Here is a 59,998-nt window from a genome sequence, read left to right as displayed (position 1 = left end):
AATGATGGATTGCATAATAAATTTTATTACTAAAACAACAGTATCACGTGGAATAAAGATAAGTATTGTATATACTCGATCACACTGTAAAATAGAAGTCAAAATGGGTAATGGCTAAAACAAAGCAAGACCAAACACTACTGTAGGATAAATAGCACTATACTTCGAACCGTAAGAAAACGTACATTCTAATTCCATTATATCAGTGGTCCTATTAACTGATCTGAACCTTGGGTTCAGCGATGTATGTGAAAGGAACTATTATAGAGAAGTAATTCTCACTTGAACAAAGTTTTTATACCAAAAGGATCATTTTTTTTCCTCAAAAAAAGTTTATTTTAGAGTAAGAACATGTTACTACCATTTTTAAATCCCGGTGCATTCAAGGCAAGTGGTCTTGGTACAGGATACAGTCAAATCCTGACACACTTCAGTGATTTTTATACTGAGTCACGTACTTAATATAAAGGCACATTTTACTGAATAAAAAAAATAAGTGTTAGGTTCTTGAGCTTTTAAATTAGGATTTCATAAAGTGCTTTTCATAAAGTCTGACATATTAGTGAAGTGGATATAATTTCCTTAACCAAGGCACCTTATAAAGTATTGGCACGTGGCATTTTGTGTTGTCTTTTTTTCCCCTTTTTGGTAATTTCAAAGTCTCTTCAGATATCTCCTCTTCCATTGTGTTCAAATTTTCCTTAACAGTCCATCACCTGAATAGCCAGCCCTGTTATAGAAACTCGAAATTCTGAAAGTCAAGTTTTAGGCAGTTTTAGGAGTTGAGCGATTTTTCTAGTGTGTAAACTGATTCTTAATGATTTAAAGAAACATTCAAGTGGCAAATTTAGAGCCAAGAGAATAATTCCGAGTCCATGATTGAGATGGTACTTCAAATACATGTTTTATATTCAAGGTTTTCTGCTGTTTTCTCAAAACCATCTGCATATATGTTGACAGCTGCCACAGGTATAACATTAACTTTATCCAGCTGAAGAATTCCTCTGAAATATAAAAATTAAAAGTTAAACATTCCTCTGTCTATAGTTTGGTAGTTAGGGCTACTTTAAGGTTATAATTGAATATATACCTGGGGTTAGATGCTCTGCTTCACTTTATCTAGTTTATAACTCTGAGTCCAAAGTTCACTTTAAGCAAACTAACTGAGGAATATAAAGGTCTAAGAGGAGATTCCTCACTTCATACCATAGGAAAGGAAGGGAGAGGGGAAGAACAGATCTCCAAGGCACAGAGTTACTTAGAGCCCTAGATTGGCACAAGTTGGGCAAAGAGACCAGGTGCAAACAGCTTCCTAAACAGTACCCACCACTTGGATGCAACCTCAGATCTTTCCCTGACCAGAGAGGAGATCTTTGCATTAGCTCCAAGACTCAGTATTCCAAATTCAATGTCATTCCAATCAAACCATCAACAGAAGTTGTTTATAAACTGAACAAGCTGACTATAAGGTCCCAGGGGGAGGCAGCAAGAATTGCTGTAAAAATTTTTTAGACTGAACAGTGGGGAGAAGAGAGAGCTGCCCTAACCAGCTATCAAAGATTTTATTACAACATTACAATAATTAAAACCATGCCACAGGCATAGGACTAGATAAACAGATCTGTTGGAAGAAGAGGGTCCAGAACAAGATGAATGTTTATGGGAATTTAGTTCATAATAAGGTAACATTCCAAGTCAACAGGCAAGTTACCAATAGAACAATGGCCTCTCTTTTTGTAAAACAAAATGAGAACTCTAGCTTACCAGCACAAAAGTGATGGTAAAAAAAAGTTTTAAGAAAACACAATTTGAAGATGGGAAAGGTCTACTTAGGAAAATTAAAAACCCTAGAAGTCATAAAGAAAAAACATGAATTGCTTGACCCCAAATTAAAACTTCTGTGTGATACGGGATACCATAACACAAGAGCAAAAGACAAATCATCTTGGATTTTTTTTGAAAAGGGATATATTTCTGCAAAACGTGTTATGGATGTATTAACAGACAAAGAAGCCCCCTCCAAATTAATGATTACAAAAGGAAATATAATCGAAAATTCATTTTTAAACTTACAAAGTAATTTCATATGATTAAGAAAATAAAGTTGTATACAAAGAGGAAAAGAGAAAAAGTTAGCCTGTCTACCCCTGCTCTCATCACTGCTCACTGGAGATCATTTATTTTCTTTGACATTTGAGAAATTTTCTATTCATTTACATACATACACACAAAATACTTGTGTTGCACCCAAAAGGGATCATGTTGTTATGCAACTTCCCCCGCACCTAAGAGATTCTGACATCTTTCTGTCTCAGCGCACACAGGTCGTTCACAAGCTGTACGGACTCCCAAGCATGAGTGCGCCATTATTCAGTTGAGCCCCACTGATACTCAGTTATGAGGTTTCCTCTTTTGCTTTTGTTTTGTTACAAGCAATGCTACAGTAAATATCTTGCTATTCTAAAATTAACTCCATTTTAAATTATTTCTTTTTAAAAAGGTTTTATTTATTTATTTTTAGAGAGAAGGGAAGGAAGAGAGAAAGAGAGGGAAACATCAATGTGTGATACACTGATCCCTTGTCTCTTGCGCACCCCTACTGGGGACCTGGCCCACAACCCAGGCATGTGCCCTGACCAAGAACTGAATGGGCAACCCTTAGGTTCACAGGCCCGCACAGGTGTTGGCACTAAGCCACACCAGCCAGTGCTCATTTTAAATTATTACTTGGAGTTAAAAATGCATAGTGAAGCCCTCTTGTTTAGTTTCTCTCTCATTACAGATTTTTGTTTCCTTTCTCTCTCTCTATACTGATTTGTAAGTTCTTAGAGAGTAGTTTGTCTTACTCACATTTGAATCCCCAAGATGAGTATCTTCATCATAACAGACAATAAATGTCTTTTAATTCTTCTAAAGTTGGAAGATGGCCTAGAAAAATGCCCTCCAGCTTGTCTTGCCCTTCCTCATTTTTATATTTCCTACTCTATAATACAGACCCAGAGCCCAAAAATAAACCCATGCCTATATGGTCAATTAATATTTGACAAAGGAGACAAGAATATACAATAGGGTAAAGACAATCTCTTAAATAAATGGTATTGGGAAAATTGGACAGAGACATGCAAAAAAAATGAAACTAATCCACTTTCTTATACCATATACAAGAATAAACTCAAAATGGATTCGAGACTTCAATATAATACCATAAAACTCCAAGAAGAAAATTTAGGCAGTAAACTCTTTGACATCACTCTTAGTAGTATTTTTTTTTGACATGTCTCCTTGAGCAAGGGAAGGAAAAGGAAAAAAATAAACAAATGGGACTATATCAAACTAAAAAGTTCTTGCACAGCAAGGCAAGCCATCAACAAAATGAAAAGATAATCTACTGAACTGGAGGACATTCACCAATGATACATCTGATAAGGGGTTAATATCCAAAATACATAAAGTACTAATAGAACTTAACACACATGAAAACCCCCAAACACTCTGATTAAAAAGTGGGGAAAGGACCGAATAGACATTTCTACGAAGAGGACATACTGATGGCCCATAGACATGAAAAGATGCTCAGTGTCACTAATCATCAGAGAAATGCAAAGTAAGACACCACCTCACACCTGTCAGGGTGGCTGTCTTCAGTAAGTAGGTCAACAAACAAGTGCTGGCAAAGTTGTGGAGAAAAGGGAACCCTTGTGCACTGCTGGTGGGATCTCATATTTGTCCAGCCACTGTGGAAAACAGTCTGGAGGTTCTTTAAAAAATTAAAAGTAGAACTACCTTAGGACCCAGCAGTCCTACTTCTGGATTTATCCAAAGAAATCCAAAACACTAATTCAAAAAGATATATGCATCCCTGTGTTCACTGCAGCATTATTTACAACAGCCAAGGTATGGAAGCAGCCCAAGTGTCCAATGACAGACGAGTGGATAAAGATGTGGTTCATATATGTATACGATGGAACATTACTCAGCCATAAAAAATGAAATCTTACCCTTTGTGACAGCATGGATGGACCTTGGAGGGTACTGTGCTCAGTGAAGTAAGTCAAACAGAACTAATACTGTATGATTCTACTTATATGTGGAATCAAAAAATAAACTCATAGACACAGAGAACAGACAGATAGGTGCCAGCTGGGAGGGGGGTTGGGGGGATGGGTAAAAAAGGTGAAGGGATTAAAAAGTACAGACTGGCAGTTACAGAACAGGCACGAGTGTAAAGCACAGCGTAGGAATACAGTCCATTATATCGTAGTAACTATGAGGGGGGATCACCTTGTAAGTTATGTAAACACCTAACCACTACGTTGTACACCTGAGGTCAATGTAATATCAGATGTCAAATGTCAGTTGTAATTGAAAAATACAACTGTTTTTAAGCACTTAAAACACTGCTTCAAAAGTTAAAAATAGCCCTGTCTTGTGTGGCTCAGTGAATTGAGCGCAGGCCTGCGAACCAAAGGATCGTGGTTCAATTCCCAGTCAGGGCACGTGCCTGGGTTGTAGGCCAGGTCCCCAGTAGGGTGTGTGTAAGAGACAACCACACATGGATGTTTCTCCCCTTTTTCTCCCTTCTTTCCCCTTTCTAAAAATAAATAAAATCTTTAAAGTTAAAAATACTTACTTGTTTTCGCAAACTGGGAAAAGCACCTTTAAGATGGTTATTACCACAGATGCTCCTGTAACTCCAACCACCATGACGTTGAAAAACATGAAGAACACTGGGAAAACACGGTTCCAGAACCTACACAGATCTTTCCTGAACATTTCCATCCACTGACACACCACCTAAAACAGGAGTTTCGATTAGACATGCAACTTTTATTTGAGCTCCAAGAAACTTTAAAAATTATATTCTAGCTTTGGGGTAATAATATTCTACATCTTTAAAAACAAAACAAAATTCACCCAACAGTTTTACTGATTTTTTTTTAAGAGAAAAAGGAGAAGAGGGAGGGGGAAAAGGGAAGCAGGGAGAGAGAGAGACACACACATCAATCTGAGAGAGAAACATTGAGAAGCTGCCTCCCGTCTGTGCCCCAACCTGGGGTGGAACCTACAACCTAGGCGTGTGCCCTGACGGGGAATCAGACCTGCAGCCTCATACAGGATGACGCTCCAACCCAGCACCCAGGGCAACAGTCTGCATCTCGACTGAGGTAGTGCTCACATGGATGTCTACACTTGTCAAAACTTACCTAACTGTTCGCTTTAATGGGTGCATTTTATTTTAAACTGTACCTTAATAAAGGTATTTACAAATTTAATAATTATGTTCTAACGACACAGGCAAAGAAATATTACTATTCTTTATAATTACTTATAATGTTGTCTAACTATAAACCAAGGGAAAATAATTGACAACTGACAAGCAGGGCTTCTCTACTTTACCTAAAATGGAGCAGAGTTAACTGTGTTCCCAATAGATAACAAGAATAGGAAAGAAGATCATAGCTCTTGGAGCACACGGGGAATTTGTTGTGTGCAAAACATGTTTTTTTTTAAACCTATTGTATTTTTTTCCATTACCATTTAGTCCCCTTATACCCCCCTCCCCCCAGCAATCACCACCATATTGTCCATGTCCACAAGTCCTTTTTCCTTTTTGCTCCATCCCACCCTCCTCCCACCCCTCCCCTCCAAACCCTGCCCACTAGCTGTCATCCTGCTCTTCTTCCATAGACGGAGATTAACTTGTCCCTGTTTTCCTTGTTAGTTCAGTTGGTTCATTCCACAAATGAGTGAAATCACGGTATTTGTCTTTCTCTGACTGGCTCATCTCAGCACAGTGTTCTTAAGGAATGACAGCAGAAGCTAAGGAGCACTGAAGGCCTGGGCTTGGAGGGCGGCCTGTCCTTGGCTGTGGTGCTGTAAGCGGAGTGAGGGTGCTAGAGTTCAGGCAGCAAAAGGCGGCCTGGGTTTCTCCAGCAGCCCAGATAAGCAACGCCAAGCTTCAGTGAGAACCGCTTCCAGGACTTGTCTCTGGAATCCTGGGGCTAACCACAGACCCTGCTCATTTAAGTGGACATTGTTTTGGGGAAAGAGCCTAGCTAACACAGGCAGAGGTATGAGGATACTCTCTGAACCCTGATATTTCCCAGTCAGCAGTATAGTGCCATTCATACCATGTGAAGGTGGGCGCCAATGCATATTCACATTTGTACCCACTTATTAGTCCTTACAACAACTGCGTCAAATAGGCACCACTATGCAGACTAAGGGGGCGTCCCATCTTATAGGTAAAAAAAAAAAAGAGAGACCAGGAACTTGTCCAACGTGACACAACTAGTCAGTGGCAGGCGGAACCAGAATGCAAACGTAGGCAGTCTGACCGCAGCAAGTGCGCTCCGACACTCAAGTCAGCGTGCAAGACCCCGAGGGCGCCGTGCCCGTGTGTGTGCACGCACGGCAGAGCCATGACATAAACAGGCAAACAGGGATGCGAGAAAGACTTCGCAACTGAAAAATCCCAAACAAGATGAAATCCAGTGCTTTGACAACCACTATCTGACTATATTATTATTAAAAGAAACGTAGGAAAACCCAAATACCTCAAAATACCACATTAAAGCAGTCACGAGCTCATTATTAACAACTCCCATGGTCTCCATCTCACTTTAAATGTTAGTTACCTCTTTTCCTAATGACCATGTTTACGATATAAAGGTAATCCAAAATACCCAACTTGCCTTATATGAAGATGGGGTCTCTGCTCTGAGAGGGGTTTCAGGTAACTTGCCAGGTAAAGCGTCTTCATCTACGGTGGTCTCCACATTCCTGATGAGATACTGGCTGGTGGTCTGCAGTGAACTAACACTTTCTGCTGAGGAGAAAGAGCCAAGTTACCAAAGTGCTGGGTGCCTGCTGGGGTCTCTCCTCCCAGTCCTACCATTGCTATACCAGTAACATTTAGGATAGCAAGAACTTAAATCTTTCCATGGGAGAAACACATACTGGATTATTCATATTTAAATGCCAGAAAGGAGCCGTAAACTAAGACCATTAAAAGAAAATTCTAGTGTGTATGATTCTGTCACAGAGTAAGTCAAATCATTGTTGAAAAAAATAGTTCTTCTTTTAAATGAACCTAAATGAACAATATATTCTTATTACATATTTTATGATGGTTACCCAGAGCAAAAATAGATAATTACAGCAAAATGTCCCTATGCAGCCCTGGCTGGTGTGGCTCTGTGGAGCACATGCCTGGGTTGCGGGCCAGGTCCCCAGTGGGAGACACATGGGAGGCAACCACACATTGATGTTTCTCTCCCGGTCTTTCTCCTTCCCTTCCCCTCTCTCTAAAAATAAATAAATAAAATATTTTTAAAAGTCCCTATGCAATCAGCACTAATAATATTCTATTAAGACTTAAAATAGATTCCCAAAGTCCTCAAAGGGATATATAAATACATGCTATAATGCATTTTGAAAGACGCTTACTCCAAACGTATTAACTATGATTAAAAAGCTACTAACTAAAGAAATAATTTCCTTAATACTTTAAAAATGGTCTTTTCAAATACCTTTTTTGGAGAGGTTGGGAACAGTAAATAAGATGTCATTATCTCGAGAAATGGAGTACAGCATGCTTTTTTCCAAAGGCAGCGTGTAGTGTGAATGTCTTAGTATTCCCTGCTTCTTAACTAAAATATCAATTTCAGTGACATCCTTTTGTTGAGCCTATAAAAAATTACTATTTTAAATAATGGTACAACCCCGTAGGAGCTTAAAAAACTGACATTTTCCCTGATTTCTGTAACTAAAAAACTTGTCATATTCACGCAATTCCTTTTTCTTTACCCCCCACTCTGAAGCCTTTAATTTGCAACGTGAGCCATACTCCCGTGTGCTGTAGCACTCCCTATCATAAGCTTGCTCTCAGTTCCATTTCATTTACTTACTAGACTTAGCCAGAGGAATTGGTAGCAGAGCTATGCACCAAATTCAGTCTCTTCACTTACCTGCTCTGTTTAATGATGTTTGTAACGGTTTTAAAGTGACATAAACATATGTGAATATGATCATATTTAAAATAAATTAATACTTAAAATGCTAAATAAGTAAATGCTAAAACAAATTTTTATTTGTTATTCTAAATGACTGGATACAGGCAGCATTTGGGTACCTTTCTTCCTATGAAGTCAGAAATAAAATAACTGAACACATGCATAACGACTAGCACAAATCTTTATAATTTAATTCCAATTAATAAGCATATTATCTTACTTGTTTTCCATCAAGCTCTACTACCTCTTCCTGAATGACAATTAGTTGCAAACTGGAACCAGATGTCATAGGCCACTCACGAACTAATATTCTCACACTGACAATTCCAAAATATTCTTTTTCTTTCAAATTTTCTGGATTTTCATTCTTCACTATACGTAAAAAAAAAAAAAAAAGTCACAGCTTTGAACAAAAAAATGCCACCAAATCTGAATTTGATTATTTTGATGACATTTACATGGAACAAGACAGTTGTAAACTAGTTTCTTAGGCTTTTCATCTCTAGCCTCATTGATAGTTCAGAGTTATGAAAATAAAGACAATTTAAATCATTACAATGCTTAGAGTCACTTGAAAAGGGAAACTGCTTGATGGTCTTTAGATTTTGTGTGAAACACACCAGCAAATTTTTCCTAACTAATACGGTATAACTACTCACAAGGCAGGTCAGAAGACGGTCAATGCCATGCATTAGCAAAGCAGGCACATTCATTCATCCAGTGAGACAGGGCCCAAACAATACAATGAGTTTTTTCTCCATCCTTTCCCAAGTAAGTGATTTGTTACTGTTGGAGAGGGCGGGAATGGAGGAAGAAAGTGGGAAAGCCCTGTATTACTCCCTACTGAGTGACGGGATCAGCTACTGGCCATGTTCCCCTCTAGCTAAGAGAGCCCCATCCCACCCCAGGGCAGATGAGGTGTGGCAGAGTAAACTGGCTACCTTATTAACGCAGAAACTGCTACAAAAAAGGAAAATCAACTGGTACCAATAAAGCTGCCACAAAGGAACATTTTCATTTCTATCCCTCAAATGTTATCATCTAAGGATTATTTGCCAAAACACACCCCTGATGGATTTCTGAATGCAGACCCAGAGGCTTAAACTGATTCTGTGCCTTTTCAGGGCTAGTCCCTTTATCTGGAATGCCCTGTACCACTTACTCTCCCCCAAACACATTTTAAAAATAAACTCCAACTTAGGTAATTCTAGCTGCCATACACCTACAATGCCTCTTCTGATTTTTAAAGCACTATTGGTAGCTCTTCTATAAACTTGCCTCCTCCACTAGGCTGAGTTCCTTGGGATCATGCATCAAGCTTACCGTTCTATAGCTTTTGTTAAACAGTGACTCCATCCACAACTATAAATATGTAACTTAAAGTAAATATCAATGTTCAAACACCTGGTCTAGTTCTAAATTCTCACTAAGCATCAGAAACACCTGGAAACAGTACAGATGCCACAGCCTCACCTCAATCTTAATAAATCAAAACCTCTAGGGGTAGATACCAACTTTTGTACGTTTTTTAAATAGGTACAGACATTTCTACTGAGAACCAAGTAACCTGGCCTTTACGTTTAATCTAAGTCTTCATAAAACTGTTCCTCCATGACTTTGCTGTTTCATTGGTTGAAAAGATAATGGCCCAAAACTTCCCCAAACTGATAAATGACCAGTCACAGAGTAAAGAACCCCACACCTGGGCACATCATAGATAGTAAGTAAAATTAACTGAAAATCTAAGATAAAGAAAAAAATCTTAAAAGCAACCAGAAAAAAGACAGCGAAGTAATATTATCCTCAGCGGAGCAGCGACACTGACACCGATTCTCAACAGAAACCACAGAAGTGAGAAGACCACTAGTGTTTGTTGTGAACTACACTTCCATACCCAGTAAAAGTATCCTCCTAAACGCAAGGCAAAGCAAAGGTGTTTTCAGACAAACAAAGGCTTAGATATTTCATTGCTAACCTATCTGTGCTAAAAAAACATAGTAAGAAAAATTCTTTAGGCAAAGGCAAGAAGACCCCAGAGGAGAACACGGATTCAGGAAGGAATGCGGAGCAATGGAGCAATGGAAGGGTAACCGTGAGGGTGAGCGTGAACGAGCACTGCGCTACCGAGAACAACAAGAGTGTGATGTTGCACAGTGCTGAAGAACACACACAGGTTCTAACACCGCATGACAATTTTAACACCGCAAAAACAGAAAGGGAACAACTGGAGTTTCAGTGTTCTCTGGCTCTCGCACTGTTTTGGAAATGATAAAAGGCCTAGTTTTTTATCGCAAGGGTAACCATTAAGAGGACAATAAAATATTATACAAAAACCAGTAAGAGGAAAATGATGAAAAAAAAAACCCAAAGTATTTGGAAATTAAACAATTTACTTATAAATGACTCATAGAACAAGAAAATATCACAACAGATCATTAGAAAATACTACAAACTGAATAATAATAAAAATTTATAATAAGTCAAGTATAGGCTGTAAGTGCTTAAAGAAAAATTTAGTGTGTTAAATGAATACATTAAAACAGATGCTTTCGATTCCCAGTCAGGGCACATGCCTGGGTTGCAGGCAGGTTCCCTGCAGGCCAGTTCCCAGCAGGGGATGCACTAGAGGCAACCATACATTGATGTTTCTCTCCCTCTCTCCTTCCCCTCGAAAGATAAATAAATAAAAAATAAAAAATAAAAAAAACTTGTGAAAATTAAAAAAAAAAAACTACTAAAAAAACAGATGCTAAACTTCCATCCAAGATGGAGGCGTAGGTAGAAATACTGTGCCTCCTCGCACAACCAAGTTTAAAGACAACAAAGATTTAGTAACAAAAACGCAACTAAAACAAATTTGAACTGTACAGAAGTCTGACAACAAACCATTCATCCAGATCGGTAAGAGGGGCAGATTCAGCAGCTGGCAGAGCGGGGTCAGGCAGGAAAAAGCTACCAGACCAACCCAGGCATGCAGGCAGCGGTTGGCAGATCCCAGGTGTGGGGTAGCAACAGTCAGACCCAGTGAGGGTGCAAGGCTGACTGCAGTCACACATTTGCACGCAGGTAAACCAGGCAAAGGAGTGAGCAGTGAGACAGATCACGCAAATCAGGGTCCCAGCGCCAGGGAATAAAGCCTAAAAGTACCAACTGGAAAAACTTTTGGGGGTCGAGGTGCCAGGAAAGGCTCCCAGGCTCACAGAGTTCACTGAAGAGACCCACAGGGTCATGGAGGGTGCACAAGCCCATACACCCAGGAGGGCCCAATTTGCTTGAGGGAAGCAGCAGAGGGGACCAAGGTCCAAGAGAGAGCAGAGCAAAATGCCATTGCCCCTCTCTGACTCTGCCCCCACATAGTGTCACAACCCAGCCACCTGGGTTGCCCCGCCCTGGTGAACACCTAGGGCTCTGAACCTCATAACAGGCATGAACAGACCGAAACATCATGGCTCAAGAAGAAGAACAGCTCAAAGCCCCAGAGCCAATACTTATAAGTGACCAAGAGATAGCCAACCTATCAGATGCACAGTTCAAAACACTGGTGATCAGGATGCTCACAGAATTGGTTGATTTTAGCCACAAATTAGAGGAACACATGAAGGCTAAACTAATTGAAATGAATGGAAATGCACAGGAAACCAATAGTGATGGAAAGGAAACTGGGACTCAAATCAAGGGAGTGGACCAGAAGGAAGAAAAAAATGACCAAACAGAAAAGAATGAAGAAACAAGAATTCAAAAAAATGAGGAGAGGCTTAGGAACCTCCAGGACATCTTTAAATGCTCCAACATCTGAATTATAGGGGTACCAGAAGGGGAAGAGGAACAGCCATGAGTGGAAAACTTATTTGAACAAATAATAAAGGAGAACTTCCCCAATCTGGCAAAGGAAATAGACTTCCAGGAAGTCCAGGAAGCCCAGAGAGTCCCAAAGAAGCTGGACCCAAGGAGGAACACACCAAGGCACATCACAATTATATTAGCCTAGATTAAAATGAAGGAGAGAATCCTAGAAGCAGCAAGAGCTAAGGGGACAGTCACCTACAAAGGACTTCCCATCAGACTGTCAGCTCATTTCTCAAGAGACCTTTTTGGCAAGAAGGGGCTGGAAAGAAGTATTCCAAGTCATGAAATCCAAAGATCTACATCTAATATTGCTACATCCAGCAAAGCTTTCAATTAGAATGGAAGGGCAGATAAAGTGCTTCTCAGCAAGGTCAAATTCAAGGAGTTCATCATCACCGAGCCCTTATTATATGAAATGTTAAAGGGACTTATCTAAGAAAAAGATAAAAAAGATGAACAGTGAAAGGACAGCAAACTCACAGTCATTAACAATCACACCTAAAACAAAAGCAAACTAAGGAGACAGCTAGATCAGGAGCAGAACCATAGAAATGGAGATCACATGGAGGGTTAGCAACAGGGGAGTGGGAGAAGGAGAAGGGGGGAGAAGGTACAGAAAATAAGTAGCATAGATGGTAGGTAGAAAATAGACAGGAGGGAGGGCAAGAATAGTGTGGGAAATATAGAATCTAAAGAACCTGTGACACATGGACATAAACTAAATGGGGGGAATGGTGGGGGAGGGGGTGTGCAGGGTGGAAGTGAATGAAGGGGGGAAATGGGACAACTGTAATGGCATAATCAATAAAATATATTAAAAAATAAAAATAAAACAGATGCTATACATATTTCTCATATTCTTTATTATATTCATATAATATGGTACATTCCAGTGTAACAAATTCGCTTGTCTTTAAACAACTCAAGATTTTTAAAGGTTAAAAAGAGAAACATTAAACAGGCATGGGGTAGAAGCAAGTGAAAACTAGAGAATCAGAAAAACAATTCCCTTTTTCTTTCTCACAACTGTGAAAAGCACTTCCCCAGGACTCTGCCTCCTGCTTGTAAGTCTCCCTTCACTACCTCTGCACACTCTCACCTGCTCTCATCTTGTAGTCACTGCAAGTGCAGTTCCATCAATGCCGATCGCATGGAACAGAGAACATGAATGTGCCAGAAATAACCACAGTAAATTAGAAACAGTGTTAAACGCATCAGTAATGATGTAGATGAATTTAAAATGAAAATATATAACATCAAAGAACTATATTTTACTAATGCAGTATTATTAAAAACAGCAAAATTATGGAAGTAGTAGTACTCACCTATCAAAGTCTGGCAGCTTATTCGGGTTACGCCACTATTCACAGGAAAATCATTCACATATACCTGTCCACTCTCATAGGTTATGTTAAAAACAACCTTAAAATAAAGCAGCACATACATTATGGTTTATAAATGACAACTCCACATATCAAAAGTATGTACATTATCTAACCAAATTAGATGTGCAGGCAAAAATAAAATAGGCTGCATAATACTTAGCCAAGTGATATATTAAAAACAACCAAAGAAGACAAACCTGCTCTTTAGCTACCTCTCTACCATCTTTCAGGGTAGTTACATTAATTCTGATGCTTTCCTGCAAAACAAATATTATACAAGTTAAATAGGTATGTACTTCACAAGCCGAAAATAACTGTTCTTTTTTTCCCCTCAATTATATTTATGGTATAATCACTTAGGATAACATTAAAAGAACGCTTTAAAAAACCCACTGTTCTCATTTCACAGCCTTTTTTTTATAACCTTACTTACAATTCCCAATTCTTCATAATCTATACATTTTCCTTTACTTTGTTTTCAATTTTATACCTGGCATTTTTATTTTTTCACAAAATAACATTTTAAATTTTAATTGATTTTATTGGGGTGACGTTGGTTAATAAAATTATATAGGTTTCAGGTATACAATTCCACAACACATCATCTGTATATTGTATTGTGTGCTCACCACCCCAGGTGAAGTCTCCTTCCATCACCATTTATCCCTTTACTCTTCTACCTTCCCCCACTCCCCTTTCTCTCTGGTAATCACCATGTTGTTGTCTGTGTACCTGACCGTGTTTTTTGTTTGTTTTGCTTAATCTCTTCACCTATTTCACCCAGCTTCCCTCTGACAGTTGTCAGACTGCCCTGTGTCTCCGAGTCTGCTTATTTTGTTTAGGGCTTGCACTGTGTGGCTTCTTGGAATGCTCCTGCAGAACTGAAACTGAAGTATGCTTCTTGTTTTTATACCCAGGGAAGTAATGCCATAGCTTTTAAAAAATGTGTTGAAAGTAAAAGGTGACGTTTATAGTGTCAGTCATATTCAAGTCTTGACTAGTAAGAAAAGGTGCACCTACATTGTTGCTTTCCATTCTGGGAAAACTTTTCCCTATCATCCATTCAAACTGATGAAAGGCATTATTGGTTTAGGTCAGCACGACTCTAGGGCAAAAGACCTGGTAGAAACCAAACACCCTTACAAGAATACAGTGGTCCTCACCCTTTAGCTGACCTCAGAATCACCCACTTAAACAGATTCCTGGGCCCCACCCCAAAAGCGTCTGGGGATGCTGGTGCGGCTGGTCCCACGAAGCTCCAAGAGCCACTACTCTCACATCACCTGCCAAAAGGACATGTCAGACTATGTGTTGGGTCTTCACTCTACGTTCGCGGCCCCATCGACCCGGTGTGCACCCAGGAGCCCTGCACGCCGCAGGAGGACAACCCTTTCCGCCACTGGCGAGGCTAACCAGTTGCCCGGAATCGCTCTGGCGCTCTCTTATTGAGCAATTTCCAAATTTCCCGAGCACTGGAACGCTGCCTTGCCCCCGAGCCCGGCTCTACCCAGGGAGGAACCCTGGCCAAGGCTGAGATCACTTGTGATCGCATATTTTCGACGGCGAAACTCCATAAGGATGGCAACAGTGTGGACTGCGTAAAAATCTTAAGTTTCGCGTCGCGAGGCTTAACCACACATTCAAGAGCTACGTCCGCCCTCTCGCTGCCCCCCTCCCATACCCCTCATTTCCTTGGGTGTCTTTTCCCATTCCACCTTTGGGGGTCCGGATTGCAGCCTAGGGCCCGCCGGGCGGAGTGGAGTAAGTCGATGCCCACGGCCCTGGCCTCCGGAGAAGGTCCGAACGGAGGAGCGGCTGAGCCGCACTCGCCCTGCCCTACCTGCGGGGCTCCGGGAGGTGGCGGCTCAGGAATACCCATCTTCAGCCACCCTGTGGCCGGTAGCACAGCAAGCAAGAACAGACGGAGGGCGAACGGCGTCAGCCGAGCGCCCTCCATTTTGGACTGGCCGGCGGCGGCTGGAGGCGGAGCGAGGAGGGCTGGGCCGGCTAAGGGGCGGGTCCGGGGCGGGTCCAGGGCGGGGGCGGAGCCGTTAGGGGGTGGGGTCTAAAAGAGTAGGACGAGGGAGAGGCTGGCCTGGGTAGCCGTGGGATTAGGCGAATTCTGGAGCTGGGGAAAGTGGAGCGCGCCCTGGCGTCGCCCCGTAGTGCCGAGGGGCGCAGTCAAGTAACAGGAGGTGCAATTTTGTCATTAGACCGGGGCTCTGTACTAGAGGCTTTCCCCACCTGAACGGTTGTATGCATGTTCGTTGCCATTTCTTTAAAATTAGTATTATAACTGTGTATGCACATAGCTGTATCTCTGTGTGTATATACATGTGCCCCTGCAGGGGTTTGCAGCCTACCTCAGGAAGGCCGCGGTGGCCCAGGATGCATATGAATGCTGTCCAACACAGAATTGTAAGTTTACTTATAACCTTTTTTTTTACTCATCAGTTTTTGTTAGTGTTTATGTATTTAATGTGTGGCCCAAGACAACTCTTCTTCCGGTGTGTCCCAGAGATGCCAAAATGTTGGACACCCCCGCAAAGTGAAAATATTGACAATAAATATATCCGAACAGTAGCCTTGACTGGTGTGGCTAGATTGGGCACTACTGGGCAAAGCGAAAGGTCACTGGTTCCGTTCCTGGTCAGGGCACAGGCCTGGGTTGTGGTTAATTTAAATCAGGGTGTGTGCAAGAGGTAACGGGTTGATGTTTCACTCTTACATGGATGTTTCCCACCCTCTCTGTCTCCCTTCCCCTCTCTGTGAAAATAAAATCTTTTTAAAAAACACTATTATACACATTAGTCTGTGCTGTTGTTCCGTCACTGGTAGTTTTTAAAGTTCCCTAAGTGATTTATTGTGCCAAGGTTGAGGGTCAATCATGAATTAAATGTTGAACATTGGGCAAATCACTGGAGGTGGCTTGGGAACAACACTCAGTTGGAAGCCTGGCCACCTGTGCTCTGGGGGCCTTTCTGGTCAGTTTCTTAATCTACAAAGTGAAGATTATAGACTCGTTTCCCTGACTCAGATTTTAAAAAAAAATGAAACCCTCTAAAGCAGAGAATGCCAAGAAATTCGGGCATTTCAGATTAATCAATATTGCTTATCGATTGAGAAGAACTTGGACACATTACCATTTAGGTAGAATAAGAAACATTTAGTCCTTTTTTTCATTTAGTCTTTTTTAAAAAATAAAATTTTTGATACGGAAAAGAGCACAAATCTCTGTTTCTGTCTTAGCCCTCTCCCACATATCAACCCCTTTACCCATGTTTACAAATGTAAACTACAAAATCGTTTAACTAACTCCTTGCCTACTATAACATATCTAATAATATTTTTAACTTGCAAGCTCCATGCACTCTTACATAAATAGTATGCATACATATGCAACCACTGGCCTTTGCATTCTGTTTCATATGGCAGCAATTTGAAAGGAACCTAGGCTCTGGCCTGGTAGCCCAACTGGTTAGAGCGCCCTCCTAATACACCAAGGCTGCAGGTTCCACCCCCTGTCAGGGCACATACAACATCCAAGCAATGAATGCATAAGTAAGTAAAACATCAAATTGATGTTTTTCTCTCTCTACCTTCTCTCTCACTTAAAAAACAAACAACAACAATCACCTAGAGGTCAGAACACATAACACGTATGGATGTGTATAACTTGAATTAGTGATACATGTATAAGATTTCAAAGTACATTGATATGAAAAAGCAGTTGGGGAAGGTGAGGGAGTCTGTACTTCCTGAAGAGTCCTCCCCATAGTCTGACCATCTGTTATCCTTTCACTTCTCTATCTCCTTAGCCTGCTCTGAGCTCCAGGAGGGCAGTGGCCAAAGGTTAAAATATGAAGCCTGTTTGAGCAGGGATTTGTTGGATAAATAAAGTCTAAGTTGTTGATACTATTTGATAATGAACGATTTTACTATTTTGTATGACATGGTTCTCTCTAGGCCACCAATTTGCTATCTGCAGGCATAATAACCATGGAATTTCTACTTAAAATGTCCCATCATTTGCAACAAACACTATTATCTACCACAACTCTGATGAGTTAAAACTTTAAACAACCTTGTTGCGGGGTTCCACTCACTTGTCATCTTTTGGAAGACTCAGCTTGGTATACTGAACCATTACATTAATCTGTAAACCTAAAGAGCAGAATTAAATTGGCAAATAAATCCATATTTGGTTCCTACCATCAGTTATTATGGTAGGCAATTTGTCCTTGTTAACTTTTTCATTTTTTTTATATCTATTGATTTTAGAGAGGGAGGGAGGGCAGGAGGGGGAGGGAGAGGCAGAGAAACATCAATCAGTTGCCCCCCACCAACATGCCCCTACCAAACCCCAGCAACTTTTTGGTGTGCAAATAATGCTCCAACCGACTGAGCTGCACTGGCCGGGACATGAACTTTGCTCTTTTGCATGGATTCACGTCCACTTGATTTCTGTAATTATTAAACCCGTCCAGAACAGTTCAGTCTGCCTGTAGAAATACAATCTACTTCTACACACATTAGATGCTTTATGTTCCTTGAAGATAATCTTTCATATAGAAGATATTCTAAAAATTTTTAATACCATAGAAAATAAAGTATATAATATATATAAAAACATATCTTTATTTTTACATGAAATGGCACTTTTTGACTTTAAACTTTGATAGATTTCCTTTTTCAGCAACAGATTTCATTATTTAATTACATAGTTCTCACAGTCCAAACTTAAATTTCTCTTTTTCTACCATTCAAAAGCAGGCTTGACACCAAGAGAAATCTGAAATATAATCTGGATCTGTTTCCAATTTCTGGGAAAAAGTGAGTCACAGCCTATTCCATTATTTTCCAAAATTTTTCAACGACATATGTTTGATCTTCCTGAAGACCTCTCAGAAAAGACAAAAGGGAGAGCAAGAAAGAAAGGTATCCTTTTTATGTTTCCAAAGCCATTTGCAAATTTTACCTCACTTTTCTTCTAAGATAATTTAAAACTGCTTTTACTGTAACCTTTATGTTTGTGTATTTAGATAGAAACTTCGTTACACCTGTGATGGTGAGTGATGCTTCTGGTCGGGGGAACAACTAATTCATGGAAATATCATCACTGTAGCAGCCAATATTCACTGTGTTAAACGTGTTGAGTGCTTTATGTATACTATTTAAACCTCACAGCAGCCTAATGATATGATTATAATTTACAATTCCACCTTTTATATAAAAATAGAGATTTAGAGAATTTAAGCTTTTTGCCCTGAGTTACAGGACAGGAAGTGATGCAACCACGGTTTTTAAGCCTGGCATTCTGAATGAACACATTCTATTGGGTCATAATAAAGGTAAAAGAAAAAAGTAAAAGTCGTATTCAGTTTGTTTTAATAAAAAGTATTATCAGCCCTGGCTGGTGGGGTTCAGTGGATTGAGTGCGGGCCTGTGAACCAAAGGATCATGGTTCGACTCCCAGTCAGGGCACATGCCTGGGTTGCAGGCCAGTTCCCAGTAGGGGACACACGAGAGGCAACCATACATTGATATTTCTCCCCCTCTCTTCTTCCCTTCCCCTCTAAAGATAAATAAATAAAATTTTAAAAAAGTATTATGAAATGTCCCATTTGTTGACTTTCTAAAAACACAAGCTGGGTTGAGAGAAATGGAGAAACGGAAAAGTGTAGATCTTTGCTTCCTACTTCACCACACCTGCAGCCAGAGACACCTGTTCCCTGCCTCCCCAGCTAACTAGTTCCAGAAACCTGAAAGCTGAAAGCGCGGAGATAGCTGTACCCAAGGATGTTAAAAAGCATACTGCTCATTAGTGTCTGAGAAAAATGCAATCAATAAAATGTTAATAAATATTATGTAAATAAGTCGGCAGCAACTTAGGAAATAATTGTCAGGACCTAAAAGTTCTGAGGTTTTGCCCTACTTTTAAATTAACAGGTTAGCTTGCCAGTTTCATGCATGCTGGTGGAAGATATGAGACCCCTTCCTTGGTTAGAGACAAGCAATAATTTATTAGTCACAGTACAAGCTGCAGGAGCACCGGTAAATCTGCATCATTTCTACAGTCAGATATGGAGTTATTGGAGGTTATAAGTATGTGGAAAATGACATAAAGGAGAATGATCAGCTTGTCCACGACAGTTTTGGTAATAAGCTTTGCACAGAAAGCCTCAACAGAGGCCCAAAATAGTTTAGAAGTCTTCTAAGTTAAAGAGTATTGATGAGAACCAGCGGAGATTCTGGGGCTGGAACCTATGTTTTTCACCACTAACGACCCAGCATCTACTGCTGTACCAGGTAGTCTCTGCCATAGACATGATTAGACAGTAAAAAACTCCCTATTAACCATCTTTATGGGCAGAAAACTGTACATTTAAGGCCCAAAGTTTTAGACTCCAGGGGACAACTTAACACTTATTAGGAAATCTCTAGTCCCAAGAACGCTGGAGTACGGGACATCGCCGTCGCTCTCCGGCTAGACAGAGGCGGTCTGAGAAGCGTGGAGAAAAGGGATCGCTCCGAGGCCCGCTCCGACACAAACAGGGATCAAAATCCTTTTCAGAGGCAATTAAAAAAAAAAAGACTCTATTGATTTATATTTAGAGAGAGGTGAAAGGAGCGAGAGAAACACAGGTGGCTGCGTCTCACGCGCCCCCCACTGGGGGCCTGGGGTACCACCCAGGAATTTGCCCCAAATGGGACTCCAAACCCCCCCCCCCGCGCGACCCCTCGGCTCGCAGGCGGACACCCAGTCTACTGAACCACATCAGCCGGGGACGTAGGGGTGCTTTTAAAGGACTGTATTCCGCACCACCTGCCTAGAGTGCCTCGGGATTTTCAAAAAGAGCCGCGCCGGGGACGGGGCCCAAGGGAACTGTGGACGGCGACCAATCAGGCCTTACCATGCGGCCGGGGGAAAGGGGCGGTGTCGCGGAGGGGGTGGCGTAGTAAGGCGTCGCGCCGACGGTGACGCGCGGCGTGGACGACGGGCTGCGCCTGTCAACCCCGGCGCTCACGCCTTGCGGAGGCGGAGCGGGCGCCATGGCGGTTCTGCTGGAGACCACTCTGGGCGACGTCGTCATCGACTTGTACACCGAGGAGCGGCCGCGCGGTGAGGCCCGCCCCGACAACCTCTTGCCCGGGTGGCGATCTTTTTTCTTCACTCTCCCTTCGCCGCCCCGTCCCCGACGTCGACTGGTTCCAGCGTCTGGGCTGCTGGTGCCGGCGACCCGGCGCTCACGAGCGGGCCTTGGTTAGAAAAGTTTTTGTGCGGACAGCCCTTTCCCCGTGTCTGGTGCGGGCCAGTCCGGTGGCGGGCCTTGTGGTCTTTAAATGTGCCTGTGCTGTGCCTGGCAGCGTATGCAGTTCCCACAAAGCTTTAGTGGCTTTACTGCGTTTTACTGGCGACAGGAGCACAACCAGTATTCCTTGGTGTGTAATCAGTGAGTCTGGGAGAAAGCAGGGAGGGTGTGCTTGGGTCAGTGAGTGTGGGCGTCCCACCTGGATGGAGGGCTCTGCGGGGGTGTGCACGGAACCTGGGCACACACTCAGCGATCGACGACTGTACAAGACTTTGCCAAGTCGTGGGATAGACACCTAGTCCTTGAGGATCTAATTTTCCATTGAGGGAAATCTGCGCTGGAACCCATTTAACTTTTTAAGTGTTGTAGAGGAAGAATGTCTAAGTTGCTATGGAAACTAGAAGAGGGAGTAATTCTTCCTGGCTGGGGGCGGGCAGTTGAAGCGCGCCAAGAATGCAGAACCCTTGTACGTGCTCTATCAAAGATGAGTGGAATTGAGGGTTTTCTTTGAGTTCGCTTGGAATTTTCTGGAAACAGCACGTAGTTTGGCGTGACTTGAAGGAATGGTATCTGACATGGATGGCAGCTGCTAGTCTGGTTGTGTATGTTAGATCGTGAATAGTCTTGTGTGCTCTACCGGTGACCAGAGGTTTTGAAGGTTTTAAGAAACAGCACTGAGGCGTAGCATACTTGTTTTAGGAAGATAATAGGCAGCACTACGGATAATGCATCAGAATAGGAACAATCTGGAGGCCAAGAGAGATCAGTTACAATTGGGGTCCTGCCCCCATGAAATGCAGAGTCTACCAAAGAGGATGAAACAAGCCGCGATGTTGTAGGAGTGCCCCCTGCTACCCCCACCCCCACCACTAACTACTCAACCACACACCTGTGCCTTTCACATACTGTTGCCTCTTCCCCACGTTTCTCCCCACTGGTGTCCTTTTGGCAGACTTCTTGCTTATTATTCATATCTCAGGGCAAGCATGGTATCCACTGTGTCTCTCCATTGTCTCTAAGCAGAGTTTGATCTGTTTCTTCCGCTGTCTCAGATCTTTTATAAATCACACAACACGTTTTGTTGAAACATTGGTCTGTGGTCCTGGAATTATTTGCAAGTCTTGTCCCCTCTCAAGAATATAAATTCCGGCCAAGATGGAGACGTAGGTGGAGGAACCACCTTGCCTCTGTGCACAACCAAATCTGAGAACAACTATTTTTAACAACAATCACAACCAAGCCACACGGAAAATAGACAATACGGAGCCCAAAGATATCTAAATGCTCAGCTAAACCGGTAAGAGAAGCGAAACCAGCAGCAGAGCAGGTTAGCAAGAAAAAATTCCCGGGTGGTGCGTGCAAGCAGCCGAAGGCGCTGATCGCGAGCTAGCTACGGGAGCGCACAGGGAAGAGGTGCGGCGGGCTGTCTGCGGTCCGTGGCGCGCATCTGCGCATCTGCATGCAGAGAAACCAGTGAGAAGGGAAGCTGCGCAGGCTCTCACAATTCCGGATAAACAAGATCAGGGCGAGTGTTGTGACTGGATGGGCTAGCGGAGAGGACCGCCATTGCTCCCTCTCTGACCACGCCTCCACACACAGCCTCACAAACCAGCGACCTGGGTCGCCCTGTCCTGGTAAACAACTAAGGCTTCGCTCCGCTTACTTAACAGCACGAATAGACCAAAAATGGCTCTAGGACAACTCAGAGCCCCAGAACCAATAGATCTAAGTGATGAAGAAATAGCCAGTCTTTCAGATGCACAGTTCAAAACACTGGTTATCAGGATCCTTACAGAACTGGTTGATTTTAGTCACAAATTAGAGAAACGTATGGAAGCTAAACTAATTGAAATGAATGGTAATACAAAGGAAACCAATAGTAATGGAAAGAAAATTGGGACTCAAATCAAGGGAATGGACCAGAAGGAAGAAAAAAATGATCAAACAGAAAAGAATGAAGAAATAAGAATTCAGAAAAATGAGGAGAAGCTTAGGAACCTCCAGGACATCTTTAAACGTTCCAACATCCGAATTATAGGGGTACCAGAAGGGGGAAAGGCACAGCCACCAGTGGAAAACTTATTTGAACAAATAATAAGGGAAAATTTCCCTAATCTGGCAAAGGAAATAGACTTCCAGGAAATCCAGGAAGCTCAGAGAGTCCCAAAGAAGTTGGACCCAAGAAGGAACACACCAAGGCACATCATCATTACATTAGCCAAGATTAAAATGAAGGAGAGAATCCTAGTAGCAGCAAGAGCTAAGGGGACAGTCACCTACCAAGGACTTCCCATCATACTGTCAGTTGATTTCTCAAAAGAGACCTTACAGGCAAGAAGGGGCTGGAAAGAGGTATTCCAAGTCATGAAAACCAAAGACCTACAACCAAGATTGCTCTACCCAGCAAAGTTTTCATTTAGAATGGAAGGACAGATAAAGTGCTTCTCAGATAGACCAAATTCAAGGAGTTCATCATCACCAAGCCCTTATGAAATGTTAAAGGGACTTACCTAAGAAAAAGAAGATAAAAAAGATGAACAGTGAAAGAACAGCAAACTCACAGTTATTAACAACCACACCTAAAACAAAAGCAAACTAAGAGGACAGCTAGATCAGGAGCAGAACCATAGAAATGAAGATCTCATGGAGGGTTAGCAACAGGGGAGTGGGAGGAGGAGAAGGGGGGAGAAGGTACAGAAAGTAAGTAGCATAGACAGTAGATAGAAAATAGATAGGGGGGAAGGTAAGAATAGTAGGGGAAATACAGAATCTAAAGAAGTTGAGACACGTGTTCATGAACTAAAGGGGGAAATGGGGGGGAGGGGTATGCAGGGTGGGAATAGAGCAAATGTAATGGCATAATCAATTAAAAAAAAAAAGAATATAGATTCCAAGAGAGCCTGTGCTTTAATAGTCTATCGCTGTATCCTGAGTGCCTTGTACAACGCCTGGCACTTCGAGGGCACACACTGGAAGTTCATGTTATTGATTGATCCATATAAATCATTGCATTAAGACATTTTGTGCAAGTGGTAGAAACTCAACTCAAACTGGCCGAAAGAAAGTAATTGATTGTCTCATGTTACGGGGAAAGTGTGGCTGTAGGGATGGCGGGATCCAGAGGTTCAAAGGATGTTACAGGGATGTATATTTATCATCCTTTGGTTTTGCTGTCCTCTAGTTTGTTTGCCCCTCATTATGTGGAGCAGCACCTGACAAATAGAAGGTCTCTTTCCCCAGGCTGTGAGGAACTAACTAAAGGGGGGATAGGGTTACCCACCTATTTACAGATACAGATGGACAAGTATGGCTTTTGCAGTTCCCTTAGAACACTAAAAACATAAGCCCACCCTGTTTGTATGTATTTGTGATTGGCTATCTACTTATATCTATAACTACTTGCTAATCCATAGTAAACATATCCAGATTTATTTTCCTTCCTCCTTCCCTTCCTCTCTTTCTTCCTTTCTTATTTCTCATTATAGAAAACGTAAGACATATCAGAAAGTAGAGTCATGCCAGTGAACCCTTGTGTTGATGACCAGTTTCATTTAGTAGCTGTCAACATACAACTAATATTGTTTCATTTATATTCCCATGTGCACTGGATTTTTTGGTAGTAAATTCTTAACATGGGATTTATTTAATCTCTAAGTACATCAATTTGTGTCTTAAAAGATACTTTAAAGAAGACTACATAACCACAAAATAATATCACATCTGAAAAAATTAGCAAATTTTCTTAGTATAATTTGTATTTTCTTAATGTCTTATAATCATTTAAAAAGTATTTGGTCATTTAAATTAGGTTCCAAGCAAGTGCCATATAGCTTATATTGGCTGATATATCTCTTAAATCTCTTAATCTATAGGTTCTCTCCCTCCCTTTTAAAAAATTAAGACTTTACGTTTAAAGTTTTTTAAAAATTTATTTATTTATCTTTAGAGGGGAAGGGAAGGAGAGAGGGAGAGAAATATCAGTGTATGGTTGCCTCTTGTACATTCCTTGCTGGGAACTGGCCTGCAACCCAGACATGTGCCCTGACTGGGAACCAAACTGCCATACTCTGGTTCACGGGCCCGCACTCAATCCACTGAGCTACAGCAGCCAGGAAGACTTTACTTTTTTGAGCAGTTTAAGGTTCATAGCTAAACCAAGGAGAAGATAGAGATTTCCCATTTACCCGCTACCCCCATACATGTGCTGCATCTCGTAATTGTCAGTATTTTCCTCCAGAGTTGTATATCTTCTGTACATTTATCTGTGGTATTTGTACCATGTGACATTATATTGATACATGTTGTCTGTTTTGCCAATCCAGTTCTTTTAAAAGCCTTCAGCGCGTCTTCTAATTTCTCCAGTTAGAGACAATCTCTTTTTTGAACTCTTGGGGTGTTTTTTAACCCACGTTTTACCATTTTACTATTTGAGGGGCAGAAATGGTATTTTCAGACATGGCCAGTATTGTCAGTAATTTTTCTTTTTTTTTCTTATAAAATCAATCAATCAGCTCTGGCTGGTGTGGCTCAGTGGATTGAGCCACACCTGCAAAACCTAAAGGTCACCAGTTAGATTCCCAATCTCGGGCACATGCCTGGGCTGCAGGCCAGGTCTCCAGTTGCGGGCATGTGAAAGACAACCACACCTTGATGTTTCTCTCCCTCACTTTCTCCCTTCTTTTCTTTCTCTCTAAAAGTAAATAAAATCTCTAAAGACTCAATCAATAAATAATTGCTTATCTCCGATAAGTGTCAGTTTCCTCCATTAGCTCAGATGCCAGAGAAATCTAAAGAAAAAAAAGATAATTAAAAATTTATTGCCCTTTTTTAGACTCACTGCCTTTTTTTATGGCTTTAGACCTATGTCCACTTTGGGGAGCTTTTGCGTGGTAATTTAGAAATTAAATTATACTAACTGTGCTTTAACTTAAAAATGTATTTGTGAACTACTGTGATAAATTCGTTATTTATTTTCTTTCAGCTTGCTTGAATTTTCTGAAGTTATGCAAGATAAAATATTACAATTATTGCCTTATTCACAATGTACAGGTGAGTTGGTGGATGTTAGTCAATGTCCTTTGTTATTGGAACCACCTAGCAAATTCTGTGAATTGATAAAGTCTGCTATGTATTACAGAGGGATTTTATCATACAAACTGGGGATCCTACAGGGACTGGCCGTGGAGGAGAGTCTGTTTTTGGGTAAGTTCTTTTATTTTTAAATGAGTAAAAATAGAATTACCTCTTTACAGTGTTAGCTAGCATATTTCAACCTACATTAAAAAAAAAATACCCACCTTGGCTGGTGTGGCTCAGTGGTTGAGTGCTGGCCTGTGAACTAAAAGGTCACCAGTTCGATTCCCAGACAGGGCACATGCCTGGGCTGTGGGCCAGGTCCCCAGTAGGGGCCATGCAAGAGGCAGGCACACTTTGATGTTTCTCTCCCTCTCTTTTTCTCTAACCTTCCCCTCTCTAAAAAATAAATAAACAAAAATTTTAAGAAAAATCCTCACCCAAGGATATGTTTTTTATTGATTTTTGAGAGAGGAAAGGGGAGTATAGAGAAAGACAAACATCGATCACTTGCCTCCCCTATTAAACGTGCAACCTAGGTATGTGCCCTGACTGGGAATCAAACCCACAACCTTTTCTGATATACAGAACAACATTCCAACCAACTAGGCCACCCAGCCAGGGCTCAATCTACATTTTACAATATGCTTCAGATTAGATTTTTTCCAAGTTCCCTAAATGCCTACAGCATAATAGAGGAATATTTTGAATCATACTGGTATTTCTATAAAGAAACGGTAGCCCTACATGTTACTAGTACTTCTGTATTTCGTGTTGAGAATACTCACATTGTGTTACCTTATTGTATATATTTTCAGTCAGCTGTATGGCGATCAAGCAAGGTTTTTCGATGTAGAAAAAGTGCCAAGAATTAAGCACAAGAAGAAAGGCACCGTGTCCATGGTGAACAATGGCAGTGATCAGCATGGATCTCAGGTTAGGAAGTGGGTGAGAAGATACACTTTGCTTTGAAAGGAAGGGCTGGGGTGGTCCCACAAAGTTATCTTCGGAAATTATCCAGTAAGGGGAAATTTTCAATTGAAGACGTTTTTGGAAGAAAAAAATTACACTCGTTTCAATATAAGAAAAATTATGTGACATCACAAAAAAAATTTTTAAGTGCAAAATTTGTGAGGAATTTAGAAAACACTGAAAAGTGCAACGAAGAAAGTAACCTTACCCCCAATCCCACCTTTCACAGATCATCACTGTTCACACCGTGCCCCTTGACCTTTTTGTATTTGTTACTTAGTTCAACGCAGGTCACGTGGAGCACTTGTCATTCATTGTCTTGTTTAGTGTTCACCGGAACCCCACTTGGGGTGGATGGGTCTCCTTTCTCACAGTTTCCTTGTGCGGAAACTGAGCCTTGCTTTGTCCAAGTATTTTTAACAATCGGAGCATCTGTGTGTGTTGACATTTTGTGTTAAGCTTTGTACTTTTACTTACTATTGCACTAGTAACAAGTGGGTAAGAGTCTATGCAGTGAGAGTCTTAATGTTGTGTATTTTTTGTCAGTCTGTAGCTAATTTCAGTTTGAATTATATACATGAGTGTATTTGTGTTCTTGGTTTTTCTTTATAGTTTCTTATTACCACAGGAGATAACCTAGATTACCTTGATGGTGTTCATACAGTGTTTGGTGAGGTGACAGAAGGCATGGACATAATTAAGAAAATCAACGAGACCTTCGTTGACAAGGATTTTGTACCATATCAAGATATCAGGTGTGCTTCCAATTTACTGTCTGAGTGTATCAGGATATTGTGGTGTTTGACAGGGTAGTGGTGGTGGCATGTGTAAAACTTCCTGTGGGTCATTCCAAAATGTGAATTAGTACAAGACTATAAGAATCTTTGTAATGAAAAAGAACTTTTATGTTTTTAAACTTGTACTGATTATTTATAATTGCCTATGTTGGAAGGAATTATTGAGCCTTTAATTTAGTTTTTTTTTAAATGCAGATTATTGAGAGATGTGGCAAAACTACTGAGATTTAGACTTTATGTTATTTTAGAGTAATGCAGAGTAATAAATACCAAACAATCAAAAACAGTGACACTAATTGTGACAGTCTAATAACATCCTTGTGCAATAAAATTTAGGAGCTTATGGCTTTTGTCTTTAGAGATACATAATAATATTTATAAAAAGTAAAATATAGATTCTGAAATAATGTATATGTAACATTTGACATGGATTTATTTTGTAAGGATTAATCATACAGTGATTTTAGATGATCCATTTGATGACCCTCCGGATTTATTAATTCCTGATCGGTCACCAGAACCGACTAGGGAACAACTGGATGTAAGTTGAGTCCTTTTGTGTTTGAATGTATACGCTTATTAATGCTTTGCAAAGCTTTTGCTTTTTAGCCTATTAAAACTTATTTCTTTGGAATGAATATTTTGCTTGATTAATTATTCTAGCATAAGTTTAGAGTTCTTTTTCTTTTCTATGGAGATGCTAATTTTTCTAGCTGTTTTTTTATTTCCCAGTATAGCGTCCTTCCTTCATTTTTGGTTCTACCAGAGGAGCCTTACTCTGGAAGCTGATAGGGATACTTCGGGAGAATGTTTTTCTTATCTCCTAACTCTAAGTAGGAATGTTTAACTTGTTTTTTAGGCTAAATTAAACTATCATCTTTTAAGGGAATTTTTCACTTGGACAATATTCTGAAGCCAAGCTGGACCCCAGAAATTTCTGTGGAATAATGCAGACTTTTCCCTTATATTTTGAAGAATATTTCTGCTTATGAGACTTTTTAAAGTTAAATTTATCTTTATAATTGGATTTGGTGCTTAATTTCTAAAATTGTTTATCTTCTGCATTCAGCACTTAGTTGGGTACCAGAAAGTTCCTGTATAACTGTGTATTTTGATTTAACAATAAATAAGAAGACTGGTCTGGCTGATGTAAAATTAATTTAATTTTCAGAGGTTTGTGAATGTCACATCTGTGAAACAAATGAAGTCATTCCAACACATTTGATAGAACTAAGAATAAAGCAAAATATCCCATTTTTAAAAGATTTTTCTGTTCTTTAAATATATACTTGAATACCTTATGCCTTACAGAGTGGTCGAATAGGAGCAGATGAAGAAATTGATGATTTCAAAGGAAGATCAGCTGAAGAAATAGAAGAGATAAAGGCAGAGAAAGAGGCCAAAACTCAAGCTATTCTATTAGAAATGGTGAGATAATTATCTTTGTTATTCAACAATATATTTAGTTATTCAGCAATATATTTATACATACTTACTGTTAGTTTGTCTATTCCTGGCTTTTTGATAATCTTAAAACATAAAAATTTAGCCAAAAATTTTTTTTAATTTTTTAATTTTTTTATTAAATATTATATAACATAATAACACATGTGAAAGTAAATAAACCTGATTCCATTATTAATATAATGACTTGGAATCAAGTCCCTTGAGAATCAAGTCCCTTGATTCCAAGTCCCTTTTGTCAGAATGGAAAGTAGATATTCAACTTACAAATATTAAGTGGATCTATTGCTGTACTCATCATTTTTATTTTTAATTAAAAAATCTTAAAGTTATTTTTAAAGGTTTTATTTATTTATTTTTAGAGAGAAGGTAGGGAGGAAGAGAGGGGGAGACACATCAATGTGTGATTGCCTCTTGAGCGCCCCCTACTGGGGATGTGGTCCCAAACCCAGGCATGTGCTCTGACTGCAATTGAACGGGCAACTCTTTGGTTCTCAGGCCGGCACTCAATCCACTTAGCCACATCAGCCAGGGTTACTCATCATTTTAAAAGAGTGTTTCTTGGAAGAAATTTTATGTATATCAATGAGTAATTTTTGTACAACTTAAGTATTGAAATTGAATAATAGAATAGTAGTTACAGGACTAAATAAACCTGAGTAGAATTGAGCACTCTAAAACACTCCTTCCCACCCTGGCCGGTGTAGCTCAGTGGATTGAGCAAGGGCTGCAAACCAAGGGGTCACCAGTTCGATTCCCAGTCAGGGCACATGCCTGGGTTGCAGGCCAGGTCCCCAGTGGGGGCACCTGAGAGGCAGCCACACATTGAAATTTCCCCCTTCCTGCTTTCCCCTCTCTAAAAAAAATAAAATCTTTAAAAAATAAAAATAAGTAAAACACTCCACTATATTACTAGTAATATGAAGTCATTTGGGGAACATTTGATAGCATATTTAGAATGGAAATTAAATAAAGGAATTGATTGATATTTTTGTGTATTTATAATTTAGGTGGGAGACCTACCTGATGCAGATATTAAACCTCCAGAAAATGTGCTGTTTGTGTGTAAATTGAATCCAGTGACCACAGATGAGGATCTGGAGATAATATTCTCAAGATTTGGGCCAATAAGAAGGTAATCTCTAGAATTAGTGAAAAGTTTTAGGAAAACTAGATATTAATTTGTGGTTTTCTGACGTGTCTGGTGAATCTATGAACTCGAGGTGAATTTTGTACTGGTGACTGTAGGGAAGAAAAATATGCATATGTGCGTAAGTATGTATAAAAATATGTACATGTACATATGCGTATATAGTTGAATGATTCTCCCACTTCCAACACATCTTCACAGGAGGTGAATGGAATAGTTTAAGTCTAGTTCTCAATGTCGTATTCTCAATAACCTTTGTTAATATTGAAAATATTTATCTCATTTATGTTCTTCTTAGATTTGCCAGCATCTATATCAAAAGTAATTTGAATTTACATTTTCCCGAATTTTTCTTTTGACTAATTTCCTCTACATTATTACTGCAAAAGTCTACAAAGCTAATATTTCTGTGAGAAAGGGGAATACTTAATTAAAAATATTATTTAATGTTTAGAATTCTATTTCATATTTTTTCTCCTTGATTCTTCTTGTTGAAAGAAAAATCTTTCTATAAACAATTACCCAACTTTACTCCTTCACCCATTTGCAAAATATCATATTTGTTTAGAAGTTTTCCATCCTGACTATCTGATAGGGAAGGTGAGGATTTTACCTTTATCACTAACCTTCCAGGTTCATTCTTCCCTCCTCCTGCTCTGGTTGTGGTAACTTTGGTGAGGTCATTGTTCAATATTTACGTCTTAATGGGCATGTAAATACCATGACAGCTGAACATAGGCTGTAATGTGGTTACTTTCCTGTCTCATTGAATGTAAAGTGAGACTAGGATACAGAAGGGAAGGGACAAGCGGCTGGTGTCAGCCCCACCTCCTTGTTCCTGTCACGTGCTTGTTAGGACGGATGTGTTCTGCAGAATAGTGTACTTGTGGCGTTAAATGTGAGCTTGGCTTATACTAAAATTCAAAACCTCCAAGGCTTATAAACTTACTTAATGTGTATAGATGTATAAATGTGCATACATTATTCTAACAGTAGCATTATACGCTATAATTTATCTGCATTTGGGAACTAGAAGTGAATTATGATTTAAAAATTTTTGTAGCAATAGTTTGCATTTGCCACAGGAAAATTAAATATTTTTATCTTACTCTTCCTTCAATTCTTTGGGAATTTTATTTATTTATTTATTTGTTTATTTATTTATGTATTTATAGAAAGAGGGGAAGGGAGGGAGAAAGATGGGTAGAGAAACATTCGTGTGTGGTTGCCTCTTGGGCACCCCTCACCAGGGACCTGGCCTGCAACCCAGGAATGTGCCCTGACTGGGATTCAAACCAGTGACCCTTTGGTTCATAGCCTGTGCTAATCTACTGAGCTACACCAGCCAGGGCTGGGAATTTAGAATTGTAGGTCTACATAGGACTTAGAGTGGAATTAGATCTGTAATTAGGGGGCTGGTGAACTTTATTTTTTAATTGTTATGGAAGAAATTTGAAAAAATAGTTCTCAGAATTTAACTGTGCCTTTTAATAACTGTCTTATTTTTTGTTCACTTTTGAAGAGTAAGAGTGAATCCTTTTTCATAAAGTCACTTTTTGCAAACTTTCAGTTGTGAAGTTATTCGAGACTGGAAGACAGGAGAATCCCTCTGTTATGCTTTTATTGAATTTGAAAAGGTAGGTCATGATATAGATCTATTAAGTTTGATATTCTTCTTCTTCTTATATGGTTTTAAAATATGACAAGTCACAGAACTTTTTCTAGTGTCTCAGATTAGAAAATTACTGTGCCCTTTCTTTAGGTACCAAAGAAAAATAACTTTATTATGTTCAAGCAGGGGATAAATTTAGCATCTTTTGATGTTAATATATGTACCTTTACATTAGGTTCAGGTACAGTCTGCATTCATTTATCTTTAAAGCTTTATAAAGTTTTAGGCAAAGTCCTTCCCATTTTGTAAATGTTTTTTAGTGCTATGTGGATAAATATATATGATTGAGTAAAGAAAGAGAACTGGACTGGGTATTAAGTTCTAGCTGTTAATCCAAGCTTTGTCACTGAACAGCTTGTATGTGGCATTTGGCAGTTTAGAGCTCTTCGTTCCAGGTGTTAACTTCCTTATAAACGAAACTTGAGTGTTGGATTAGATGGTCCCTTCTGGGTCTAAAGTAATAATGATAGGTTATGCTACTCAAGTAACTGTCTAGGCATTATGCTACTTGGCATGCATTTCCTCTTTACTCTATGAGGTAGGTACCATCCTCCTTCTCCAAGTAAGTTAACTGAGATGCATAGTGGTGGTTTATTTAAAATCATGCACTTTGTGAATGCCGTAGCTGGGATCTGAACTTCATATATATCTGACTCTACTCACATTGCTTTTTACCACTGTGCTAGTTTATGCAGCTTTGGACAGATGTGTGTCCAATTGCAGCTCAGTCTAAGTTATAGTGATTCTAAAGCATTCATTGAATGCCTCTTACATTTCAGTGTGATAAGTCCTAGGACTACAAGAGGAATAAAGGAGGGTTGGGAAGACAGACACCTACCAGATTTGACCTTGATACTGTCAGGGGTCCAGAAACGGTGTCTGCAGGGTGCCCCTGTGCTAGCAGGAAGGAGATCTCCGCCTTTGGTTTGCTAGGGTACCGCTTGTAGGCCTGCCAGTGTCATCTGTTGTTGACACTGTGGGATACGTTATTTATTTGCTCACAAATACAATTTCATGCCTTTTATAGCACATAGACTGCCTATATTTCTCAGTCTTCTGCATGAATATTCGTTTCCCATGAATATGCAGCTCAGTTCAACTTTAAAGAATCTACGAGTTCTTTTTCATGATTTACTGTTTCAGTTTTTGAGGTGGATCTTTTGTGATCTTTATTATTTCTTGAAAATCAGGCTAAGCTACATCATTCTGCTTTGTAAATCTCACGGCCAGTAGCCTCTTTGTAAGTGCTCATCATTTAGTCTGTATTTTTTCCATGTGTGACAAGTTCTGTATGTTTTGGATAATCTGAACCAAAAGTTTTTAAACTGAAGAGTCAACTACATACAGAAAATGTGTAGCTTGTGAGTAAATGGCTCGGCGAGTCACCAGAGTCAGTAGTACGTCCATGTGAACCATCACCTGGGCCCACGGGTAAAACGTTAGTAGAAAACCGGGATCGTGACCCCAGAAGCCCTTCTGCATGTCCTGCAGATAACTTCCCCGTCACTGCTGCTTCCGTCCTCATAGACTGGTTTTGTCTAGTTTTAAACTTGATACAAGTGGAAACGTGTACATTTTTGTTTCTAGCTTCACTTGCTCAGTGTTTTATGTGTAAGAGTTATACATGTTATTGCATGAAGCTCTTGTTAACTTTTCCTTTGTTAATTTTTATCAGCATGTCATATTTCACTGTGATAATGCTATGTGTGTGTGTGTGCACACATGAATTACATAGAACTTCTCTGGGCCCGCATCCCGTAATCAATTACAAAAATACTCCTTCCCTGAAACAAAGGAATAGTCATACACAGTGGGATAACTAAAGGCCATGGCCTCCCATTAGGTTAGGTTTTGCTGCCAGATGTATTTAATATCAGATTCATAAAAACATCTCTCAGTGTGAGTATGGGTGTTGACTAAAAGGGATTGTGACTTGTATAAGACAGTTGATAAGCATACATATGTATGTCCACAGCAGTCTGACAGCCTCAGTTCAAATCTTGGCCTCACCCTTGCCAACTGTGTGACCTTTGGCATTTCCGTACCTTTCTGAACTTCTCTTTTCTCTTTGAGAAAATGCAAGACAATAATAGATACCTCATATAGTTGTTTTCAGAGTTAACTGAAGTAATAGATAAAAAGTATTTAACAGCATTTGGTGCGTAATAAGCATTCAAATCTTTGTTGTAGTAACAGTAGACTGTTTGTATTCTCGGTATTGGTCCTAGCTACAGAAATCTTTTTCATAAAGATTTATGCTTAAGTTTTTGTAACTATTGCCAGGAAGAAGATTGTGAGAAAGCATTCTTCAAAATGGACAATGTACTTATAGATGACAGAAGAATACATGTGGATTTTAGCCAGTCTGTTGCAAAGGTTAAATGGAAAGGAAAAGGTATGTTGGTTTATTTTTTTTGTTTCAGTTTTATGTTTCCATGTTTGTGTGTGTGTGTATCTCCTTTGATTTAGTGTTGTTAATTAGGAGAAATGCTCTGTGATATAACTCTTACCATTTATGGTTTAATCCTCACCCAAGGGTATTTTTTCATTGCCTTAGGGAGGGAGGGAGGGAGGGAGGGAGGGAGGGAGGGAGGGAGGGAGGGAGGGAGGGAGGGAGGGGAAGAGAGAGAGAAACGTTGATGAGTTGCCCTCTCATGCACGCCCCAAATAGGGATTGAACCCACAACCTTTTGGTCTATAGGACAATACACCAGCCAACTGAGCCACACTGGCCAGGGCTATATATATATATATGAAGTTCCATATATATCTATGTCTGTATCTATTTATGTCGAATAAATTTGGCATGTCATACTTAAGGTTGAGTGTCGGGCATGCTGAAATAATATGGGGTTTTGATTTTTGATGCAATGTTTTTAATGATTTCATATTGATGAGTGGATAAAAAAGTTGTGGTACAAATAGAAGGCTTCACTTGGGCAGTTATTTACCATGTAATGCTAAATTTTACTGGGAATTCTAGGATTACATTCTTTTCTATAACAGTTTTCTTTGATTTTAATGATGTTGTACTCGGGAGGGACGTGCTGAATCGCTTGGTAGTTGTGTTACTTTGCGGAAGTTCGAGAACAGCGGAATTATTGACGGCTGGACTAGGCCAGGCCGGGGCAGTGGGAGCCTTGCCCTCCGTGGTAGGAGAGTGTCTTGGACTGAGGTGCCCTGTACTCGTATTCCTCCCACAAAGCCTTCCTACTGCTGGCGTACGTGACTAGATTTCCCAGGCACTCCTGTCTGTGTTGAGTGACTCGTGGAAACTAAGTTGAGGCACGAAGAGTGTTTTTTACATGTGATAAATGCAGCTGTGTGGATGAGAGAATGAAGTAAGTGCATTCAGGAACCCTGGGCTCACAGGTGTGTCCTGGTCCACGGGTACTGCCACACTGGTCTTCTCTGTGCCTCTCCCGGAGAGTTCATTGAAGTTGGCCCCTGGGGACATGTGTGAAACAGGTATATTGCAGGGCTTCGTTACAGGAAATTGGAGGTGTAGCATTGTGAAGTCATTTATCCAGCGTCAACAAACTGATGAGTTAAACAGGCCCTAAATCTAGTTTTTTCTCTCTCAATTCTATCTCTTCTTAACCTGTCCACCCACTGAAGAAATGATACCGCCTTCCTAAGTAGTTCAATGTAGTTTATTGACTTCTAAGTGAATTTCTTCGTGTGTTTTCTAAAGTAAAATTATCACCTAGGAGACAGGTGCTTCACTTTCACATATGCCATCTAAACTTTAGTTTGTTGTTAATCTCAGTTAATTTTGAGTGATTTTGTATGTTATGGATTCACATTTAATAAATGTGCGCTGTGTACCGTTCACAGTGCCAAGTAACTCCCATGCAGTCGTGTTTACTGAGCCCGGCGGCTCTGTGCAGGGTTGGAGTTGCTTTCAGTGTGGCAGTGAGGACAGTGAGTTGTAAAGGGTCAAAGTGCCTCCTCTGGGACCTGTCTCTGCAGTCAGGATAGGAATGGGGAATGCCTCGTTTTTTTGTCCATCGCTCTTTCCATTTCGCCACAGCCGCCGCCTCCACAGTGAAACTCCTGACACGCACAGCTGTCCTCGGTGATGGAGCGTTTGTTAGAGCTCCCACTATGGTGGGAAACCGGGAAGGGAAACATCCTCTGCTAGCCATTTCTGTTTCAGGAGCAATCCTGTCTTTGAGTCCCACCCCGCCCGCCCCTTTAGTTTCTATTTTCTCCTTTGTTTAAAGATCCTGACAACAGTCAAGATGCACGTAGGGTTGACAGCCAGAACCCCTCCCCGTGTACCTCCGATTCTTGTACGCTCAGTCTTGGACCTTCCACTGGAAGCGTTGCCTCGAGGTAGTTGAGGGGACAGGAGAGGCTGGGCAGGCGCAGGTCTGGGTGGCGGGCAGGTGCTGACCCTCCTCTGGTGCGAGGCTGGGCTGGAGAACAGAAGGGCTGCGTGGAGCTCCTGCTGCCGCTGCTCAGGAGTTAACAGTAGATCCTGTTCCTCTGGAGGGATTATTGTTTATTTTATTAGGGACACTCAAGAGGAATAAAAACAGCCTTAAGCAAGAATTTCAAGGCAAAGACCAGCTGTCTTCGGTGCTCTCACCAGCCCTCCCACCTCACCTCTCAGTGAGCTTCTGCACACACCCTGCCGTCCCTGCTTGCTGGCTGCTCTGTTCAAGATTTGGGGCAGGGTCTCTTCTGACAGGTCATGGGTCCTTAAAGTCTCACTTCTTCCAAACTTGTAAGCCTCTCAGATCTCAGACTTAAGTCCCAAACCCTTAGCTCCTTTGGACCTAATGTTCTCATGGACACAATGGCCCTACTTAAGTGCCGCACTGTTTTCCAGTGAAGGTCTGCACTGTCCTGGAGATTTGGAAGCATGGTGGTGTAATACGCACGCATTTCATTAGGTGGCAGCACATGCCCACCAGGTAAAGTAGTGTGGAGACCGAATTCCCGTAATTCTTTGGTTCTCAGACTTTTTTCTATCCCCTCATATATATGCCACTTCTAAAATAGCGCTTATATATTATACCTTTCATTAAGTAATTTTTGTTCTTGATTAAGGTGATTTTTCTTACTAAGTTTTTTTTTTCTCTAAACAGGTGGAAAATATACCAAGAGTGATTTCAAGGAGTATGAAAAGGAACAAGATAAACCATCCAACTTGGTCCTGAAAGATAAAGTGAAGCCCAAGCAGGAGTATCCTTCCCGAACAGTTAGTCAGTATATAGTCAACATCTGCTCTGTGTTATAAAAAGTCACCAAGGCTATCGAAAAAGTTCCTGAATCCAGGTGGTGTGTGAAGGACTCACTTGGTTTTCAGTATGTTCTCTATTGTATGGAGAAAGTTAGGGTTGAAATGAACCTTTAGCCTACTTCTTTTCTCTCCCTACTCTTAGGCTAAAGTTAACACTTATTGTCAGAAGATTTTTCAGGTAAGATTTAGATTTTCTCTATATAGTTATAATGTTTTAAATTCCTCATGGTCAGACATTTCTTTATTATAGCTAAGTTAAATCCTTTATGCTAGACTTTCTTCATATGTTTAACTTTGGAGAGATGAACATGTAGACATAAACATTCTGTTCTTTTACATAATTCGGTTGCTTCTTTCTGCTCAGTACATTGTCAGTCTAGCAATAGATACTCGTTGGGCTCCATGTGTACAAGAGCTGGCTTCTGTGGGGTGAAAGAGATCCACCGACTTGACCATCTTGTCTAGGTTCTTCCAAGTAGTAAGTTGAGACGAGTATGAAGCAAGGAAACATACTGTTCATATTACGTAATTTTGATTTTTGCATTGATATTCTCATTATAAACCTATCGCTGCACACACTGCAAAGCTTATTTCTTTGTGATTCTTTCTGTAAGTGGTTTCTTTGTTCTCCAGTTTCTGTTGGCGCTTTCAGGACTCTCTGTCCCTGCGCTGCAGAGGTGTTTCTCTTCCACGTAGTCGGAAAGATGAATACCCGGTTGACCTGTGACATACGCATTTTTAAAAAAATTTTATTTATTTATCTTTAGAGGGGAAGGGAAGGAGAGAGGGAGAGAAACATCAATGTATGGTTGCCTTTCATGCGTCCCCTGCTGGGAACTGGCCTGCAGGGAACCAGCCTGCAACCCAGGCATGTGCCCTGACTGGGAATCGAACCACAATCGAGTGGTTTGCAGGCCCGCGCTCAATCCACTGAGCTACACCAGCCAGGGCTGTGACATACTCATTTCAAAAAATGCGTTGGTCGGCTACAACACGTAAGGCACTGTGAGATGTTAGAGTGTGCGGAGTCTGCAGGCGCTCACACAGGCAGTGGGAGGAGAGGCTTTCACCTGCCCGCAGACCGGACAAGAGCTAAGAGTTAGTCTGAAAAGATGAACATTACGGGGGATATGGTTGAAATCTTAAAATCGTAAAAGGTACGGATCGAATACACATGAGATTTAGTTATCAAATCTTTAAAATTAAATTTAGGATAATTAGTAGTGACTGCAATGGAAGAAGGGGGGTGAGGGGACCAATAAAAGGAGATGCAGGTGTAGAATATAAAGTGGAAGGGGTGTCTTTTCCCCCACAGAAGTAGTTCAGGCTGAGAAAAAAGACTACATAGTATCAGTGTTTTAAATTCAAGGTGATCAATGACTAAGAGTGAAGAAAGGAAACTAGGCATGATTGAGAATAAATCTCCAGCCCAGTACCGTCCAGTAGGGCTTTCTGCAGTGATAGAAATCTCCCTCCACTGTCTTGTAGAGCTGCCGACCATGTGATTGGGCACATGATGGACTGAGGAACGACATTCAGAATTGTTTAATTTCATTTTAACAATCACATGTAGCTAATACTGAACAATGCCTGCTTTAGTGTTTTGAAGTTGATGCAGAAGAGACATGTTTTGGTGTAAACCACTGTAATTATTTTCAATCAGAATATTGAACAAGAAAAAGGAAATCCATGAGTCTGACCCTGTGGGATGGTCTTTATGTTCTGAATAATTCATAAGTTTCATTTTAGTGAGGCATTTATAATCTTGGGAACAATAATAGAGGGGGGATAAAACATGTTTGTAATATGTAAGATAAATATATTTCTCACATCATACTATATATTGCTTCTTTGTTACTATGGCGAGGAAAGGGGATTCAGAGAATAACCTAATATGCAGATAAGTTGTCTTAAGTCAGTTAAAAAGGCACACTTTATTCATCTTGAGAGAAAATAAAATTTCTATAAATATAGACTGTTGGTAGGAAGATTAAAAAATAGAAGTAGAAGCAAGTTTAACTTGGCTGCACTAGACCTCAGGGAAGAAATTGGGAAAAGAAGTCAAAGAGATCACAAATTAGTGTTTAATTCAAATGGTTTTGTAGAGATTTAACATCTTCTGGAGGTGTTGATCGTAGTGGTGAGTGGAAGACCGGGTAAGTGAGGAAGAAGACATACAACAAGTGTCCTGGTGGCATAACATCATCAACAAATACTTACTTGGTGTCGATTACATATTAAGATTAGCAGTGAACCATAGCCCCTGCTTACTTATACTTTTTCTTTTAAGTCCTCGCCTGAGGATATTATGTTTACTAGTTTTAGAGAAAGAGGGAGAGAAACACTGATCAGTCGACTCCTGTATGTGCCCTGATCGTGGATGGAGCCCACAACGTTTTGGTGTATGGCATGATGCTCCAGCCAACTGAGCCACCCGGTCAAGGCACACCTTATGTTTTGCAGTTGCAGTTGTGGGGGCTGGAGAACAGACATTAAGTAAATGCCATGAGTTAAGTAAATCTATAGGGTATTGCAAAGAAGTACGTTTGTGGGATATGGGATTTTTAATAGAGGCAAAGGTCAGAGAAGACCCTCAATAACACTAAAAGGAGTGACATTAAAGCTGCAACTTGGATATGGGGGAGAGGAGGGCTGAGGTGGGGTGCTGTTTAACTGTGCTCTGTCATTTAAGAAACACAGTTTATGTCTTTTTAAATATATTTTATTGATTATGCCATTACAGTTGTTCTATTCCCCCCTTCATTCCCCTTCACCCTGCACACCCCTCTCCCCACCATCCCCCCTTTAGTTTATGACCACCTGCCTCAAGTTCTTTAGATTCTATATTTCCCCTACTATTCTTGCCCTCTCCCCTATCTATTTTCTACCTACTGTCTATACTACTTATTTTCTGTACCTTCTCCCTCCTTCTCCCACTCCCCTGTTGCTAACCCTCCATGTGATATTCATTTCTATGGTTCTGCTCCTGATCTAGCTGTCCTCTTAGTTTGCTTTTGTTTTAGATGTGGTTGTTAATAACTGTGAGCTGGCTGTCCTTTCATTGTTCATCTTTTTTATCTTCTTTTTCTTAGATAAGTCCCTTTAACATTTCATATAATAAGGGCTTGGTGATGATGAACTCCTTGAATTTGATCTTGCCTGAGAAGCACTTTATCTGCCCTTCCATTCTAATTGAAAGCTTTGCTGGATAGAGCAATCTTGGTTGTAGGTCTTTGGATTTCATGACTTGGGATACTTCTTTCCAGCCCCTTCTTGCCTGTAAGGTCTCTTTTGAGAAATGAGCTGACAGTCTGATGGGAACTCCTTTGTAGGTGACTGTCCCCTTAGCTCTTGCTGCTTTTTAAATCTTGGCTAATGTAATGATGATGTGCCTTGGTGTGTTCCTCCTTGGGCCCAACTTGTTTGGGACTCTCCGAGCTTCCTGGATTTCCTGGAAGTCAATTTCCTTTGCCAGATTGGGGAAGTTCTCCTTTATTATTTGTTCAAATAAGTTTTCCACTTGTTGCTGTTCCTCTTCCCCTTCTGGTTCCCCTATAATTCAGATGTTGGAGCATTTAAAGATGTCCTGGAGGTTCCTAAGCCTCTCCTCATTTTTTTGAATTCTTGTTTCTTCATCCTTTTCTGTTTGGTCATTTTTTTCTTCCTTCTGGTCCACTCCCTTGATTTGAATCCCAGTTTCCTTTCCATCACTGTTGGTTTCCTGTGCATTTCCCTTCATTTCACTCAGGTTAGCCTTCATATGTTCCTCTAATTTGTGACTAAAATCAACCAGTTCTGTGAGTATCCTGGTCACCCGTGTTTTGAACTGTGCATCTGAAAGTTTGGCTAGTTCTTGGTCACTTAGAGTTATGGGCTCTGGGGCTTTGAGTTCTTCTTGAGCCATGTTTTGGTCTGTTTGCGCCTGTTATGTATGAGGGGCGGAGCCTTAGGTGTTCACCTGGGTGGAGCCACCCAGGTAGCTTGGTTGTGATGCTGTATGTGGGGCGTGGGGTTCAAGAGGGGCAATGGCAGTCCCCTCTGCTGCCTCCCGCTGCTGGGGCCAGTATGGTCTGTCTCACTGCTCGCTCCTTTGCTGGTTTATCTATCTGCACACGAATGTGTGACCGTGGTCAGCCCTCAGTGAGTCTACGGCCTTGTGCTGTCACTGGGTCTGCCCCTTGCTACCCACACCTGGGATCCACCCACGGCTGCCTCCTCCCCTGGGTCGGGCTATCTTTCCTGTCCGACCCTGCTCTGCTGCTGGCTCCACCCCTCTTACCAGTCTGGCTGAAGGGTTCAGTGTTGTTGGACTTCTGTATAGTTCAATTTTCTGTGTTTTGGCTGCATTTTTTGTTACTAAAACTTTGTTGTCTTTAAACTTGGTTGTGTGAGGAGGTACAGTGTTTCCACCCACGCCTCCATCTTGGCGGAAGTCCACTACAGTTTATGTCTTCATCCAGCACAACCCAAATATAATCATTCACATGCACCCATATTCTTCTTCAATGCCATGCAGTCTATTTCCTAGTCTATGTTATTAGAAAAATGCTGGCTGCAACCCACTAAATGGAGTTTGCACTCCATTGAAGGATTGTTACCAGCATGTTGAGGTACACCTCTCTCTCTCTCTCTTTTTTTTAAAGATTTTTATTTATCAATTTTTTAAAAGATTTAATTTATTTTTAGAGGGAGGGGAAGGGAGGAAGAAAGAGGGAGAAAAACATCAATTTGTGGTTGCCTCTCATGCGCCTCTTATTGGTGACCTGGCCTGCAAACCAGGCATGTGCCCTAGACTAGGACCAAACCAGCGACCCTCTGATTTACAGGCCAGTGCTCAGTCCACTGAGCTGCACCAGGCAGGGCACGGAACACCTCTCTTAAAGCCATTTGCACAGAGAGAGAAGCATGTGAAATGCATCACACTAAGGTGAAATCACAGGCAAGAACTAGTGAATTTGTATCTGAGAAAGCAGATCCAGGAGCTACTCTGCCAACAGTGTGACGCAGGGTGACATAGTGTAAAGGAGAAAAGAAGTCCGAGATGATACAGTAATAATAGGGTAGTACAGGCTGACAAGCCGTCTTCAGCCATCTTTTGAACAGCAAAGAGGTGCAGTGTTTTTCCCGCGGTTGGTCTTAGCAGAGGTGTGTCCTCCCTGAGGACAGCGTACGCCGTGGAGGTGTGACACCAGACGTGCAACTGTCTCCGAGGGAAGTGTGTCTGCGAGTCTCTGCCCCCTCTCCACTGAAAGAACCCTGCGTGTTGGGCTTCCTCATAAGCTTTCCTTTGAAAACCGCTATTCTAGCCTTCCCCAAAATCTGTTTTAGAGATTGAGATTATTGTCAGCAGAGGTTAGTGTAGTTTTACATTTCCCCTTACTGGAAGACATGGTTTAGTTTTGTTTATATTAGAGAAGATATTTGTCTCTGAATTAAAACATTGTCACAATTTTTACAACTTTTATGCAAGATTTAAAAAATTCACTCATCATCCTACTATCTAGAAAACTGGTATTTATTTCTCCTCGTTCCTGGCAAGCCTTAATCTTTTATAAAGTTTTGTGAGGTTATAATCACCATATGATATGTATGGTTTTTGCTTTAAGGTTTTTTCACTTTTAATTTTTTATAAACACCGTCCCAGGTTTTTTCATAGCATTCATTCCTCATTGTTAATAACTTCTTTTATAAAGTAATTATCATGTTGAAGTACTAAAATATAATTAAGTATATATTTATTACTAGGCTTTTTGTTGTTCCCAGTTAAATATAAAAAATAATCCAATCCCAAAGAACCTGTGCATCCCAACATTCATAGCAGCACAATTTACAATAGCCAAGTGCTGGAAGCAACCTAAGTGCCCATCAATAAATGAATGGATCAAAAAACTGTGGTAGCTCTGACTGGTGTGGCTCAGTGGACTGAGTGTTGGCTTGTGACCCAAGGGGTCACTGGTTCGATTCCTGGGCAGGGCACATGCCTGGGTTGTGGGCCGGGTTCCCTGGTGTAGGGCCTGTGAGAGGCAGTCACACATTGATGTTTCTCTCCCTCTCTTTCTCCCTCCCTTCCCCTCTGTCTAAAAATAAATAAATAAAATATTTTAGAAAAACTGTGGTACATTTCACAATGGAATATTACGTAACAGAAAGAAAGAATGAGCTCCTACCCTTTGCAACAGCATGGATGGAACTGGAGAGCATTATGCTGAGTGAAATAAGCCAGGCGGTGAGGAACAAACACCATATAATCTCACCTTTAAGTGGAACCTAATCAACAAAACAAATGAGCAAGCAAAATATAACCAGGCACGTTGAAATTAAAAACAATCTGACAGTAACCAGAGGGGACATGGGAGGGGGTAATGGGGGGAAAGGTTTTCAGGAACAACTATGAAGGACACATGGACAAAACCCAAGGGGGTGTGGAAGCAGGGGGGAAGTGGTCGGGGGTAAATGCAGACAACTGTATTTAAACAGTAAAATAAATTTTAAAATAATCCATTATGTAAGCCTTCATTCAACTTGATTATTAAATAAATTCTTGCTTGAATCTAAGCATGACAACCATGGATACACATTGCTAAGTTTCCTTCTATAGGGTTGAACTAATTTACTCTTCAGAAGAAGAGTCACATGAATGTACTTTTTATATAGCTTTTCTGGCATTGGAGTTTGTATTATCTTAATTTTTTTGTTGTTAAACATGTCATTATTGACAAATGTTTTCGTATTTTTTTTAGCTTCTTGTATTTCATTTGTGGATACATAGTTTTTTCCCCCCACCATATTTTTGTCCACTTACCAGTTCTTAGCTGCCTGAGTACAGGCAAGGTTCTTTCCATGTTTTTCTGACTGTGTAATGGAAATGTATGAGTCTGTTTTGTTTTAGAAATAAACTATGCTTGTAAGATGCTCTTCCTTTAATAAATTACCTTTAACGTCTTGGTCTCCTTTGCTCACCAGACTCTTAGGTTTTTGATGTGTTCCTGGTGTCAGTTCTCATCTTTGCCTTAACTAGCTGTTGCAGTGCAAAATACGACCTCATCCTGGATGAGCAGGCGGAAGACTCAAAGTCAAGTCACTCCCACACCAGTAAAAAACACAAGAAGAAAACTCGCCACTGCTCTGATGAAAAAGAAGATGAGGACTACCTGCCAATCAAAAATACTAATCAGGTACTTCCAGTGTCTAGACTCAGCTGTGGAGAAATAAATGTTTTATCCCTTTGTGAATTACATTTTTGTGATGGTCATGTTCTATGTCTAAAGTGTAGAATGGTTTCAGTAGGGAAATGAACTTCAGTTTTCAAGAATATACATCACAGATTATGAAAGATTGCTTTTGAATTAACTTGGTATATAACTCCACATCGTGAAGCAAGCAGTTTCCATACCCCCTGTGGGACACTCATTTGTTCCTGTTGAAGGCAAGCGTGGTTACACCAGAACAGTTCTCACTTACCGTTTTATCACCAGTGTTACGTACAGCACTTAACAGCTCGGGAGGGCTTAGGACCTGTGAGACACTTACTGTTTCCTTTTATATTGTGTATATGAAATAAAAACAGCACTCATAATTAACTTGATAATCCCAAAAGCTTTTTTTAAATATATATTTTATTGATTATGCCATTACAGTTGTTCTATTTCCTCCCTTCATTCCCCTCCACCCTGCACACCCCTCCCCCTGCCATCCCCCCTTTAGTTTATGACCACCTGTCTTAAGTTCTTTAGATTCTATTCCATACTATTCTTGCCCTCCCCCTATCTATTTTCTACCAACCATCTATGCTATTATTTTCTGTACCTTCTCCCCCCTTCTCCTCCCACTCCCCTGTTGCTAACCCTCCATGTGATATTCATTTCTATGGTTCTGCTCCTGATCTAGCTGTCTTCTTAGTTTGCTTTTGTTTTAGGTGTGGTTGTTAATAACTGTGAGTTGGCTGTCCTTTCACTGTTCATCTTTTTTATCTTCTTTTTCTTAGATAAGTCCCTTTAACATTTCATATAATAAGGGCTTGGTGATGATGAACTCCTTGAACTTGATCTTGCCTGAGAAGCACTTTATCTGCCCTTCCATTCTAAATGAAAACTTTGCTGGATAGAGCAATCTTGGTTGTAGGTCTTTGGATTTCATGACTTGGAATACTTCTTTCCAGCCCCTTCTTGCCTGTAAGGTCTCTTTTGAGAAATCTGCTGACAGTCTGATGGGAACTCCTTTGTAGGTGACTGTCCCCTTATCTCTTACTGCTTCCAGGATCCTCTCCTTCATTTTAATCTTGGCTAATGTAATGATGATGTGCCTTATTGTGTTCCTTCTTGGGTCCAACTTGTTTGGGACTCTCTGAGCTTCCTGGATTTCCTGGAAGTCAATTTCCTTTGCCAGATTGGGGAAGTTCTCCTTTATTATTTGTTCAAATAAGGTTTCCACTTGTTGCTGTTCCTCTTCCCCTTCTGGTACCCCTATAATTCGGATGTTGGAGCGTTTAAAGATGTCCTGGAGGTTCCTAAGCCTCTCCTCATTTTTTTGAATTCTTGTTTCTTCATCCTTTTCTGTTTGGTCATTTTTTTCTTCCTTCTGGTCCACTCCCTTGATTTGAGTCCCAGTTTCCTTTCCATCACTGTTGGTTTCCTGTGCATTTCCCTTCATTTCACTCAGTTTAGCCTTCATATGTTCCTCTAATTTGTGACTAAAATCAGCCAGTTCAGTGAGCATCCTGATCACCAGTGTTTTGAACTGTGCGTCTGAAAGTTTGGGTATTTCTTGGTTGCTTAGAGTTAATGGGCTCTGGGGCTTTGAGTTCTTCTTGAGCCATAATATTTTGCTCTGTTCACACGCATTAAGTATGAGGAGTGGAGTGGAGCCTTAGGTGTTCACCAGGGTAGGGCCACCCAGGTCACTGGGTTGTGATGCTGTATGTGGGGGCGGGGTCAGAGAGGGGCAATGGCGGTCCCCTCTGCTGCTTCCTGCTGCTGGGGCCTGCGAGGTCTGTCTCACTGCTCGCTCCTTCGCTGGTTTATCTGCGCGTGAATGTGTGACCGTGGTCAGCCTGCCGCCTTGTGCCCTCAGTGGGTCCGCCCACTGCTACTCCACACCTGAGATCTGCCCTCGGCTGCCTGTGTGCCTGGTCGCGTGCCCGGGACAGTCCGGTGGATCTTTCCTACCTGACCCCACTCTGTTGCTGGCTCTGCCCCTGTTACTGGTCTGGCTGAAAGGTTCATTGTTGTCAGACTTCTGTATAGGTCAATTTTCTGTGGTTTGGCCGCATTTTTGTTGCTAAAACTTTGTTGTTTTTAAACTTGGTTGTGGGAGAAGGCACAGTGTTTCCACCTACACCTCCATCTTAGCAGAAGTCCCCCCTCCTCCCCCCCGCAAAGAAATATGTAAATAATGATTTTGATTGCCTGGCCAGTGTGGCTCTTTTGGAGCATCTGCTGTAGACCAAAGGATCACAGGTTTGATTTCTGGTTAGAGCACATACCCAGGTTGCAGGTTCAATCCCTATTCAGGGCACATATGAGAAGGCAACCATTCGATATTTCTCTCTAACATAGATGTTTCTTTCTCTCCTCTCTTTCTCTTCCCCTTCCTCTATAACAGAAATTTTTTAAAAAGGACCTTGGGTGAACATTAAAAAAAATAATGATTTTGATAAAAACATATTAGCCTCGTCTAAAAAAGAAAATTTTGTTTTGAAGAGTTAGAGAGGAGCTCTTATAAAGTAAACATTTTAAAAATAATCACTCAGACCAAAGAATCTAGCATCTATTTTATTTTCTTTTTCAACTGACTTGTCTGAAACCTCTTCCAGCTCTGTTATTTAAATGATGTCTTCTTTATAGGGTTCTTTTTTTTTTTTTTTTTAGTAAACTAATTAATGAAGTCTTTCTTGGTTGGTTTATTTAAGTGGTTTTTTTTCATGTATTTTACTGATTATGCTATTACAGTTGTCCCAGTGTTTTCCCCTTTGCCTACCTCCACCCAGTAATCCCTATTGCCTCCAGTAGTCCCCCTCTTAGTTCATGTCCATGGGTCGTACATATAAGTTCTTTGGCTAGTCCATTTCCTATACCATTCTTAATTTCCCCTGTCTCTTTTGTACCCACCAATTTGTACTTCTTAATCTCTGTACCTTCCCCCTCCAAGCTGATAACTCTCCGCAAGATCTCCATATCTGCTTCTGTTATGCTTGTTGGCTTAGGTTGTTTTTTTAGATTGATAGTTGTGAATTTGTTGCCATTTTGATGTTTATAGTTTTGATCTTACTTTCTTATATAGGTCCCTTTAATATTTCACATAATAACAGCTTGGTGTTGATGAACTCCTTTAGCTTTACCTTGTCTGGGAAGTACTTTATCTGCCCTTCAATTCTAGATGATATCTTTTCTTTGCTGGGTAGAGTCATCTAGGTTGGAGGTACTTGCTTTTTATCACTTTGAATACTTCTTGCCAGGAACTTCTAGCCTGCAAAGTATTTTTTGAGAAGTCAGCTGATAGTCTTATGGGAACTCCTTTGTAGGTAACTCTGCTTTGCTCTTGCTGCTTTTAAGATTCTCTCTATAGCTTTAACCTTTGACATTTTGATTATGATGTGTCTTGGTGTGGTTCTCTTTGGGTCCAACTTATTTGGGACTCTCTCAGCTTCCTAGAGTTGTATGTCTATTTCTTCCACCAAATTAGGGAAGTTCTCCATTATTTTTTTCAAATAAGCTTTAAATTTATTGCTCTTTTTCTTCTTCTGGCATCCCTCTGATTCAGGTGTTGGTATGTTTGGAGATGTCCCAGAGTCATCTTATTTTATTCTCATTTTTTTGAATTCTTTTTTCTTCTTGTTCTGATTGAATGCTTTATTTTCTCTCTTTTTGGTTCCCAGTAGATTTTTCTTCATTTCACTTAATGCAACCTTCATTTCCACCTGGGTCTTTTTTACGCTGTTGCAGTACCCAATGATTTCTTTAACCATCCTGATCACTAGTGTTTTGAACTCTGCATCTGATAGGTTGCTTATCTCCATTTCATTTAGTTCTTTTCCTGGAGTTTTGTTCTGTTCTTCTATTTGGGCCGTATTTCTTTGTCTCCTCCATTTGGCAGGCTCCCTGTGTTTGTTCCTGTGTGTTGGGTGGAGGTGCTTTGACTCCCTGTCTTCGTGTTGCGGCCCATTGTAGAAAAGGCACCTGTGTGGTTGAGTGTGCCTTCTTAACATCCTTGGTTCTCAGATTTCCACGCAGATCGGTTTTCTGACAAATCTGGGCAATATTTGTTTTGAAGTCTAGTTATAATTTTTGCTGAAGTTGTGTGCGGAGGCGAAGCATGTTTACCTACAGCTTCATCTTGACTGGAAGTCTGTATAGGGTTGTTAGGGGAATTTTGGGCGCATCAGTTATGGGTCCACATTTTGGGGGAGTTGAAGGAGGGAGGTAGAAAGGTAACCACACATAATCAAAACTTTTGGTATTAGAGTTTTGCTCTAAAGACCTGTTCTAATTTCGGCTGGACAGTTTCAGTTCCTTGTTTTTGGATTTGATCCTTCAGTGCAGCTGAAATAGTAGATACAAAGCAATGAGATTGACAAGAAAAATGATAATATCTTTTTCTCAATTATTTTTGCTTTTGAATGAACAAAATTTCTGGCATTAGTGGTAGTGTTCAAATTTGAGCTGTTACAACCACTGGACAACCACTGGCTAATGGTGGACTTGTCTAAATTTTGTTAATTGATAGTGATTTTATGATCTATTTCTAATTTTTTATTACTTTGACAGGATATCTACAGAGAAATGGGGTTTGGTCACTATGAAGAAGAAGAAAACTGTCGGGAAAAACAAAAGAGCGAAAAGAAAGACCGACCTCAAAACCGAAGTCGCAGCCGATCTCGAGAAAGGGATGGCCACTACAGTAATAGTCACAAATCCAAATACCAAACAGATCCCTATGAAAGAGAAAGGAGTAAAAAGAGAGACCGAAGCAGGAGTCCCAAGAAATCCAAAGATAAAGAAAAATCTAAGTACAGATGAAAATGAAGAATCAGATAGGAGTGGCTAAAATATTTACTCATCTAACTGAGAGTAATAGATGTTCAGAATTTGTGTCGAAGCAGTTAAAGACTGTGCTTGTTTTTTTCCACATTCTCATTATGTTTCTTTTTATATTAATATTGATTTATAGGGCACAGGAAGACAATAAAGAGTTGAACGTTTTCTTTGTATAATTTTTTGCACTAATGCTGTTGTTATACATAAATAGTAGTCTCCATTTTTCGAGCCTTTCACATCTTCCACCTTTTAAAATGAAGTATTTCATACTTACAAAAGCAAACACCATTATATAAGGTATAGAAAACAATATCTGTGTACCCATCAGCCAGCTTGGGAAATGAATATCCCCTGCATTTTAGAAGTCACTTATGTGCCCTCTCCTTCTCAGGTAGTAATTATCATGAATTTTGTGTTTGTTATTCTTTTGCTTGTTATAGTTTATACATACAGTCATATGTATCCCTAAACAAAATGGTAAGTTTTGTATGGTTTTGAACTTACATAAATGATACAATGTATGCTTACTTCTGTGACTTGCTTTATTCAACTTAGTATAGTACTTTTTGAGAGTCACTCATTTTTATTGCCATATAGTTTTACGAAGTCTGTCTGGAAAAAGTCCAGGCTTTGTTAATAATAACAAGAATGGTTTGTGCAGCATTGACATTGATGTAACCTGGCAGCCAAGGAGAGTGGACTGGAATGCGCATGTGTGAACAGTGATGACTTCACTGTACCAGTCAGTGGGAGTGGTAGATGCCATTGAGTGAGCGTGTGTACTGTGTGGCTGTTGCATTCAAAATGACTGAGTAGAGCAACAAATCTGCATCCAATTTTGTGTTAAGCTTGAACATTCCTCCACGGGAACTATTTGGATGATTCAGAAGGCCACAGCTATGGGCAACTAACTGGTGATTGGCAGCTTCATCACAACATCACACTCACTCATACATCATGTGTTTCACAGTTTTTTGATGAAACATCAAATCACCCAGCTGACTCAGCCCCCCTATAGACCAGATTTGGCGTCCTGTGACTTCTGGCTTTTCCCCAAACTGAAATCACCTTTGAAAGGGAAGAGATTTCAGACTGTCAGTGAGATTCAGGAAAATAGGGCAACTGATGGCAATCAGCAGAACTTTTTGAGGTCCCAAGATGCCTACTTTGAAGGGGACTGAGGCGTCACTGCCCTACGTACAATGTTTCTTGTATCTTCTTCAATCAGTGTCTCTTTTTTTCATATTGTATGGCTGGATACCCTCTGGACAGTCCTCGTGTGAACAGACCAGTTTATCTGTTCTGTGGATGGGCATTTGGGGTTGGTTGGTTGGTTGGTTGGTTTTGCTATTGCAAGCAATGCTGCTATGAACAATGTATATCTAGGAGCGATACTGCTTGGTCATGTAGTATGGATATCTTCATTTCATAAGATAACGCCAATCGTATTCTACAGTGGCTGTACCACTTTATACTCTACCAGCATTATGTTATCTTTGTTTCACATTACCTCTAACACTTCTTAATTTTAGACTTTTTAATTTTGCCAGTGTAGTGGATGTTAAGTGGTATTTATTGTGGTGTCGAGCCAGAAAACTGTTATCTTTGTTCTTCTAAATGTCATGTGTTCTTTTGCCCTGGGTGCTTTTAAGTTTTTGATTTTTAAGCAATTTGATTATGGTGTGCTTGTAATTTTTTTCATGTTTCTTCTGCTGGGGCTATTTACCTGTGGTTTTATGGTTTTTATCAAATTTGGAAAATTTTTGGTTATTCAATTATTTTTTGTCTCTTCTCTCCTTTACCTCTGGGACTCCAATTGTATGTTAGACCACATTATATTGTCTAGCAGTCTGAGTTTTTTTTTAAGTCTTTTTTTCTGTTTGTATGTCAAATTGGACAGTTTTCCATCGGCAAGTCATGAGGTTCGTTAGTCTTCTCTCCTGGAATATCTAATCTGTTAATCCCACTATATTTTTACTCTTTAGAAGTTTTGTTTTGGTCTTTTATGACTTCCATGTCTTTCCTTAACATGCTCATGCATTTTTCTGTTCTCTTTTTAACACCTGGAGTATATTTATAATGGCTGCCTAAAGGCTCTTGAGTGTCCATTCTGTCATCTGTGTCATTTCTGGTCTCCGTTGGTTGAATCCCCTTCCCCCGCCACCATTATTGGGTTATAATTTCCTTCTTTGCATGCCTGGTGATTTTTGAATTTTGTTGAATGCTGGATTTTTTTTATGTTTGTTTAAATAAGTTACTTGGGAGCAGTTTGATCCTTTCATAGCTTTCTTTTAAGCTTGATGAAGCAGGACTAGAACAGTCTTTAGGGTTAATTTGGCCCACTGTTTAGGGTACCCTTCTGAATAAGCTTTTCTAAGCCTGATCTCGTATGAGATTTCCTCACTCTGGCTATGGGGAATGAAAACTGTTCTAAGCCCTGTATCAACTCACAACCTGTACCACCTATTCCTACCTGGTGGTTTTCTCCCACCCTTGGGTAGTATCCTCATGTACAAACACTGACTAGTGTTCAGTTGAAGATTCAGGGGAACCCTCTGTAGATCTGGAACTCTTCGTCTGGAGCTCCCTTCTCTCTCCAATACTGTGCCCTACAAACTTGATCGTGGCTCCTAAGTTCTCTACCCCTGGAGAGTCCCAGGCTCTTTGAATTCCCGTCCTTACCCCAGGGCTACAGCCAGGAAACTATGCACTAAGCTCAGGCGGTGGTAGCACTGGTCTTTTCCCTTCCTTCAGGAGTCACTGTCTTGCACTAGCTATTGTCCAATGTTTGAAAAACTTTGTTGCCTACGTACTGTACATGTGTTTAGTGGGGGAAGGGAATCCTGTCCCTGTTCATCTATTTTGGCTAGAGAGAAAATCATTGTTTGAATTTGCATGTCTTCACCACTAACTTGGTTGAACATCTTTTTATGTATATTATTCATTCTTGATTGCTCTCTGTGAAAAGATTTTTTCATTACTTTTGCCCATTTTATGTTAGGTTGTTGTCATGGAGTTAAGGATTTAGGTTTTCTTTTTTTTTAATATAGATTGTAGATATTTTTCCTCTTAGGTGTTGCAAATGTCTTTTAGTTTGTGGCTTATGTTTTCACCTATTGATGCCCTTGGAAGAGCATCACAGATTTTTTGCTCAACTTTTCAATGTAAAAAATTTCATGCATTTATACAAATATGAAACATGAACATCCATATGCCTTCCATAGAGCTGTCAGTTAATAACATTTTGTTTTTGAACAATTTGAAAGTAAGTCGAAAATAGTGACATTTTCACCTCCCAGTATTTCACCATGCATTCGTTAAAGAGCAAGTGCCCTGCAGAACCACAGTACCAGTAATCCCGTAATATATAGTGTATATTCAAATTTCCTAATCGTGTCAAGAATGTCACTTTAGGTGTAGGTTTGTTTTCAGATCTAAACTTGAGGTTCATGCCCTGTATGTTCTTATCAGCTTATTCTCTTAACCTAAAAGAATTTCTTACGCATCCATTTCTACCTCCATTATTTAAAAATGACATTGAGTTTTTGAAGAGTTCAGGCCAGTTGTTTTGTAAAATGTTCCACATTCTAGAGTTCTTTGATGGCGTCATGGTGTCCTACTGTAACCTCTCTGCTTCCTGTAAACTGGAAGTTAAGACTAAGTGATTAGAATTAAGTTTTGTGTTCTAGGTAAACATTTCTAACTTTAATGTTAAATTTATTATTCTTTCTCTGTTTTGTCTTTTGTATTTTGGTTAAGAAATTGTTAATAAAGATACTCTATATTCTAAAAGTTACAAATAAAGCTTTGTTTTTTACATTTAAATCTTTACTCTGCATTGAATTGTGTGTGTGTGTGTGTGTGTGTGTATTGGGATCCAAATTCACTTTTTCCCCCTCTAACGTGGGGATATGATTAGCTGTCCCAAACCAAATAACGATCTATCTAGACTTCTTGACCTACAGTTTCATTTCTGTCATGTAAGTATCTATACATGTGTAGGTTTTGTTTCACGGCTCTGTATTCCATTGGTTGCCTGTTTATCCCACTGCTGGTGCCCCGTCGATGGTCCTGCAGCCTCACAGAAAGCATTTAAACAAGTGCCCCTTTGAGGCATCGCACGGGGGACGCCTTTGCCCTTCTGTGCAGTTTCAGAACCAGTTTGTCGGGTTTTCCAAAGAATTTTGTTGGGACTTTAATTGCCTTTGCATTCAAGTGGTAGATCATTTTATTAGAAAAAAATACCATAATGAATTTTTTCATTCTGAAAGATAGCACAGCCCTCTATTCTTTAGGTTCCTAGAAATTTCCTTAAGCTTTTGAACTTCGTTTCTTGTATTTCCTCCTGGTTTCCTTATCCTAATGTCCTATTATGAGTAGTATCTTCTTTTTTAAAATGTTATTTATTTATCTTTAGAGGGTAAGGGAAGGAGAGAGGGAGAGAAATATCAATGTACGGTTGCCTCTCATGCGTCCCCTACTGGGAACTGGCCTGCAACCCAGGCATGTGCCCTGACTGGGAATTGAACCTTGATCCTCTAGTTCACAGGCTTGTGCTCAATCTACTGAACTACACCAGCCAGGGCTAAGTAGTATCTTTTAAAAATATGTTTTTCTGCCCTGGCTGGTATAGCTCAGTGGATTGAGCACAAGCCTGCAAACCAGAGGATCAAGGTTCAATTCCCAGTCGGGGCACATGCCTGGGTTGCAGGCCAGTTCCCTGCAGGCTATTTCCCAGCAGGGGAAGCACTAGAGGCAACCATACATTGATGTTTCTCTCCCTCTCTCCTTCCCCTCTAAAGATAAATAAAATCTTTTTTAAAAAATGCCTTTCTGTTTCTTGACCTAAGAGACTGCATATATTTTTTCAACTTTTACTTCAAGGTAATTTTGGATTTACAGAAGGGTTGCAAAAATAAAAGTTTGCATCACATCCTGTGCAGGGGCTGTGCTAATCATCTTCGTATCATTCCAGTTTTAGTATTTGTGCTGCTAACGTGAGCACAGGAGTTATAGTTTTGATCACTGCTGTTAGATCCAGCCATTGTACTAAAGTCTTGTATTTAAAATCTGCTAGGTTTGGGGGATCCTTTACATGGACAATAATGTCTGCAAATAATTGCTTTTCTTTGTTCTTATTTTAAAATTTATTTTTAAAAAATATGTCCGCTTATTTGGCATGGTTGTGGTCTTTTAGTGCAGGCAGCTTAAAGTTCTAGTACAGTGCTGAAGTGGGCCTATTCTTTTGTGTGTGTGTTTTTCTTGTCTAGTTTTGATGTCCAGGTTATGGAATAAGTGAGTGTTCTCTTTTTTCCCCCTATTCTGTGGAAAGAGAAGAGAAAGATTTAAATTATCTGTTACTTGAAAACTGGGTAGAGCTTGCCTATAATATTGTCTGAACTTGGCCTTTCTTTTGTGAGGAAATGTAACTATTAATTACATTTCAGTGATTATAGAAATACTAGTCTTTCTGTTTAAGTGTTTAGCTATTTTTGTTACTGCATTTCTTTGGGATTTGTAATTTTCATTGATGTTTTGAATTTAGTGACATGAAGTTGCTCATAGGGTATCTGGTAGGCTTTTTACTACCCTTTTAATTTTATCTTAGTGCATAGGTTTTAGTGTGTCTCAGAACCAATATATAGCTGGACTATTTTTTAACCTAATCTTAAGTTTAATTGAGGGGTCAGTTCTAATCTTTCTTGTTTTGAGGGAATTGCCTTTGAATTTTAGCATTTATACTTAAAGTGCAATTTTTCACCTCCCTCTCTGATTGAAGATCTTGAAAATACTTAAGTTTAAACCATCCCTCTTACAACCCTTTGTGCTATAATCCTCCAGTATCTTAGCTTTAGCTTTAATTTTTAACCTTACAATTAGACCTTATTGTTATTATTGTTTTAATATAGGTAATTGTTTAGATTTACCCACGTGTTGACTAGTTTGGTCACTCACCATTCTTGCGTCTCTGACCTTCCACCTAGAATAATCTTCCTTCTTTCTGAAGCATGTCTTTTGATAGCCCTGTAGTGACATGATGGCCCATCAATGCAAACCTTTAGTTTTTCTTTATCAAAAATGTCTTTAGCCCTGGCTGGATGGCTCATTTGGAACACTGTCCCATACACCAAAAGGTTGCAGGTTTGATTCCCAGTCAGGGCACACACCTAGATTGAGGGTTCGATTTCCGGTAGGGCGTGTACGTGAAGCAGGCAATCAGTGCCTCTCTAGCTCTCTCACAGTAAACATATCCTCAGGTTAGGATTTTTTAAAAAATGTCTTTAACTAACTTATGTTTCTCAAATTAAAGCTCACTGTGTGTATACATGAGTCTAAGCTGCCAGTTAATTTTTCTCAGCACTTTGAAGGTATTATTCTACTACTTTGATGTCTTACTGCCATGCATAAGTCTGTTGTCATTCCAAATGTTATTCCTTTGGAGGTAATGTGCCTTTTCTTTATGGTTGCTTTGTTCTTGTTCTTAATTAAATGTTTAATTTTGAAGATAATTGTAGAGCCACATGCAATTGTAAAAAATAAAGAGATCTGTTTCTCTCAGTGGTAACATCTTGTAAAGTAAGTACACTGTCACAACTGGGCATTTTGACCTTGACACAGGGAAGAGGCAGAACATTCCCATCACCACAAGCATTCTTCATGTTGCCCTTTTACAGCCACACCCACTTCCCTACCTCCTGTCCCCTCCTTAACCCTTGGCAGCCGCTAATCTATTCTCCATTTCCATAATTATATCATTTCAAGAATGTTATATAAATGCAATTACAGGGTGTGTATCCTTTTGGGATTGGCTCTTTTTTTCACTGAGCCTAATTCTCTGGAGATTTCTTCCAGGTTGTTGAAAGTATCAATAATTCATTTGCTTTTATGGCTGAGTAGGGTTCAGTGGTATGGATGTACCACAGTGTAACTGTTCACCCATTCAAGGACATCTGGGTTGTTCACAGCATGGAACTATAAGGACTAAAGCTGCTGCTGAGTTTTGTGTGAACATGTCTTCATTTCTCTTAGATAAAGACCTGGGAATGCAATTGCTGGGTCCAATGGTAACAGCATGTTTAGATTTTTTTAAAAACAGCTGAACTGTTTTTCAGCGTGGTCACACCATTTTGCTTTTCTAACCAGCAATGTATGAGGGATCCAGGTTCTCCACATCCTTGTCAGCATTTGGTGTTTTCACTGTTTTATTTTAGCCATTTTGATAAAGGTAAAGTGTATGTTAGTGTGGTTTTAATTTCCATTCCCCCAATGCTGATGATGTTGAACATCTCATGTACTCATTTTACCATCTTCATATCCTGTTTGGTTGAAATGTCTCTTCATGTTTTTTGCCTGTTTGTCATTGGATTTTTTTTTTTTTTTACTCATGAGGTTTGAGAGTTCTTTATCTATTTTAGATACCAGTTCTTTGTTGGATATGTTGTTTGCAAATATTTTCTCACTGTGTGTAGCTGGTCTTTCATCCTTTTAACAGGGCCTTTGCAGAGCAAAAGATTTTAATTGTATTAAAGTTTATTGTATCAGTTTCTCCTTTCGTGGGCTACTTTTGGTGTTAAGAGTAAAATCTCTTTCTCTAGCTCTGGATCCAGAACTCTTTCTCTAGCTCTGGATCCTGAGGTTTTTCTTAAATTTTTTTTTCTAAAAGTTTTATAGTTTTATGTGTAAGTCTGTGATCCATGTTGAGTTATTTTTTGAGTAAGAAGTGATACTTGTTCTAGAAACTTCTCTGCCATTTTTCTCTTCTAATATTGCCTCTTCTTTATTCATTCTATTCTTCCTTTTGCACCCCCAATCAGTTTTGCACTAGGCTTCCTCATTCTGTTCTTGGTATCTTAACTCATATTTCCCACATGGTACAGTCTGAATAATTTTCTCAGGTCGGTATTCCAGGCCACCTGGTCTTCCCTTCTTCATCTAAGTCCATCTGCTATTTAACCCAGCCACAGAATCTTTAATTTCAGTGATTCATTTTTAGAAATAGTTTGATTGTTTTTCAAATTTGTGTGGTTATTTAAATTTTTTGTTATTCCTTGTTCATTTATTTCTATACCATTTTACTTATTTACATGGTTCATTTTGTCATTTCAAGAATTTTATATAAATGAAATTACATAGTGTGTATCCTTTACATTGTGTTTTTGACAATTCTAATAATTTCTTGAGAATTTAAATGTTCAGGGTTTTTTTTTTCTGCTCTTATGCATAGAGGCTTCTTGTGTGTTAATTTTTTTTAAGTTGGAAATACATAATTTGGGACTTCTAAAGTACCTAAGTTGAGGATAATTTTCTCCCAAGAGGATTAATATTAGCATTTCAGGCTCTAAGAGATGACCACTTTGATTTCTTGGCTTGTGGTTTTCATGTGCACGCACAGAGTAGAATTATCAGGGAAAACAGGTAGAATCTTAAGGTCTACCCTGACCTCCATCATTGCAGAGCTGGTTTCTTTTAGCCTAGCCTTTCCCTGAGGATGAGCCCCTCGGGTCCCCTGGCTTTCTGCGAAGAGTCTAGATTCAGCTTCCCAACTCTCCTTCTGGCCCAAAGCCTGGTCCTCATCAGCATCCCTCTTCTCTGTTGGCCTGAGGCCTTGGCCCCACACTCCACATTGTACTTAATGCTTAGCCATCTAATAGAAAAAAATGCAATGGCATTACACAGAATGTAGAAAGATAAACGTTGCCCATACAGAAGAATCTCAAATGTGGCCTGAAAGGATGAGCAAGAGAGAAATAATGGTTGGATGCACTAGCAGTTGTAAGAAGAAACAACTTCTGACTACTGAAACTTGAATTCAATAGGTTCAGTGGGAAAATAAAAGTAGTAAAAATGTCTGAACCTAGCATTCAAGGAAAAATTGTCCTTAATTGCAAAAGCTGACATTTTAGGTATGAAAAATTGTAGTTTTCACATACATGTGTGTATGTAAACAAAGTTCTAATCAGAAAGTGATTTTAATGGTGATGACCCCTGAGCACAGTGTCCATCAGGTCTCCTTGACTGGAGACAGGGCAGTCCAGGGCCTATGTTACTACTATTAACATCTAGTCAGAGTGACCATGTGAGTTTGAAATTGACATTGCCTACTCACTATAACTTTGCTGTAAAGTTTGGGATGGATATCTTTTACCAGTTAAATTTTGAAAGGTTTTGATCAGAACTATTAAAGACAAAGTAAAGAAACTTAAAATGGGTTTATACCTATATAAATGTCTTTTAATAAATTGGGTGCTTTTTAGTTACTGAAAGATATATTATTTCATATGTGTTTTCTGCTCATCATAAAGACTTTGAACCTCAAGTTTGACATTTCTTACTCACCTAGACTGAGTCACAAGAATGCATAATGGGGAGTAAAATCGAAATCACAGAGGCCTCACCTTTCAGTGGCTGTTGCTAAGAAACTCTGTTTTGATGGGAAATTTTAGAGAAGCTCGCGCTTCCTGTTGTTAAGTGATAGAATACGGAGATCCCCTTCATTTTCAAAAAAATTCTTTTAAGCAAATAGTCTGAATTCTTGCTCCTGGGGCAATCTTTATCTTTAAAATATCTCACATAGGACGGCTCATTAGGGTTCATTTTTTGTTTGCCTCTTCTCACATTCCTTGTGCACTGAGTGGGCAGACGGACAAGATTTTTGAGAGGTGTTTCCTGTGCAATTAAGATGCTATATTGCTGTTACTTACTTTGCCCAGGACACTGAGACATCTAAAAGATAGCAAATGTGGCAAAAGGCTAGCCAGAGAGCTTGTGTGAAAAGAGAACTTAGGAAAATGTGGCTTTGTTGTCATGAATCTGGAGAAAGACCACACTCACCCATGGTTCCTGGAAAAGAGAAAAGTTCTGTTTTGTTTTGTTTCCTCCAAGGGCAGCTTGGTCTGGTGGACAGAGCTTGGGATTCTGAGTCAGAAAATTTGAGTCAAGAGCAAGGGCAAAATGTAGAGGGAAGAACAAGGTGATGAAGGGAGCGCACAGAATGCGAAGCCGAGAAGATGGGTTTGATTCGTTGGGCAGCAGGAAAGTGGACCATGTTCCTAAAGAAAGATGTGGTTCTGGGGTTGCTGCGAGAGGCAACTCTGGGAGTTGTGTGCGGGATCTTGACCAAGGGTTAGACCCCAGTTCCTCAGAAGCCATTGCCTACGATTCATTCAATATCAATTGCACACATAGCCCCCAACCCAGGTTGACATCAAAGTGGGCTTCCCGGAGGAGACAATGTTATAAGCTGAAACTGTATGCATTTGTAGCCAGGTTGCTATAGACCAAGGATGTGGAATGGGCACCGCCACCACAACAAAAAAATGTTCAAAGTCACTATTGTCGCTACATAATCACTCAGTTGGCACTATAGAAAATAATGTAAATGTCTTTGGAATGGTCATGGATGGACATGCTTTTCATAGAACTCTGACATGGTGTAGGGTCAGGATGGAGACCAGCGCATGGATGGGTGCCCCCAGCCCTGTGTTGCTGAGGTGGTGGCAGAGAGCTGGCCTGGAATGGTCCTGAGAGCAGGCCCCTCCTCTGACTCATCTTTGCTCCTCTGGGATGCAGGGAGCCCCTCACGAGTGGGACACTGGTCTCGCAAATTCTGCAATCTCAGCAGATGGCAGTAATGCATTTTAAACATTTTAAGCTGTGTTTCATTATTACATTGATAATTATCAGGTACTCATTCTCTGAAAACAAACCAAAGATACACACCCATGGTCTTTTCCCCTAGTGTATGCTTATGGGAACTAGTGCGACGGGCCTCACTGTCCCATCCTCTCTGCATTCAGGTCTCCCGTAAATGCCCCTCCCGCACATCCCCAGCTCGTGTGGGCGCCCAGACCGCCAGCCAGCCAGCCCTGTGGGCACGAGGACTCACTCTAGAGCTTCCCTTCCTGCCTTCCCCTTACACAGTAGCAGTGTGCTCAGCCGAGGAAGTGGTCACCACAACTAAGAGCTCTGAGGAAAGGTGTTTCGGGACGTGAGGGGTATCTTAGTTTCCTTTGGCTGCCATTACAAATC

General features: G+C 40.3%; 2 protein-coding genes and 1 non-coding gene across 5 annotated transcripts; 1 reads left to right on the top strand and 2 right to left on the bottom strand.

Moving 5' to 3' along the window:
- Positions 1 to 309: 309 nt before the first annotated feature.
- On the bottom strand, positions 310 to 15,225 carry GINM1 (glycosylated integral membrane protein 1). 2 transcript variants are annotated; one of them, XM_037156817.2, is made up of 8 exons: positions 15,087 to 15,225; positions 13,444 to 13,503; positions 13,187 to 13,283; positions 8,236 to 8,387; positions 7,533 to 7,689; positions 6,696 to 6,829; positions 4,631 to 4,794; positions 310 to 1,004 (listed from the first exon to the last, which is right to left on the bottom strand). In XM_037156817.2, the coding sequence occupies exons 1-8, from the start codon at positions 15,201 to 15,203 to the stop codon at positions 893 to 895; spliced, it is 993 nt and encodes a 330-aa protein (XP_037012712.1). In that variant the 5' UTR covers positions 15,204 to 15,225; the 3' UTR covers positions 310 to 892. The 2 variants fall into 2 exon arrangements, with proteins under 2 accessions (XP_037012712.1, XP_037012713.1); XM_037156818.2 differs by having other exon boundaries at positions 6,696 to 6,826.
- A 5,025-nt stretch (positions 15,226 to 20,250) lies between these two features.
- PPIL4 (peptidylprolyl isomerase like 4) lies at positions 20,251 to 49,491 on the top strand. 2 transcript variants are annotated; one of them, XM_037156847.2, is made up of 13 exons: positions 20,251 to 20,369; positions 25,541 to 25,608; positions 25,697 to 25,761; positions 26,451 to 26,580; positions 27,217 to 27,359; positions 27,846 to 27,942; positions 28,713 to 28,829; positions 29,876 to 30,000; positions 31,586 to 31,652; positions 33,971 to 34,082; positions 36,784 to 36,880; positions 43,966 to 44,113; positions 48,701 to 49,491. In XM_037156847.2, exons 1-13 carry the CDS (start codon positions 20,300 to 20,302, stop codon positions 48,950 to 48,952), a joined length of 1,491 nt encoding a protein of 496 aa, XP_037012742.2. In that variant the 5' UTR covers positions 20,251 to 20,299; the 3' UTR covers positions 48,953 to 49,491. The 2 variants fall into 2 exon arrangements, with proteins under 2 accessions (XP_037012742.2, XP_037012743.2); XM_037156848.2 differs by having other exon boundaries at positions 20,252 to 20,369; positions 26,451 to 26,568.
- A 4,377-nt stretch (positions 49,492 to 53,868) lies between these two features.
- LOC128627114 (U6 spliceosomal RNA) lies at positions 53,869 to 53,975 on the bottom strand. Its single transcript, XR_008391235.1, has one exon. It is a non-coding gene; the product is annotated as a U6 spliceosomal RNA (small nuclear RNA).
- Positions 53,976 to 59,998: the final 6,023 nt, after the last annotated feature.

The sequence above is a fragment of the Artibeus jamaicensis genome, unplaced genomic scaffold (genome assembly GCF_021234435.1).
Source record: "Artibeus jamaicensis isolate MK-2021 breed Jamaican fruit bat unplaced genomic scaffold, CSHL_Jam_final contig_3176, whole genome shotgun sequence".
Taxonomy (NCBI): Eukaryota; Metazoa; Chordata; class Mammalia; order Chiroptera; family Phyllostomidae; genus Artibeus; species Artibeus jamaicensis.
The sequence above is the reverse complement of the archived record's forward strand: the minus strand, read 5'-3'. Positions and strand labels throughout refer to the sequence as shown.

Coding starts and splice junctions, on each gene's coding strand:
- GINM1 (XM_037156817.2), bottom strand. CDS start 15,203: ATGGAGGGCGCTCGGCTGACGCCGTTCGCCCTCCGTCTGTTCTTGCTT. Junction 8,388..13,186: donor AAGCTGCCAGACTTTGATAG/GTGAGTACTACT, acceptor TTTTACGTATAG/TGAAGAATGAAAATCCAGAA. Junction 1,005..4,630: donor TTCCCAGTTTGCGAAAACAA/GTAAGTATTTTT, acceptor TTTATATTTCAG/AGGAATTCTTCAGCTGGATA.
- PPIL4 (XM_037156847.2), top strand. CDS start 20,300: ATGGCGGTTCTGCTGGAGACCACTCTGGGCGACGTCGTCATCGACTTG. Junction 25,762..26,450: donor GGAGGAGAGTCTGTTTTTGG/GTAAGTTCTTTT, acceptor ATATATTTTCAG/TCAGCTGTATGGCGATCAAG. Junction 34,083..36,783: donor GGTTAAATGGAAAGGAAAAG/GTATGTTGGTTT, acceptor TTCTCTAAACAG/GTGGAAAATATACCAAGAGT.